The sequence below is a fragment of the Sturnira hondurensis genome, unplaced genomic scaffold (genome assembly GCF_014824575.4).
Source record: "Sturnira hondurensis isolate 20B ecotype Veracruz unplaced genomic scaffold, ASM1482457v3 Scaffold0016617, whole genome shotgun sequence".
Taxonomy (NCBI): domain Eukaryota; kingdom Metazoa; phylum Chordata; class Mammalia; order Chiroptera; family Phyllostomidae; genus Sturnira; species Sturnira hondurensis.
Genome location: NW_028089248.1, coordinates 4,390,771 through 4,451,718, shown reverse-complemented (window position 1 = coordinate 4,451,718; position 60,948 = coordinate 4,390,771). Strand labels below are relative to the sequence as shown.

General features: G+C 56.6%; 1 protein-coding gene and 1 long non-coding RNA gene across 3 annotated transcripts; one reads left to right on the top strand and one right to left on the bottom strand.

Moving 5' to 3' along the window:
• Window positions 1–1,816: 1,816 nt before the first annotated feature.
• N4BP1 (NEDD4 binding protein 1) lies at window positions 1,817–34,655 on the bottom strand. 2 transcript variants are annotated; one of them, XM_037066369.1, is made up of 7 exons: window positions 34,233–34,652; window positions 16,733–18,429; window positions 11,354–11,484; window positions 9,704–9,800; window positions 7,633–7,740; window positions 4,454–4,561; window positions 1,817–2,973 (listed from the first exon to the last, which is right to left on the bottom strand). In XM_037066369.1, the coding sequence occupies exons 1-7, from the start codon at window positions 34,428–34,430 to the stop codon at window positions 2,625–2,627; spliced, it is 2,688 nt and encodes an 895-aa protein (XP_036922264.1). In that variant the 5' UTR covers window positions 34,431–34,652; the 3' UTR covers window positions 1,817–2,624. The 2 variants fall into 2 exon arrangements, with proteins under 2 accessions (XP_036922264.1, XP_036922265.1); XM_037066370.1 differs by lacking the exons at window positions 9,704–9,800; window positions 11,354–11,484 and having other exon boundaries at window positions 34,233–34,655.
• Window positions 34,656–34,744: 89 nt separating this feature from the next.
• On the top strand, window positions 34,745–35,635 carry LOC119001145 (uncharacterized). The gene is made up of 2 exons (XR_005069493.1): window positions 34,745–34,871; window positions 35,414–35,635. It is a non-coding gene; the product is annotated as an uncharacterized LOC119001145 (long non-coding RNA).
• Window positions 35,636–60,948: the final 25,313 nt, after the last annotated feature.

The window sequence follows — 60,948 nt, the reverse complement described above, 5'->3', positions numbered from 1 at the left end:
AAGGTCAGTGGTGTCAAGTGCGTGGTCACTGAGTGTGGACGCTGAGGACGGGCAGAGGTGACCCTCCGCCACAAGCGGATGCAGATGGCAGCTGCTGCCGGGGGGCGGCCAACCTGCACACTGAGGAGCGAGGCACGGGGCGGGAAGGGGAAATGGCAGTGAACGAAGACGGTGCCCAGAGGAAGTCAGGTTACCCGACTTTAAAAGGTCTGAGGCCCGCGGAGAACGAGGCAGCAGCAGGTGAAGCAGCGAGTCAGGGTAACTGAGCAAACTGGTCGGGAGGCGACAGGAACGAGACCAGAAAGGAGACAAGGTGGCGAGGCCACGGACCGGCCAGGGAAGGGCTGCCCAGAGGCCGACCTGTCTCGGGGTGCGGGGAGGCAGGCTGGGACCCGGGGGAGTGCCTGGGTTTCCAGGTGCAGATGGGACTGTGCTGGGGCCGCAGCCGGGCAGGGCAGACCCCTCCTCCGCTCACAAACCCCGAGGGCTGCACGGGCCGACCCCCAGCGACACGGCCAGGACACAGGTGAGCTGGCCAGAGCACGGTGAGCAGCCACCTAGGACCGCCTGGTGCCTCCTCACTGGTCTAGCTGACGGCCCCCAGGGTCTCGAACCCAGGCTAACAAAGGTTGGCCCATCTCCTCCCAGAGGAGAGGCCTGGGGCCTGGGGCGAAGGTGGGCACCACCACCCGCTCACTCTTGGACCTGACGACCCGAGCAGTGGACGGTGTCCACTGGAGAGCAGCGGCCGCGACCAGCAGAACGGGGAGCCACTGCACACAGGAGCCTGTGCGGACAGGGGCTGGGACAGACCGAGGTGGGTGCGCCACCGAGAAACAATCGTGAGCTCAATGAGTGTCAAGGAGGCCAAGAACGAGAGGAGGTGAAGATTGAGGTTTTAAGTACTAAATTTAACTACACTTGATGAACTTCAGAAGGTCCTGTGAATCATGCTTCCTGTTATGATTTATCAAGATAAGGAATTAATGCTTTTCCGTACTCCTCTCGCTTAGCCGTCTGCACCCACCTTCCCACAGGAAGGGGCAGGCAGGGCTCTCATAAACAATTCATAGCTCCAAGGTCAAAGGTCGGAGCCTGCCCAGCCCCCCTGCAGGCAGGCCTGCGGCTGTGCCTTGGCAACTGGGGCCGGGCCGCCGTCTGAGTCCTTCTCTGGAAAAGAACTTCTGGATCAGCAGGGCTGCCAAGCCAAACCTTGACCCTGAAGGTCAGAGTCACAACAACACAGCCCCAGACCTCCCACCTGAAGCAGCTGTGCCCACCTGAAGCCCCTTCCTGGCCCACCCCAGACACTCTACCTCCTGGCCCATGGCTGGGCAACTTGGGCACCTGCCCCGGAGCAGAAGCTGCCGCCGGCTCCACATCGGCGTGCTGAAGGCATCCAAGCGAAAAAAACCAATGGAAGTAAAAAATCTATCCACCTGGAGGGAGCACCCAGGGAGGCACTGGGGGCAAACCAGCCCCCAGCGGTGGTTGCTGGGGCCGGGAGAGCTCTGGTCCACAGGGCGGGCAGGACACGGACTGTGAGCGGCCTGGCGAGAGGACAGGTATGAAGTACAAAGCCCTTTAAGGTCCGGAGAAGAGAGAGGATGTTTGAACAGCCTGCCCAGAAGAACTTCACGGCACAGAGTCTGGGTAACACTGAGAACGGGACGCTAAGACACAGCGGCGCCAAGGGGCTCACGGGAGGGGTGGCGCGCGAGGACACCAGAGACGGACCTGGGGGTCAGGCGCCCACGGAAGCTACTAAAGCTATTTACTGGCTGGGGTCATTTTGAAAATAGAAAACCATTTTTTGGCAAAGCTGCACAAAGTTCCCATGGGTTGTCTCCCATGGCTGTGGACACAAGATGACCGTAACAACAGGGCCGTTGACCCAACTTCCTCACTGCCCACTGTTATCTTCTGAGGCTAAGAGCCGACCTCTAGAGTCAGGTCAGGGGAGCAGGCCCAGCCCCACAGTGCTGGGTGGGACCACAGAGGCCCCACCCCCTGTGCGGGTGGTGGGGGAGAGGGGTGGCACTCCTGGAGCCTGAGAGCCCTGGTGTCGCCCCACCGTGCCCCACAACTGGGCATGAGGTGCCATCTAGTGGCACCCAGGCCACACTCACCATCCGCTCGGGTGAAGGACCCCATGGGAACAAAACTGACTCTTACTGACTCTGATTCTGGGGGAGGGGAGGGGAGGGGACGCCCATACTTCCTGTTAGTGGGCGGGACATAGTCATTGCAAGAAAATATACTTTAAGAGGTCCTGCTTTCCCTAAGAAAGCAGGTCTTCTTCTTTTTTTTTTTTATTTAAAAAGGCTAATTATATCCATTTGTCAATATTTTCAGCTTTAAGGAAAATAGTTTAAAAAACATAAAAATGTCAATACACTCAAGAGTAACTGCTATTAAACAGTTCTGAACAGGCAGAAAACGTAGACTTTCCTTTTACAGAAAATGTTAAATCTGTAATAGCAGCATAATTTATATGTAGAAAAAAGCTGGCTTTGAAAACCCAGGGTGTTGACACGGACACCTGTTTTCTTCTGTGAATGACAACACACCCACCGGGAGCTGGCTCTTCACACGGCTGCCCCCGCCTCGGCCGCGCGCCGGCCTCAGTCCAACACCATGGCCGAGAGCGCGTTCAGGTCTTTCATGTACGGGTGGGCCGCCAGGATCTGGTCGATCTTCAGCCGCTGCTCCGAGTCCGGGAAGATCTTGAGCAGGGCCTCTCGCAGCTCGCTGGTCTCGGCCGAGGACCTCCGGGCCGGCATGGGCAGGCTCTGTGGGAGGCCGGGCAGGGGCGGGAAGCGGGGCTGCTGAGGAAGCCAGTGGCTGGGCGGGGGGCCCTGACCCCGTGCTGGAGGCTGGTGGCTGGTGCTGGCTGCCGGGGCGCCCGGGCCTCTGAAGCTGGGGTCAAACACGCCCACGTTCGGCAGGGCGGTGAGCAGGGGCTGCATGTCTCTGCGAACAGAAGCGAGTCCAGTGAGTGGGGCTGTAGGACCGACGGGAGACCCTCGAGCTGCCCCCTGATGTCCGAGGAGCCGACACAGGGAGCGGCAGCTCCTCACGAGCCACCCCAGCCGCAGTCTGGCTGTGCACCCCAGCGCACCAGCAGCACCAGGGCACCCCAGACAGACGGGTGTTGGGGCTCTTCTGGACACTGATTCTGTACGAGGCGCGGCTGGACAGGCCTCAGACAGGGACCCCTGTGGGCAGACAGATGGTAGCCCCCCCACCCAATCAGGGGCTGCTCCCTCAACCTGAGCTCTGGACCAGGTGTCAGCGCCCACACCCTGTGCGCACATGGGCATGTGACGAACTTCCTAATGGGCTCCTAACAGCTGTGAAGAGCCAATAGGTGAGCAGCAGGGCTGGCCCAGCCACCGGCAGGCCTGGGTTGGGAGAGGAGCCAGAGAGCATGCCCTCCATTAGCTCTGACCCAGGAGCCTGAGGTCCCGCAAGCCTTGGGTCTCAAATCTCTGCGGCGGGTTTCAAGGTAGGACGTTGGGAAGGGAACAGGGCACTGGTGTCCAGTGGGCTGGGAACGGCTGCCACTCTCTCTATGCGGGGACAGAAGCAGGGCCTCTGGGCACTACGCCTCGTCCACACAGGAACTCCAACAGGAGGTGACTGAAAAGACCAGAAGGCGGAACTGCACTGGTCCCCCCATGGACACCCCTGGGCCCCAATGCAAGCCTAGAACCAGAAAGGGTCTTGCCCCGTGAATGGCAATGCCCCCAACAGGTGCCCCTGCCCTGCAAGCCGGGGTTGTGGCTGGCAAACACCGGAAGGGTGGTCTGTTTCGGTTCTAATGACAGAGGCGGGTGCTGGGTTACAGGGCCCGCTGATCAGGCAGAGGGTACGCTGCCGGGAGCGAGGTCCACCGCCGGAGCGTGCTGGGGAGAGAAGCGACACTAACATCGAGTCGAAAACAAAACAAAAATCCATACAACAAACCCAAACCACACAAAGAAAATGGCAAGCTCCAAATCAGTTTCAGAAATATCCAGAACACTGGCTTCTCCATTCAGAGGGTGGGAAGTCACAGGTGGCCCCTCAGGTGGTGGTTCACAGCGAAGGGCTGTGCGTGTGATCATGGGGAGACACCCAGGTGCACAGGCTGAGTCTCAGTGGCCTTGCTAACAAGTGACCATCAGCCAAACCTGCTTTGTTTTCTCAGACCCAGAGGGAAGGCCTGGCCCCCAGCCCTCCCAGGGTTAGAACCAAAAAGATCAAAATCGACAGGACCACAAACGAAGGTTCGGTCTTTTGAGAGTGTTTGCTCGATTAGTTTCCACGTACACAGCACCAGCACTAACTATCTAAGACCATTTTTTAAAAAATAAAAGGCCGTGTCCGGTCCCCAGAGACAGTGCCTGCACAAGAAGAGCAGAGAGAACAGCGAAGGGGTCTGCACGCAGCACCCGGGACAGGACGCTACCTGAGGGGCACGTCCTTCCGGAGAAAGTCTTCCAGCCGCGGCCCGCTTCTTCCCAGGGGGTCGTCGGGGACCATGAAGATGTCCCCCACGAAGGTGTACTGGAGCAGCCTGCAACAGAGGACGGCAGGGCTGGGGGGATGCCGAGCTCCGACCGCAGCCCCGCTGGGCACGTGTAGCCATCGGCGTCCTAAGTGACAGGCACCTACGAAGTCACAGGGCTGCTTAGCTGCCCACGGAGCAAAAGCAGACCCACGTCCCTTTTAATCTCTCCTCAGATGCCCAGGAGAGTGAGGAACCCGCCTGAGCCTGGGAAGCGAGTGGCCTGTCAGCGTGACTCCCAGCCCCACGGACGAAGCTCAGGACACGAAGGGCGCAGCACAGGGCCCGATTTTGGACGGACGTGTCCCGGGGCCGAAAACCGCCCTGGGACAGCCTACAGGAAGTTACCGCTGGTGGTGAGTGAGCGGCAGGTAGTCAGCCAGTAGCTCGGGAGAGCCGCCCAGTGGGCGCGCACTCCCGACTGGGACGGGGGGGCTCTGATCGTCCTCCGCCAGACGCCACTACCCGTCAACGCAGTCGTCTCTTCCTGGTGGGCTCTGCCCCTGCACCTCTTCCTGCCCCCTCTAGTGTGCATTCTTTGCAAGCAGCTCACGTCTTCCCTCTCCCAACCTAACGTGTAAAAGCGCCCTAACCCCAGGGCAGGGGCTGCTGTCCTCTCCCCACAGCCCTGCTGCTGGCAGTTCAGACTCCATGCAGCTGGCCAGGGCCCCTTTCTGGTGAGCAGAGGCGCAATAAGCCCTTGCTTTCAGAACAGCTTTTGGCCACGAAAGTTTTTTAGCGTATCCATTGGCAAACCCATGCGACAGCCTTTTAAAAAAGGAAGACAGTATGATACCTGAAGAAACAGAATCTCAGGTCAGCTGAGTGTAACTTATCAAGCCTGGAAAAATGTAAGGAAACCCAAGTCCAAGTGCGCCTCTGTCATGCACATTCGGATTTCTGCCTTCTCTGGTGGGTTTGGAGAGCAGTCACTTGGTGTGCGAACGGGCCTCCACGCACTCAACGCACCTGCATGTGCGTGCACACAGACGAGCAGGTGTACACAGACCAGCGCGTGTGCGCAGATGAGTGCCGAGCGCGTGCACACAGACCAGGGTCCAGAAAGCACGGACAGCGAGCCCGGGGCAGAGACCCAACAGAAACCAGTCCTGGGAGACTGACTACTGGCTTGTTAGCCGTGCCCAGAGGTCAGAGACCAATTCTCAGTTCAGCTACCGAGGGCTTTTTAACATTGCATGGGTGAAAATGCATCCAGTAATTAACTCTTACCTGAACACTGAGAGCAAAACGTCATTTTTGTATAATTCCCTTGTGATTAGCAAAATATAAATATCAGACACGAGGCAACCGTGGGACCCACTGGGCGACCACCCAGGCGTGCTGGCTCGCACGCACCTGGCGCCATGCTCATTCACACTCTCAAGGCCGACACACGTGCTCAGCCTGGCATGCCGCGGACCCTGTGTTTGGTTGTCAGTCACTGGTCATCTGGACCTTCATCCTGGAGGCCCGAGCGCCTGGATCCTTAGGCAGCTAGGAACGTCCAGGGCATCAGCAACAGTAACAGACTCGGGGCCGTGCACGCTCAGCCCTGACTGTGCTTTAGATGGCATTCCAGCACGTTCTCAGTGTGGAGGGTTAACCTGAGGACGAAGAGCCCGAGGAAGCACTGGGTGATAAACAGCAGCACCGCCCCCTCCCCGCCGAGGGGCCCTCTGCACAGCACCCCAGTTGTTATCAAACCCGAACAGGATACTATGGTTTTAAGAACCATGCATTCTGGTCACTCAGGAGCCAAAACACAGCTCTCACAGAGCTGTGGTCTTCACCCCTGAGTCCTGGCTCACAGCTTGGACACCCTCCACACGTCCCAGGTGTGGAGTGCGAGAGGGTGCTTTGTAATAGTGATGAGGTGACATTTGGAAGCGCCGCAGGTGAAGGCTGGCTGCCAGGGGCATCTCCTCACGGGGAGCAGGGATGGAGGTGCCATCAGGCAACCTGCTCCTGGAGTTCCCACAGGCCCCCAAGGGGGTGGTGTCCCCAGAGCTTCTGGACTGGGGACCATGGGAGGGCACAGTGACAGGGGGGTGCTCGGAGGGGCCTGGAAGCCCCCACCCCTCCGAATGCCCTGCCCTGCGCACGGCTTCCCCTGGCTGTTCCTGAGTCACGTGCTTTTACAATAAACAGGCCATCTGATGCCCTGGCTGGTGTGGCTCAGTGGACTGACTGAGTGTTGGCCTACAAACCAAAAGGTCACTGGTTCAATTCCCAGTCAGGGGACTCGCCTGGGTTGTGGCCCAGGTCCCTCATGGGGGGCACTTGAGAGGCAACCAGTTGATGTTTCACTCCCTCTTTCTCCCTCCCTCCCCTCTAAAAATAAACGAATAAAATCCGAGTTTCGTGGGCCACCCCATGAAGGGGCTGTGGGACCCCCCACCTACAGCTGGTTGGTCAACAGTGCAGGTGACAATGTGGACCTGCAACTGGCATTCTGAGCTGCAGAGGGCCTTTGGCACCTGGCTGGTGAGAAGCCTGGGCTGGCGACGGGTCTGAATGTGTGTGTTTGTGGGGAGGGAGGGGAAACCCTAGCTGTGGGGTCCAATGCTCCCTCTCGGTGGTTGGTATCTCAATGGGGTATCACATGCCATGCTGGTGTCTGAGACTGTGTGCTGATGTGGGGGGACCCCGCTGCACACCCCCCACACTGGAGTCAGACCCGGGAACCCAGCTCGCTCATGGCCGAGTCAAGCACGGGGGCCTGGGGGCTTGCTGAAGCCTCCCTCAGCAGGTCTCCCTGGAGGCCGTTTCTGCTGCGTCCGCAGCCAGCAGCAGAGTTGATGGCGCAAACACAGAGGGTGTGTCCTGCCTCCTGACAGGGCCACTGGCCCCTGGGCAGGCAGCCTCGGCACCACAGCATTCACCCTGCACCTGCTGGCTCCGCTGATGGGTGCCGGTCCTGCTACTTGGCCGGAGGGACAGGACATCCTGTGGGGTTGGGCACTCCGGTGTCCCCACCTTGCTCTCTGCAGGGCCAAGGTGAGCACAGAACAAACACAAAGCAAACACAGCCACAGCAGACAGTGAAACCATCCCAGCAAGGACAAAGAAGAAACTGCTACCTTTTCGTAATAATTTCCCTCCAGGAGACGGACTCAGTCACGAACTCTCTGAAGTTGTCATTCGTTACAATGATGCCACCAGTCTTGTCCGCCAAGTGCAGCAGAAACCTGCGGAGACAGGAGAGAGGTGACCGTGGGCAGGGGACTGCACCGTACGAAAACACGGGGCCCTCCTCGCAGGGGCACCGAGTGCTCAGCCATGGCCAGGCGCCATGCCGGTCAGGCCGTCAGCCGCAGGCCAGCCGGAAATGTGGAACACCTCTGAAATCGCCAGCACGGTTAGGAACGGAGACCCGGTTCTCATACTGCATTTACACGTCTTCCCGAAACTCCGTCTCACCGTCAGTGGTGGTGGTCAAAGGACGCGGGGGCCTGAGCACTGCAGGGGCTGGCGCTGAGGCCGGCTGCGTGGCTGCCAGCCCCGCGGGCCCCCTTCCCACAGGCTCCCCTCTTCTGCCCTGGCTGAAGACGACATGTCCAGAGCTCCCAGTTTGTCTTCTGAGTTACTGATTCACTCAAATGCAGTTTATGAAAAGATACACACCCTGGCTGGTGTGGCTCAGTGGACTGATCGCGGGCCTGTGAACCAAAGGACTGTGGTTCGATTCCCACTCAGGGCACATGCCTGGGTTGCAGGCCAGGTCCCAACAGGGGACGCACAAGAGGCAACCATACATTGATGTTTCTCTCACACTCTCTTTCCCTTGCCCTCTAAAGATAAATAAGTAAAATCTTAAAAAATAAAATAGAGGAGTTAAAGAACAAGAAAACAAGAGTCATCCGTTTCAGAGACCTGAGCAAACCTTGGAAAGTAAACAGGATTCAGCACTTTGGACTGATTAGTGAGGACTTCACGAGTTGCTTCTAACTGGCGAGGGTGGTGAGTGGCGACGTTTGCCCAGAGGAGGCGAGGACGTCGGCCCCGCCACCGTGTGCACGTGCGGCAGGGCAGGACCTGTGCTCCTGTCCGCTCCAGGCCCAGGGAGCCACAGCAACCAGGACTGAGTCTGAGGGCTGGGCCCCGCCAGCCAGGGGCAGGCACTGCAGTTGGGGAGCGGTCCTGAGGCCCCCCAGGCCAGGCCCTCGAGCCCTGCTGCCCACACTGCCACCTGAGCCCCCAGGGCCCGCCCCCCGCAGGTCCCTCGGCTTCCTCTGGTGCTACTTGGAGGCTGGGGCTGTGGAGAGAAGCCCCTGGCCCTCCTGCTGGACAAATGTGGGCAGTCCTCGCCAAGCCCCCAATCCCGCCAAGCCCCCTTTCTCACCCACCGGACTGCCACCCACTAGCTTGGGTTCCAAGCTAAACTCAGTCCCCAGTGGGGGGCGTGCTCGGGGGCGGGGAACACCAAGGCAAACCTGCTAGGGCTGTAAGTGGCACAGGCCAAAGGCACACAAAGAGGTGACTGCAGGACAGGCAGCCACCACTCAGGTGTCTGCGGATATTGCAGGCTTCTTCCTGCTGCCTCGGCCCCCGACAGGGTGGGGAACTGGTCTGCGTGCCACTGGTCACGTCTGGACTCCGCTACAGGTCGGAAGCTGCTCAGGACAGGGAGTGCGTCTGAATCATGCGTCCCGGGGGCGCTGCCCGGCCCTTGGCGAGGCTTTTAGAGGCAGATGTAAAGGGTCTGGGGGCTGGACGGGCACTTGCTTTCTAAGCGACACACCAGCCTGCAGACGCCCCCGCCCCGTCAGCCGAGGCCTCCTCCCACTGCTCGGAGGGGACACTGGGGGCCCAGGCAGAAGGACCGCGCCTGAGCACCAAGAAAGCTGAGACAAAACAGGTTACTTTTAGCATGCACCAAAAGACTGTGAATTCAATACCTGCTTTTCCTCATGGGTTCCCAGTCGTGTTTTATTTCAAAAGACCGACAAATTCTAACAGCTCATCTAAAACGTTCCTGCACCCGTACAGCGGAGATGAGTAAATGTGCAACATTAACGACCAGTCGTATGCAGATTCTCCGCCCCCACCGAGTGCAGCGAGCCCCTTCAGGATGGGGGTCCGGATGACGTGCCCCAGGAGCGGGCGGCTCCTCCCTCCCCGCCCACCTCAGAAGGAAAGTGGCCTTCATACCTGTCGTCATGGGAAGCAATTCTCTCTCCAAAGACCATCCGAGCGGGAGTCAGAGACAATATTCCAAGCTCCTGGAGCTGGGTTAAGAAGTGCTGCTCTGTTTACGGAACAAGTTGGATACACGTTCAGAAAAGGACTGTCTCCCCGCCGTTCAAGTAAATGAATGCACCCCGAATGTTTCACGTGGAGCGTGCTGGGGACCCTGTGTTTCTGCCGACTCGGGCAGACTCTACGTCACTAACGCACGGGAGGAAGAGTCAAGCACATAATGTGCTAAGGCAGATGCAATGTAGAAACGGACAAGCAATTTTTGAACATAAAAAAGTTCAGCTCATCTGCTTCTTAAATGAACCAGAGTGAGCCACAAACCTGTAAGTGATGAGCCCTACTATCAAGGACTTTTGGACAGCGATGTGACAAGCAACATCGGACGAGGGTGACGGCCAAGGCCCGCTGTCTTGCTGCTCTGCTGGGACCCCAGCAAGGCCTGCAGGGTCCCCACCAAGAGCTAGTCACAGTCCCCCTCCGGCTGCCACCCCAGCCACTCAGTCACTGGTGCGAACACTGGCTGATTCTCACAGGGGTGTCCTGACAGAGGGAAGGGGGGGCCAGAGCCACCGTCCAGAAGACCAGTCGCGGGGGCAAAAAGGCAGCCGATGCTCAGGGCCTGAGACCCTGTCCCTGCTGTACCACAAGGGTGCTCAGCGTGGGTTCGTGCGCCTGCGCCGACACAGGGCTTCACCGTCCCGGCCACGCGCAATGCACCGGGCCCACCAGACTAGCCCAGGGCTGATGGGCAGAAGTGACTCCGGATCGCGGGTCTGCCCCGCCCACCGGCACCTGCTGGGTGGGCAGCTGCCCCTCGGGGAGCACGGGCCGAGTGGGACTTCCCGGTCAGTGTGGTGGGCAGGTCCTGCCCTCTCCTGCCTCCCGCCTCCCAATCTGCTGCTCCTCCCTGGGCACTGGGGTCCTCTGGGGGTAGCTGCCCGAAAGCCCTCCCCCGGGGCTTCCCACCAGAGCCTGGGCAACAGACCACCTCGAGTTTCTCCCAAGCCCGAATTTCACGATTCACAGTCAGTCCAAGCCTGTGTGTGTGGCCTGTAGGTCGGCTGTGTAGGACCATGTGATTCGCAGAAATAATTTATATCAGCGATTAAGCAGACCATTAAAAAGACATCCTATTTCAATGGGTTCCAAATTTATCAAGTGACCATTTTCAAAAATAATACTGAAAAAAGCATGATGGAAAAAAGTAAGTTTTTTTTTTTTAAAAAAGGGAGAGATCTGACTTGACGTACTACAGAACTGGACACCTGAAACCCAAAGATTTTTTTTACTAAGCAGTGTTGCCCCAGGAAATTCACTGAAACAAGGGCAGAAACCCAGTTTAATGGAAGGATAAAGGTCACAAGGTCTCAGGAAAGCTTTGGGGCACTCCGGTGTGACTCCCCGCGGAGGTGGCTGGGGTGGCTGTGCCCCGTGCCTGAGCGCCCCTCCTGCCGTCCCCTCCCTGGTGGTTTTTCCCAGGTGCAACACACCTGCCACTTCACTTTCAAAGCTGCTGCCTGTGCCACAGAAGGTGTGCGCTGCAGTTACAAGCCCACTCACCAAACACCGACCCAGAAACCCAGGGCAGTCGGCTCGCCTCACCTGTGACGTTGGGGTCGCGCCTCGTCCTCCACTGAGGGACGAACACAGTGATGTTCCTGTTCCCGAGTTTCCAGAAGTACTCGACTGCGATGGCGATCCCGCGGCAGGAGAAGAACCTTTTCAGGCCGTGGCTGTGGGGGCAACGAGACTGCTCAAGGGGGGCGGGGGCGCCTGCCGCTTGTCCCCTGCACTCCTTACTTCTGATTTTTAGACAAAGGGCCCACTGTACAGCTCTCTGCCTGGTCCCTGGACTCCGATCCGGAACCTTCCATGAATTCTACTATGACACCTGTCACTGAGGCCGAGGTAGCTGTTGAGCACCACAGGGCTGGGCGTCCTGCTGTGGAGGGCTCTGTGCCCCTTTCTGGGGATCGCAAGGCACAGGGGTGAGGCTGAGATGAAAGGCCTGGGGCCCCGGCAGGGCACCCCATGGAAGGACAGACCCCGGCGGCAGGACAAGAAAGCAGACCAGCGGCAGAGGAGGGCGTTCCCTGCCAGCCACGTGGCTGACCGGCTCTCCGGGCCATGTAGCCATGGCGACGGGAAAAGGTTCGCCCTAACAGGTGGTGAACAACTCCTGGCAGAGGGGATAAAAATGCCCTCGGCCGGCCCAAAGTCTGGTAACGAATTTTAAAAGAAACAAAAAATATTTACATTTTATTTTCTGGCAGTTAAGTAAAAGTGAAGATTGAAAAAATGTTTGAAGTTTTGCCAGTGGCAACCCGTTTGCTGACCCGTGAGATGAGAAAGAAACCACCCTCAACTGCACTGCTCCAGCCCCACGGGCAGAACGCACCTCCCCTGGGTCCACTGTCACCTGTGTGCCCAGGACATTAAGCCCTGCGCCTCCAGGCCTGGCTCCCCTCCCCAACCGGGTGGATCTGTCCCTCCCCCGGAAGACCTGCCCCTTGAGCTCGCGGGCCCACCCAGCCCCAGCTCCCGTTGGACTGGCCCTGAGCCGTGGCCCCAGGTCTCAGACAGGTCCAGTGTCTGGCTGCCCCACACACCTGACTAGTCAGAAGGGATCTGGCCACCAGCCCCTGTGCGTCACCACACCTTGACACGGGCCTAGGGGTCCCGCCTTTCCTCAGCCTGCTCTCCTGCAGCAGCCCCCACACCTGCCCTGCTCCTCCCCACAAGGGGCTTAGGACTCCCCCCAATGCCTTCCTGCCCCGTGCCCCCGAGACACGGAACCTGGGGAGGCAGTGCACTGGCAGCCCGGCGAGTAATCAGGAGGCAAAGCCCGGGAGGCACGGAGCCACTTGCCCAGGCTGTGCTGCCAGAGGGCGGGTGAGCGGGCGACCGACTCGGCCCCCTGCCCCCCCCCAGGGCCCTTCCTGGGCCCCCACAGTGGGACTGCCCCCGCGGATCTGCGTTCTCATGGAGGAGGAGTGGGCTGGACGCGCGGCAAACATCGAGCGTCCAGAAGGGCCCCTTGGAAGTGCTGTTTAGAGGCTGGAGCCCACTGTGCCCCAGCAAGTCCCGGAGGAGAGACCTCACCAGGCTGGGCACTCCCAGGCCACGCATGGTGCCCCCGAGAAGGCCCAGCGGTCTGCGCACCCAGAGGCGTCAAAAATAGGGCAAGAATGTAGCAACGTGACATTTGTTATAGGAAAACGAACTGGAGGTAGTTTTTGTAGACAGAAAGGGTCTCTTTTTTTAATCCTTTAAAGGATAAGTCACTCTAATGGCATCACAGCCAGGACAGGCCTAGAGGTGATGCCGCGACAGCCTGATGACACCAAGTCACTTGTGGTGCCCTGAAACATCTCTAGCGAAAAACACAGACATCCACCCAAAATACAACCCCGGGAGAAAACCGAGTGCACCCAAACGGCGGTCCGCACCACACTGGAGAGGGTCCGTCCTGCCCCAGCCCCTGCCGTAGCGGTCAGGGAAGCCCAGCCAGAGAGGTGCGCGGGCACTCCCAGGCCCGGCCGCAGACACACGGGCACCAGGCCAAGCGGCCAGGCAGCGCCCCGCCCCTGCCGCCGCACCAGCGGGACACGTCACACATCGGCGGTTGTTTCCCACCCCAGAGCAGGCAAGTCACCCAGAAGGAGGGGTGTGCGAAGCGAGAAGGTGGGTGACAGATGACAGAGAACTGATAAAAGCTGATGACAGTCACAGAACCAGACCGGGCATGTGGGGAAATAGTAAAAATCTCTTTCTGAATTACCCAGGAAAGAGGAATTTCCTTCTACGGCTCCCACTTCAATAAAAACAGCCCTGGAACTCTGGCCCAGAAAGACGCGCAGGAAAAACGGGTAAAGTGCACAGTTCCACACGAGAAGGGGCACCTCAGCTACGTGGGACACTGCCTGCCCTCCTGGACAAGGCCCCCCTGTGGCAGTGCCAGCCCACCCGCGTCCAGGGCGAACCAGCCACTCTCGAGGCCTGGCTGCTCACCGCAAGCAGCTTCCACTTACTCAGCCTCTGACTCACTCACGGCGACGAGGGGAAAACCCGGCCCAGACCCGTCTGATCAGCAGTGCTCTGCGGGGCGCGCAAGGTTTTCTCACACGTGTGCGAGCTGCAGACCCTGAGCTCGCAGGCAAAGAGACAAGGGGAGGCCAGGGCTGGGTGGGCCTGGGGCGCGCTGGGGTGGGGTTCCAAGAACCTCTTGCTTAAGGACTCCGGTTTCCGTTTCAACCACTTCCCCAGTGACGGGGCCAGACACTCGAGCTGGCTCAGCGGGCCCAGGCCTGGGACCCCACCCTGCCCTGTGTCACACCATGGACGAGGTCTTTAGGCCATTTTTTTTAGCCCATTTATACACCCCTCCTTCATGGCATGTAACTCACAGGTAATCTTTACCTCACCAAACTGTTGTGAGGTTTATGTTTTAAAAGATTAAGTATGGTACGTCACACAAGAGTTTCGGCTTCAAGATCCCAAACACTTGCTGAATTAAATATATGGCCTTAGTTACACTTTAATCTAAAATGATCATTGAAAAAGCAGCTAGAATTGCAAAGGGTAAGTGGGTGGTGAAGCGTCGTTTCACAAAAGCCTGATCTTCAATAACTTCCTCCTCGCTCCATTCACTCCACAGGCTGCAACCGCCCAGGTGCCCGCCCACGCTCCGTGGAATGGACAGTGCGAAGGACAGTCACGCTTCACACCGAAACAACTAATTTAGAGTAAGGGTTAATTTCTTTCCACTTTTACAGAGTTTGAGTGAGGTATACACAGCAAAACAATCATTTCTGAAGTGAACAGCTCGGCAGCATTCAGTACATTCACCAGTTTGCAAAACCACCACTTACATCTTGTTCCAAAACATCTCATCACTGCAAAATGAAACCCCACACCCAACGAGCAGTTTCTTTCCAGAGTAAGTTAATTTTAATTACTGATATTCTCAAGTCAATCTACATCAAACTGCAAATCTGTTTTCTTTGTAAAAGTGGTGCTTTTAAACTTAAACATCTGTGAATTCAAAGAAAACCGACAGCCTTGAAAAATAATCAGCTCTCACAAAAACGACACCAGTCAGCTCGCGGCCACCCTCCCGGCACTGGTTCAGAGGCTGTCCGGGACGCTGCTGCGCCCGTGGGTGCCAGGCCACACGAGGAGGGGGGCGGTCCCCGGACTGGGGGAGGGAGACACTGTGGCCCAGGGGACAAGTGTGCAGACTGCCCCAAAGCCCAGCAGCCACCCCACTAGGAGACAGTGACTGCTCCAAAACGGCTGTGAGAAGAGCGTCACGGTCACCATCGACTCTGTGTCACCTGTATTCCTTCTTCTGGGAGCAGACTTGGGACGTCTCCCCACATGCAGAAGGTGAAGAAGGGGGTCATGGTCACTCCCAACCAGGACCTACACGCTCCATCGCTTGGCTCTGGGGCTGGGCTCCGGCGGGGCAACCGCAACTGCCTCGTGCCCTTGCCGTGGGGGCTGTGCCCCCGAGGAGCCACCCAAACGAGGGCGGTGACAACAAAGCAGCACTGTTTGCAAACGAAGACGGCACAATCCGTGCATTTTCACGGCACAATCCGTGCATTTTCACTGCCTCGCCTCTAACTTTAACTGGAACGTTGGCTCTTTCCTTTAGCAAAGAACAGCATCAATCACTCACTCAAAAAATAAAACTCAAAAGAACCCTTTTATTTTGTAGATGAAGTAACGTATCTGAGACAATGGCCTGGGGGGAAGGCGGCAGGTGGGGGTGGGGAGAAACTGGTAAACTGCGTCTGCGGCCAGAACTGCCCAGCTGCCGGGGTGACCGGCCAGCCGCCGGCACTCCAAGCACCCCAGCCATGGGGTTCCCTGTGCCCTGTGCTACCTTCTTGTGTAGTTATTTGAAAATGCTAACAAAAATTTAACAAAACAAATAAATAGCTAAACACATACATCTCAGTAGGAAAGCTTAGCTGCAATCTCACTGAGCAGCCCTGCGAGAGGAGGGGGTGAACGAACCTCTCAGCCGCCCCCCAAACAGACCGCAGAGCCCTCGGCGATTCAGAGACACACCGCAGCCCCTCTCATTCCGCTCCCACTCCGGCGCCCGTCTTGAAACGCAGGTCTTCTTCAAAGTCAGTGGAACGGCTGACTTTGAAGACTCGGAGGGAGACCTCCCCGGCTGGTCACTGAAATGGGTGATGAGCATGTCCTTCAGGTCAGGGAAAGGGGAGGGGAGGGGAGGGGAGGGAGGGAGGGGAGGGGAGGGGAGGGGAGAAGGCAGCAAAGGAACTCAGCAGGCAGCAAGCTGCCCCAGGCCAAGGGCTGCCACCCCCTTCTCGGCCGCCATGTTAAACCGCCCCTCATGGAAGACACCCGGCCCCCCGCAGGGGCAGGCCAGGCTGCACGGAAACCATCACTTAGCTGTTTCCACTAAAGGCAAACCCAGGAACTTCTGTGAGAGCAGAGGCCCGCAAAGGAGGGCGCACTGATGAGGCTCCTAGGGAACCAGACTGCGGGCGCGCTATCTGGGGAAGGGAGCAAAGCCCATTACTGGCATGGCCCACTCTTGGCTGGGCACCCGTGCGCTGCGGCCAGCGAGGACAGAAAATGCTTTCCGCCTTCAGCGGCACTCGTGCCCTGACCCCAGCGGCGTTCCCGGTATCAGGAACCTAGGGATTCTCCCATGTCTACACTGCACAGCACGGGGTGACACCACGTGGAAAGACGAATTGGCTGTCATCTCCTGCTTCCAGAAGCGTGGGCTCCCCAGGGTAGAGCGAAGTGCGCAACTCTAGAAGATGGGACGACCCAGCTCTCCCAGCCAGCTGCTCCCCCGCCGCGCCCCAGCCCCAGGCAAGGCCACAGACCCACCAAGCAGACACACAGCACACAGTTCCTACAAATGTGTGCAATTCTGGGACGCAGCCGGGGGCCCAACTGGAGACTGCCACAGGACTGGCAGAGTGCACTCACGTAATTGCGACGTTGCTCCCGTCTATGACGATGTGCTTCAGATCTGTCCTTCCTGGCTCGTTTTTTAACTCCAGCTTGTAGGGCACCTTCAGAGTATCTCGAAACCTCTGAACGCCGGTAACCGAGCAGTCAATGTGATTGGAAGTCCCCTCCAGCCTCGCGTCAGCAGCCGAGGGGCACAGCGGGGGCCGCAGCACTGGCGGGGGGAAGGGCTGAGAGCCGGCCTTGGACTGAGGAGAGCCGCAGAGGCTGGGGCGGCCCTCAGGGGCGGACTTCAGAGGAGTGGGCAGCAAGGGCTCTCCCTGCTGCCGCAGGCCGTTTTCAGGAAAAGCGGGAATTCTGGACTGGTGACCTGGCATCCCTCTCGAAACAAAGCTGACTTCTTTGGGACTCAGAGGGGCGACAGAGGGTGCAGGGCCATCTGTTTCAAGGTCCACGTGCCCCGGATAGCTCTGATGCGAGCCCCAGGGGTCTTGTCTCGGTTCCCCCGGCGCTGTTCTGAAAGTGTTCACTTTGCAGTTGGAGGTGCACAGTTTCGATTCGACTTTGGGTGGAGACCGGGGAGACCTGTGCGTCGCGCTCTGCTGCGTGTGGGCCTGTGTTTTCTTCGGGGCCGAATCCGTTGTGAGCTCGTTCGTGCTGCTGCCAAAGCCCTTACCTCTGGCTCTGCTGGTCTCTGGAGACACCGTGCCTGATGGAAACTCTCTGTCTTCTTGGAACCTTTTATTTTCTTTTTCAATTTCCTCGAGGAGCAGCAACGGCTCGGTGGACGGCCCGTACTCCCGAATGACCTTCTCGACGATTTCCTGGGAATAGCCCATGGTCTTGAAGAAGTTGACCAGGATACTATGCTCCATTTCCTCAGTAGTGTCCTTCCCATCTGGCCCCACAAGGTCAGGGTCAGCAGGCGAGTTGGACAGGTCGACAGCCCCACTCCCAGCCAAGGCCTTGCCGTCCTGTAGGAGCTCCGCCTCCTGCGCGCTTTCCAGAGAAAACTGTTTCTTCGTGTGCCTTTCTTCGGAGTCAGAGGACCGCCTTTTGTGACACACCCGGCCTTTGCAAAGCGCCTCTGCATCGGGGGTCAGGCCATTTATCGGGACAAAAAGCTCATCCCCTGTGCCAGACAAGACGTTGTCCATTTGCTTTGTGAGCTCGGTCACAGGGGACCCAGCCTTCTTCCTCGCCTCCTGCTGCAGGACTGCCCCATCTGCGGCGGTGGTGTGCGGCCCCGGGGCAGCGCCCTGCAAAGACTCTGCCTGCTCGGAGTCCTGGGCTGCGTGGGCGCCGGCGTGGTCTCCCATTTCAAAGAGGCCGTCCTCCCCCTGTGTGAGGGTCAGCAGCTCCTTCTTCAGGGCGGGGGGCAGCAGCAGCAGGTCCATTGTGTAGCTGTCTGCACGGGCTTCCACAAACTGCTTGAACTCCCTTTTCACCTCTGACTCTTTCTGACCGCTGGGCAGGCTCTCGTTGCTCTCGAAGAGCTTTACGAACTGCTGGACGTGGCTCCGGGCCATGACCACAGCTTCCGCGCTGCCTCGGATGCCAAGGAGACCCGTGTCCAGAACGCAGAGGTCGGCACAGGTGTCCTGGATCAAGCTCTTCAGAAACAGGCTCTGCGCCCCGACAAAAATGCAGTGCATGGCCTTGGGGTAGCATTCTCTCTCTTCCAGTTCCGGTTCACAGATTCCTTTAATATATTCCTGCAAGGGAAGAAATCAGATCAGTACAACACAGACTATGTTACACGTGTAATTACAAATGTCAAGTTGTACAAAGTCAAAACAGGGTGTCCAACTCGTGGGCCCAGGCCAGCTGTGCACATGGCCCAACCCAAAATTGGAAATTTACTTAAAACACCACGGGATTCTTTGGTGGTTACGTGTCCCAATGCATTTCACGTGTGGTCCGAGAAGACTCTTCTTCCGGTGTGGCCCAGAGACGCCAAAGGTCGGGTGCCTCTGGTCAAAAGCACGTGGGAAAAGGGCCATGCGCTACACAAAGAACTTAAAGGAACATGCACAAGTTGCTAGCTGCTTTACGGACACTGGAAACGCTGATCTGAGCCCAGAGGCAGGTGGTGCGTTCAGCGGTGCGTCTTGCAAGGTGCTCTCAGGGCTGGCGGAGCCGGGGGCGGAGGGGAGAACTCCGGGGCTGGACTCACTCACACTCAGAAAGAACAGACACCTCTGCTCACTACTTGTCATTTATTTCCACTGTGACGTACTCAGGAGATAAGATAACCAAGTCAAACAAATTACTCCAGAACAAACCCTGACTTCTGCTTCACTGTTATCATTAGTTTCCAAATAAAACATTGATTTATTGAAGACATTAAAAAAAGAAAAAAGATTAATTTAGCAAAAAGTTTTTCTAGCTGCCTGGAACAGGGTATAACCTAGGTAACTTGATGTCTGTTTTCTAAGAAAGACCAGACTGTTTAAATACAGTCCTGCACATGAAGAACCAGAGAATCCTGGACCGTACAGTGTTCTCGGACGTGGCGTCGGGGTTTCTGGTGAGATCTCGTACTGAAGGGCCTGAATGCGGCCTGGAAGGGAACTGTGCTCTCCAGGAGTGTGTGTGAATCAAGCAAGCACGTGCTGCGCGCACACAGACAGTGGAACACACTCTGCTAGTAACTCGGCGGCTGGAACCAGTCCCTGGCTCCAGCCCCCGCATCTGTGAGAGACAGGAGGGCGGTGCAGTCCTCTATGGCGGGATTCCACGAAACGACTTGTGCGAAGTTCTGACAATAGTGTCTTACACACCGGAGCCGCTTACTAAACTAAGTAACACTGCCACACTGACGTCATCAGTGAACATTTTCTGAACAGGAATGTGTAAGGAATGAGCCCGGATGCCTGACCCCACCTCAGAATTAGGGTAACGCTCCCGAAAATGGTGCCACGTAAAGTCCAGCAAGGGCGGCGTGGTCACTGTGAGGCTTTCCCACCGTGACGGCCACACGTCTCTGGGGGAAGGGACACAGAAGTGCACACACTCTCCTTGCTCACACACCCACAACTACAAAAGCCACACAAGGAGACCGAACACCAGGAACCTGAGAAAGACATCCCAGAGGGGACGCTTAGCCACGACCCGCTCCCCTGTGTCCTCCTGGACAGCCCTGGGATGTCGGGGGCTGCCGAAGAGTGAGGATGACGCGTGCCGCACACGGAGAGCAGTTTGCTCTTTTCCTGGCGCAGCCAGTGCATCGAACACCGAGCACCGGCACCGATCAGCCCTCTACCGTGGACGGGCTGGCAGCCTTCACTACTGATGTGGGCGTCTCGCAACACCTCCCAACGGACATCTTGCTGCCCACCGCTTGTCTGAACCTACCCACGTCTAAATCGTGGTTTGACGTTTTTAAAAAGTTTATTTTGAAAACATTGTAGGTTCACAGGAAGTTACAAAGAGAATACATGAAAATTCTGTGTCCTCTTCACCATTTCCTCCTATCGTGGCGTCTGACTTGGTCATGGTCCACTTTCGACGAGGGACTCCGCCTCGACATAGTGTGTGCAGCTGGTTCTGTCCATTCCACCCCACGCGTGCGTGTAGATTCCTGAAATACCACTTCGACCGTGTGTGCAGCTGGTTCTGTCCATTCCACCCCACGCGTGCGTGTAGATTCCTGAAATACCACTTCGACCAAGACGCAGAGTTACCCCGCCTCCACGAAGGCTTCCTCCAAGTCACCCCTCCACAGTCCCGTTCGCCCCGCTTCACCCACCGCCCGGCCTCCCTGCAGTCACCCATCTGCTTCTGCCATCACGCCTTCGTGACTTCAAGGACGTTACGTGGCAGACGGTATGGCACACACTGCTGAGGTTGGCCCTCTCATCCCACACGCCGCTCCTGAAACCCACCCGCACCGCCGCACACGCCCACAGTGCGCTCCCGCCACCCCTGGGTGCTGCTCCCGGACGTGGACGGACTTCAGGGTTTGCACTGTCTCCCCACCGTGGGGTGCTTCGGTCGTGCCTGGATGGGGCTTTTACGCATCAAGCTGTGGCAAACGGTCACATACTGGGTGTTAGTGGACTTCCTGTCACTTCTCTGGGGTTAACATCCCTGAGGGCAACAGCTGGTCACATGGTAAATGTGTGTCTGGTTTCCTGAAATGGCCGTGGCCGTGTTCTGCAACAGCTGCACCCGGTACGGGCCCACCAGCACAGTGGGAGGGCCAGTCCCCCCCCCTGCCGGCGCCTAGCACTGTCGCCACGGCACTGCCCCTCGTCCACGGCTCGCCGTGGGCCACTCCAGCCACCTGCAGTCAACCTGCACGGCTCCGTGCCCTCCGGTCACCGGGAGTGCGGGACCCTCCTACCCATGGTGGCACCACGAGGCGGCCAGCAGCAGCCGCGCACACACTCAGGTCACCCGCTCACTCCACCCTGCCACGCAGGCACGTGCCATCTGCACCATCACAGGAAGGGGGGGTGTTTTGAGAGAGACCACATTCGCAGAGTTCTCGTTACAGACCATTGTTACTGCGGTTCCCCTTTAGGATTGTTGCTCACCTCTTCCTGTGATGAACTTGTCAGTTAAGCTTCGAGGCAGGCACGCACGCGTGTCATGCATGAAGGAGAAAACAGCGCAGCAGGTCCTCGGGCCGCGCCACCGCACCCCGCTCCACTCTGTCACACGGTCGGTGAGGTGCCAGAGGAAGGCAGCTGTCATTTATCCGAACCAGGCTGGGGTGCAGCTGGTTTTGTCCTGCACAGTCTCACTCGCAGCAGCTGTTTTCAGCTACTTCAGCTGCTTTGCCCTTCCACACAAACTTGACAGATGGCCTTGCTCCGCTGTCCTGTTGAACATGCGCACTGACCTCAGGCCCACTGCCACCTGCTAGGTCCCCTGACACATGAACGGGGTGTGTCCCCCATTTCTACGGACCGTGTCCTCTTTCGTCACCGTTCATGCCTTCAAGCGGGCGAGTCCTGCACACATCTCAGTCCTACAGGCTGGCACCCCACTCCAGGGGCGGCTGGACGCGGCACCGCTGCGCTGATTCTAGTTTATGCGTGTTCCCTGTGAGTAAATGCATGCACAACTGACTCTGTGTAACAATCACGCATCTGGTGACCTCGCCGACCTCCTTCTAGTTCCAGCATTCTGTTCTTGCAGATTCCTTGGGATTTTCTACTCGGATGAGTACGTCGTCCACACTTGCGTTTCCTGGTCTATGAGCCCTCTATTCTATTTCCTGCCTTCTTGCGCTAGTCAGCTTTTTCACTCTGCGCCGGTAAGTCGGGGGGACGCAGGCACGCTCAACTTGCTGTTTGCCACCGGGGGGAGAAAGCCTCCAGTCGGATGCCACCAAGCACATCAGATTTCAGGCGGACGTCCTCTACTGCGCTGAGGAAGTCGCCCGGTACGCCGCTTTTCCGGGAGCGCAAACTTGGATGGACGCTGAAACTCGCTAGACACTCACTGCACCCGCCAGCGCAATCGTGGGGTTCGCTTCCTTCATTTGTTCCCATGGGTTACACTGATGACGCCTGAACCCCGAGCCAGCCTTGTGCCCCTGGGACAACTGCCACATGGCCACGAGGCATAACTCTTTTATGCACCGATGAAGCACACCTGCAAACCTGTCACGAACTTCCTCATCCTTTGCACCTCTGGTCATGAAAGCTTGGTCTGTCGTTATTCTCTGCTTTGCTCTGTCTGTCTGGCTTCAGTGGCAGGATCATCCTGATGACGAATGAGGGGAGGAGGAGGAGGAAGTGCGCTCTCTTCCCTCGCCCCCTCCAACGGCACTGGCCTCTCCGTGCCCCCCCCCCCGCCCTCTGTAACTCGAAGCCCCGCGGGTGCAGACTGCAGAAGGCCGCCATTCCCAGGGCTCCTTCAGCTGTGGCCTCTTTCCTCCCTGCCTTGCCCCTCCGGTCACAGGGGTCTCACGCATTACATGTGTGTACATCTGAAATCCCATCAGACAATGTTATAAAACTCACTTTCAACAATTAACTCATTTTCAAGAACTTGAGAGGCGAAGTCATCTATTATACCCAGCCAGATGTTTATCACTTCTGCCTAAAGAACGGCCCTTAGCAACTCTTGGAGCAGGCCACTGGCAGTGAGTGACTTCTCTTCAGTAGGAGGGTGCTTTATCCTGCTTCATTTCATTTTCATTCTTGAAGGATAACCTCACTGGACAGAGAATTTCTGGTCAACGGTTCTCTTTTCCCGGCACTCCCAAACGTGGTGCTACTGCCTTGGCCTGCGTGGTCTCTGACGGCAATCTGAACTCACCCTCACTGCTGTTCTCGCCCACGCGGCTTCTCCCCAGATGCTTCCTTCCACGGTTTTTAACTGCCTTCCGTTCTCAGCAGCGTGGTTAAGGTGCATCTGGCCGGGAAACTCTCCGAGTTTATTGTGTGTGTTCGCTGGGCCTCGAGGCAGGATGCTTGGGTCTCCTGCTGACTTGGGAAGTCTTCAGCCATTGCCCCTGCAAACGCTCCCACCGCGCCCCCCCCACCCCTTGCCCAGATGAGACGGCTTCCACGGTGCTGTCTCCACACTCACCGACTCCCCCGTCATCTCCATGTTAAAGTCCAGCCCATGCAGGGGGTTATTTATTTAGAGCACTCCATTGTTCAGTTCTAGCCTTTCCATGTGGTTCCTCTAATTCTTTGCCAAAACTTTCTATCAGTTTCGACGATTGCCTGTTGGAGAATTTTCGTCACGGACACTAACGTCTTAGATAAATCAACATCTCTATCATCTTGGCGGTGGGGTCTGCTGTCTTCCTCACGAGAATGAATGTTTCCCTGGTCCTTCATATACCATGTAACGCTGTGTCACAGCCATCGGGAACTCAAGGAGACTCTGGTCCTGACCGAGTCCTGCGATGGGTGTTGAGTCCCCTATTCCAGTAGGGGACTGGCCTGGACAAGGCGACAAGTGGCCGGCAGAGACCCCAGCGTAAGCCTGGTTTTCAAATGCCCGAGATGCTGTCTGGGTCTGTCCTCCGTGCGCCATGGACTCAACAGCAGTGCTAGGTGGTCCGGGAAGAACGGCGCAATGCGCTCACAATTCTCAGAGAAAATGGCGTTCGGTCTGTGACCCCACACCCTCCACAACCCATATCAAGTACAGGGCGGCACAAGGACACGTGTAGACATGCCAAGGCCTGGGAAAATTAGTCCCGCAGACTCATTCCTTGAGAAACTAGTTTAAGACAAAGGCACCGAAAAATAGGGGAGATGACTTAGTAAATCTGACCCCAGTGTGGCAAACAGAAGTCCAAAGACCACAGCCGTGCAGTGACAAGCTGGACACCCAGCCACCTGGGGCGGGAAAGGGGCCGGAGAGGCCTTCTCCCAGCCAAGGGGCTCCGTGAACGGCGGGCAGAAAGGAACCTTCGTACAACGGGTGTGTTCAAATCTATTTTCACAAGTATATGAGAATTCCAGGAAAAATTAAAAGCTATACCAGAAGGAAAACATAATGTAGTACAGTATTGGGCTTTGTTGTATTGATATAAGTCATTTACATAGAAACTGTTTCTTGCTTAGCAATGGCAAAAGGAAACAGCCCTGGCTGGTGGGCTCAGTGGATTGAGCGCCAGCCCGTGAACCAAAGGGTCACAGTTGGATTCCCTGTCTAGGACACACGCCGGAGCTACGGGCCAGGTCCCCAGTAAGGGGCACTCGAGAGGCAACCACACATTGATGTTTCTCTCCCTCTCTTTCTCCTTCCCTTCCCTAAAAATAAATACATAAAATCTTCAAAATGAAAAAAGGAAGGAAAAAAAAACTGAATTGGTCTTTGTCCATTCAGGCTGTTACAACAAACACCACAGACCGAGTGGCTCAAAGACAACAGAAATGTGTTTCTCCCAGTTTTGAGGTGGGAAGCCCTACACCAGGGGGCCAAAGTCAGGGGGCCCCTCCTGCAGGCAGCAGACATCCTGCTTGCCATCGCACGGTGGAAGGGACACAGGCGCTCTCTGGCCTCTCTCCACAGGGCACTGCGACCCAATCACTCCCAAAGGCCCTGCTTGCTCACGTCACTGTGCCAGGGCTTCAGTGTGTAAACCCTGAGGGGACACACACAGTCAGCCCCCACATACTGGGAGCTTGGGGGACTTTCTGCGTGCCACCTAACTTAAGTGAATGACGCCTAAACTAGGTAAGAAATAGCAGTGTATTATTTAACTATTTCAGTACTGCTGGACCAAACAGCTGAAAACAGCTCTGCCTGGTGTGGCTCGGTGGACTGAGTGCCAGCTTGTGAACCAAAGGGTCACCGGTTCGATTCCCAGTCAGGACACATGCCTGGGTTGTGGGCCGGGTCCCTGGTTGGGGGCGTGCGAGAGGCAGCCAGCTGAGAGGCAGCCAGCTGATGCACCTTTCACACGTCGATGTTCTCTCCCGCTCTCCTCTCTCTCTAAACAAACAGCAACAGTCACTGCCCCCGGGAAGTTGGGGAGCAGCCTAGGGGACGGCCGTTCTCGAGTGCAGAAAACCTCAGAGCGACTGAAGTCTGTGACTGGCCATGCACGTACATGCGTTTGGCTCTCTCTTGACTTCTTAGTTTGCAATACAAACCAGGAAGGTGGGTGCGTCCCCAACTCGTCAGCAGTGGTGTTGGCCCTTTTAGGTTGACCCGATCTGAGATCAGGAACTCTGGCAGCTATGACATACTGAGTGAGTCACCTTGCAAACAATTATTTTTTATTATTTCTGTTACTTTTCCACATCAGTTTCATCAGGAACATTTTGCAGGAAGAGCTGTCCCCAAACAGTTACACCTGTAACCAACTGCCTGTATGATTGGGGATGTTCTGAGGCCTGTGCGATGGGGAGGAAAGGTAACACTGAAGTGGACGCTGAGGCAGAGAGGCGACTGGGAAGATCAGTGAGAAACCCCAACTCTGATTTCTTAAAGTAACTTTATTTTATTACATAGTTTTAGGTTCGTGGCAAAGTTGAGCAGAAAGTACAGACTTCCCACAGGTAATTCTTAAAATGATAATCACAAAAGTCCCTATTTTTTATCAACTTAAGTCAATTTCACACATTGGAGCTTATGGAAAACACGCTCCAAAACTGCCACCTGATCTGTTACTCACAAACAAGTCCATTCACGCTCCCAAGTTTCCACAAGCCTCTCCCAGAAAGTGGCGGTCTGGGGTCACTGTGCAGATCACTGCCTCTCTGAGAACGTCCAGTCAAGGCTGGGCCTCAGTGTGCGAGCACCAGGGGGCTGGCGGGGCCGTGCGATGACGGTACCCCCACTGCTGGGACGACCGCCGCCCAGTCCACTGCCCCGTCTGGAGGAAGAGCTGCGCGGACAGCCTGCTGCAGCTGTGTGCACACAGAGCTGAGTGCACGTGCGCGTGCCCCAAGAGAAACAAGTCATCGTCCCTTGAGAATTACGAAGTAGCAGCAGGTGACTTGTACACTCAAGAGCAGAGTGAGCACACAGCACACAGCACTGTGACGTGCTAGGAGAGCTCTGGCCGCTGGCTGTGCCGAGAAGAAAGACTCTGTGGGCCCGACAGCCATTATTTGCATTTGGCTGTGTTGGCATCTCAACATTTGAATGCCAGGCAAACACTGTCTCCCCACCCTGCAGTACGTACATTCTGTTTTACATCACTCAGGGTTTGCAGGGAAAAGGAGGGGCATGTAACATACACATAACTTCCCTCGCATGTGGCCAAATGAACTCCTGTCAGTCTACCTTCTACTCCAGCCCTAGCTGCTCTCGGCTCTCATACCACCTCGGGAACCCACAAGGGCACGGCTACCACCGGGAAGGGTCGAAGTGGCCATTAGAGAGCCTGCGGGTTCGACCTGGGGCAGGTTCCCCTGGCGTCTGTCTCGGGGGAGAGGGTGGGCATTCTCTGCCCAAAACGCCGCCGGTGCCACTGCTGGGAGACCCCGAGTCCATCAACAAAGGCCTCCCAAATGGGTGTCCCAGAAGAATTAGAAGTCTGGCGACACCAGCGGGCATCCAGTCCAGTGACAATGATGTGGGTGACACTGAGAGAGAAAGTGGCTGAAAAGACCCCAAAAGGGTTTGCGTTCCATTTTAGTTACCTGCACACAATTAAGAAAAATTGTTAAACACTTCTACATAGGGAAAAGGACGGCCTTTCCACGGAGAGGCACGGTCCTGGGCCCGCCTGGGCGGTCTCATTCCCTGGGAAACTGGCCTCGGACCCACTGGGCCTGCAGATGAGCCCCGGACGGCGCCCGAGGCTGCCGTTTCACTGCGGGTGAGACGCCGCCACCGTGCACCCGACCTGGCGGTCTGGTCTACTGTTCTTCCCTTGCTGCTGCAAACCCACAGACCCTCGAACGCGCTCTGAACCCGCGTTTCTGCGTTCCTGAAGGTTCTCTCGTCCCTGAGTTACCCAGCTGTTTGAGAGTGTGTTTATAACCCTAAAAAATACGTATTTGCACTTGGACAGTTTCATAGGAGCCGCGGAGACGTCCCAGGGCCTCACCAGCGTGGGCTGTTGAACTAGGCTCCCGTGAAGGGCAGCGTGGCGGCATGTGGGCCGAGCACGGCGCCTTCCGGAGCCCAGAGTGAGTCTGCAGAGAGAGAACGGGCGAACGCCGCTTCCCTGTGCCCTTTCCTCCCCACTTTGTCCTGCTTTAGGGCCATCGTCCCCTTCCACACCGGCTCAGGGACCAGTGAGCACGGACGGCCAGGTGGGTCTCAGCTGTACCCTGTCCACACGAACCCAATCTTCAGGGTTTTGGTTTTGTGGTCTGACTGGGCAGTGATCTGCCCAGTGGATAACAGGGATTTATTTCTACTAAAGGGAAAACCTGCTGTTAGTCTTTTCTGCTTGTGGAAGAGCGTGGCTCAGGACCACCCAAAGAAGCCTTTCACAGCCCCGTGAAGTCGGGACAAGCTTTGTGATCTGGGACTACATTGGACCTGTGGCTAAGGAGGTGGGGAACAAAACTGAAAGTTCTCTGCATGTTTGTAAGAAAAGCCCTTATTTCTTATGGCATGAATGTGAAATGCAGTCCCACCTCAAGGATGTTAATAAATTGGATTACAGTGTCTCTTAAAGAACCTCCGTTCTAACTGGTGTGTACAGAAAACAAGCTTTTACATAAATCTACACTCCTAGAGTTCCTAGAAAACAAAGAAGCTAAACATCTAATACTTACAATGTTTTAGCACTTCAAGGATCCCCCAAGCCCCCAAGGGTCACAGAAACTGATACTTTGAAAGCATTTTTTTGCTTAAGAATAAATTCATATAACAAAAATAATCCTTAGAATAACCCATGTGATTTGAAAAATTTAATGCTAATTGTCATTTATTTTTTAAAAGATTTTATTTATTCATTTTTAGAGAGCGAGGAAGAGAAGAAGAAACAGGGAGAGAGAAACATCCATGTGTGGTTGCCTCTTGTGTGTCCCCCAATGGGGACCTGGCCCACAACCCAGGCCTGTGCCCTGACTGGGAATCGAACCAGTGACCCTTTGCTTCACAGCCCAGGGCTCAATCCACTGAGCCATGCCAACCAGGTTAATGTTAACTTTAAAGTAGATGTCCTTTTCATGATTTTATTAGCCTCTGTATTGTAACAAAGTAATAACTTCAATTATTCATTTTTAAAACATCAGGGTTAACAACGAAACTCCTGCGAACTGAGTGTGCAGGTTCCGGAACGCCTGGACAGACCCAGGTGACTGGCAGACAGGGAGCGCCCACCCACAGGGGCTGCGAGCCCGGCGACCCCCACGGAAAAGTTGGAGGTGAGCTCCGCAGCGCGTGCACATCCATCAGCTAATGTGAAGTGCAGATTCTGTCGGCACCGAGGCGGAGCAAAACCTTGAAGTTGGAAGGAGCCTCTTAAAGTAACAACGAAAAGAAATAACTCAGTGTCTGTAAACAAAAGGATTTCCTGGTTTCCATATGACACAGTACTTTTCATGAAAGTTTTTTAATTAATTACATAAGGACCCCCGCAATTTCGTTGTTGAAGTGCAAGCCCGCTAACGTCGTGCAGCCCCAGTGCTGCGGCGCGAAGGCGGCACAGAAGCGCTGCCCCCGATCTAACCAAGGCCGCGCAGCGCTGGCTGGTGAGCAGGGAGGAGGAAGCCTGCCGCGAGAGCGATCGCTTTCACCCCAGCGTCCCCAGTGCGAGGACCCCCATGTTACCACTCTGGTGTAACCCCAAAATATCAACCATAAAAAGAGACTGAACAAACCACTGTTTCTTAAGAAGATGATTTTCACAGCCACGGTGAGTTAAAAAAATGTTTTTCATTCTTGGAAATGCAAAAAGGCCACCGACGTTCTTTCTGGTAAAATCAAAACAAACCTCCATGTCACCACCCAGTGTTACATCTGTGAGTTATTTCCTCCACGCACAAGCCTACTGTTCCAGAACTCATTCATGAAACCAGTACCACCTCTCAAAAAAGACTAAAAAACAATTTAAACGAAACGAAAAGGACAGATGCCTTGGCTGGTGTGCCTCAGTGGACTGAGTGCCAGCCTGCAAACCCAAGGGTGGCGAGTTTGGTTCCCCATCAGGGCACATGCCTGGGTCGTGGGCCAGGTCCCCAGTAGGGGGCAGGCAAGAGGCAACCAATCGATGTATCTCACACACTGATGTTTCTCTCCTCTCTCCTTCCTTTCCCCTCTAAAAGTTAATAACAACTTTAAAAAAAAAAGGACAGATAGGAAAGAACCCAGGTAACCCAGCTCTCCTAACCGAGAAGGAAACAGGACCCCCTGAAGTCACAGTGGAACAGGCTGCTTCTACCAGAACTGCGTGTCTTTCTCCTGCTCTGCATGGACAGAAGTCAGAAATCAGGCAGGAAAAGGGCAACCACCAGCCCTCCCCAATGCCCTCTCCGCCCCCCTCTCTGCTGCACAAATGAAAGAAAATCGCCGGTGCACTCTCATTTCAGAGCCCGAGGAGGCCGCTCAGTCCTCTCCCCACAAGTTCTCCAGACTAGAGTTGCTGGCAGGCAATGGCTACGCCTCACGGCTCGAGGTCACACCCCAAACAGCCGTGGGTGGGTAGGCAGCAGCGGTGGCCCACAAACTCAGCACCCTGAAGTTCATGGACACCCTGTACATGGAAGAGCCACGCCATTCACTTCCAATTCCTTTTCTTTTGTTTGTCAACCTCCCAGACAGGATCCTGGCTCACCAACTCACCAGCGACCCGCAAGGGGCGGGGCAGGCTCGCCTGGCACAGCCACCTCCTCCATGGTCTCCCGCCAACGCAGGGAAAGGAAGCCTGGTCCCTCCCACCAGACCCACGAGGCCCCGCCCCCTGGGGCTCAGAACCAGCCTCAAGATTCCTCCACAGCTACTAGCCCGAGAATTCCCCTGCACTGATGGAACCTGTCCTCTAGCTGCAGGGCTCTGGAGTCTCACGGAGACCCAGCCTAAGGTCTGGTCTCTGTCCACGCGTGATTACATCCCTCCTGCCTGGACCTGCCTCCTCAGCAGACCAGCCCCTCCAGCGGTCAGTTCCCTGAAACCAGAGGTAAGTCTTGGTGTTCTGGGACTGTCCTGGCTCCGATGAGGCTGACCCTCAGAGGCAGTCCCTGGGCCCCAGGGTGCCCTGCTGAAGGGCTTCCAGAGTGGGTGGCTTCCACTCTGGGTGTGGGGGCAACTGGCCCCCACTGGAGAGTTTCTGGATCAAGTCATGCTGCTGAGCCTCCCTCAGCCCTTCCTTTGGTTCCCAGATCCCTTTATGTTCTTCTCCAGGGTCCTTCCAACAGCTCCTCCACATCTGTCCCGATCTGGTCCCCATCTCCAAGCTCGCACCTTCCTGCTCCAGGCGAGAGCAGGCATCTCTCTCCAGAGACAGTAACTGGGACAGGCCACTGGGCCTCCAGCTACCCTCCTGCCCCAATGAAACAGAGAGCACCCCTCCCTTGTCCCGTCTCCCAGTGGCTCACGTGGAGGGCCTAAAGGGCCGTCTGACAGCCAAATCTGGTCCACTGGCACACTCTGCTTAGCACTCATGGTCCAGGACCTTTTTTTGGGGAGGGGGTATGTATACTTTAAAAGGTACATTATTAATGCAAAACTTTTATGGAGATACAATTCATTCATAGCATGCAAAACATAAACTGGCTGCCTCGTGAAGAGATCGGACACCACTGGGCCCACACTGCGTGCACAGGCTGGCACCAAGCACGGCCCTGCCCTCTCCCACAGGGCATGGGCACCTTGGCTCCCCCTGGTCCCGCCAGCCACTGCCCCCCACAGTCCCCAGCCTCGTCCCAGGTGGCACCTGAAGGGTGGCCCCTGGATCTAGAGGAAGAGCTCTACCTCTGCTCACTGCCCAGGGCTAAGCTCTCTCCAGCCTCCTCCCTCGCACCACTGCCTGGTGCTATGGGTCCCTGCCACCCGGCTCTGCATCTTCCCCCCTCTCTGAATGAGGCAGCATCTAGGAAGCAGACTTCCACTTCCTCTCTGAAACTCACCCACAAACTCCTTTGTTTCCCTGTCTGCCACTAGCCCCCACCCCCTGGGCCAGTGGGCGATGCCCTCTTTGGGTTTCTCTCCACTCCCAGACACTGTGCCCCTGCCCCTCACAGTCACACTGCATCACTGTGAATGTGGCTGGATAGTCCCCCCAAGTCACAGCCTCACAGACCAGCTGGGCCCAGAGACAGGAGGCTCTGGTGGCCTCACTCTTGCTCCTACAGCCCTTCCTTGCCTCTTCCTGGCTGGCCGGCCTGGACACCCCCATGCCCCGGCCCTCGCCGCTCCTGTTTCCAACGATGGAGAGACTCTGCACGGCTCTTCCCTCCGGAGAGCGCTCACTCGCCTGGGAGCACCCAGCAGCCCCGCCTTCCCCCAGTACGGGGGGGGGGGGGGGGGGGGTCCCTTATGGATCTCCAGTCCACACAGCCTCACTCACTATGTGCTCCAAGGACCACAGCGTGCTGTTTGTTTCCAAGCCTCTGCCCTCTGCCCTGTAAGCCTGGGTTCCTTGAGGTCAAGAGCCAGTGGTCAGGGCACTTCTTGGCACATTTTCTCTCAACGTCAGCTCCCCGGCCCCACCAAGCTACAGGCCACTGAGGTGCCCACCACCATCCTTCCTGGTACCACCGCTTAAAACCTCTGCCTCGATTCCCACAAATAAATCCCAGGGAAATCCCGTCACCCCACTCCTGGGGGGCTCTAACCTGGAACAGTGTCCTTCCTGGGCTGGGACTTTCAGACAAACCCTCCTGGTCAGGACCCTTGCTGACTTCCTACTGGACATGGCCCTGGCTGCGGCCGGCCTCGGGCCCCGGATGGCGCCATACAGCCTCTCCAAGGTGCTTCTTGGGAAACCACCTCCACCTGGGAATGTTCCAGGCCCCTCAAGCCCAGCTCAAGTGCTGCTTCCTCCAACAAATGTCCCCTCTGACCACAGTGGCCACTCAGGGAGCCCGGGCCTCTGTCACTTCCCAGGACAGCTTCGCTTTCTACCCCACTGCCCTCTCCAATCCACACAGCCTCACTAACTATGGCTTCACTCGCTCCTCTAGCCTTTGATAAGAGGCAGTGAGTTCACGGTTGGAAAGCAAGAAAACAGAGTAAACCGCCCAACGGGACCCCGACAGTGGTGCACATCTGAGTCACACTCAGCCAAGCAGCGAGTTCACTGGGCTTGTCTCTAACCCCCTCCTCCAAGCCTCCTCCATGGCATATTTCAGATGTCAAAGTCTGCTTTGTTGTTCTGAATTTTAAGAGTGAAGTTAATGGTGTTCTCTTCCTCAAAAGAATGTAAAACAAGTTCCAAAACGAATTAACAAAAAGCCCTCGAGTGTGGTATTCAAGGCTTACTCGAGTCTCAAGGGGAAAAACAGGAATTTGTCACAAGTGGGGAGGGCTGGACTGTGAGTAACGTGCCAGAGATAGCGGGGCAGGTGACACGCACTCCAAGGTACTGCCGACACACCTTTTCCAATTAGCTCACGCTAAACGTGGGGCAGGGACCCGCCGTGGGGAGGGTCAGGCGAGACAGACAGCGATTTTTTATGTAGGACAAAAAAAGCACTTTCCGTGCACGGGGTGATCCCGAGTGAGGGGGAACTGGGAGCAGGCAGAGCGCACAGACGAAGCCAGGCGGTCAGCAGCACTAACCGGACTACGGAGAACCTAGGTGGGGGCGGGCCAACGCCCCCTTCGGTAAACCGGGGAGGAGTTTCTAATGAAAAGAGGCAACAGGAGGCCCCAGGGAAGGGAGTGGCTTTTCGAGGATTAGTCCAAGTGGTACCAAGTGGTACCAAGTGGTACCGCGTGAGGGAGGAGAGAGTGAAGGGGGGCGGGGCGCACACCCAGCATGCAGGCCCCACTGGCAGAGAAGGTAGTGGAAAGGGGGAGCAGTTAATGCCCTGAGGATCAATCGGAGGACGCCAGGCCAGCCTGTCGCCCCCGAGGACAGGGAAGGAATCGGAGCAGCTGTCCAAAGCAGACAAACGGCTTAAAAAATTGGGAACAGGAGAGCACACCTGACCCAACACCGACACGCTTTTTGGCGGAGCTGTGGGGAACAGCCTCACAGCTCAGTGTCCTGTCTCCTGTGCACGCGCTGAAAACAAGCCTCCAGACAGCAGCTACGGCTGGAGTCTCTCAGGGCACCCCGACATTCCTTCCTGAAGCAAGACAACACCGAAGGAGGCCCCCCGCCCCGCTCCCCCAGGGCTCATTTTGGGAGCCAGAGCTCTGGAAACACCTGGCTGCTACACCTGCTCTCTGGGAAAACCTGGAGAAACTAGGGTACCGGGGTCTAGGGGGCCTCAGGTGGGGGGCGCTCTTGCTGTTTTCTGGTTTGGGGAAGGAGGGGGAGGGAGTAAGCTGAAGGTCCCCGGGATGTATCAGATAAAATGCTGATCTAGAGAGAAGGTGAGTCACCTCCTCAAAAGTTTCGGTTTCCCCAGCTGTGAATGTAAAGAGAGAGGAGAGACGACAGCAAAATCTAGCCCACCGCACAGAGGTCTGCATTAGCTACTCCTGAGTATGGAGCGCAACGTCAGATATGCCATAACCACGAACAAAGACGTGACCTGCACATAATAGAGAAACGACGCTCTTTTCAACACTATTATTAAACATCCCATCTCTTCTGGACAGTCCTGGAGTCAGATTCCCAAAGGAACTGAAGCCCCCTAAAGGCTCCGCACTCCTGGAGCTGAGGCCCGGGCCCAGCTACCAGCCCTGCGCACCACCGCCAGGCGGGATGCTAACAACAGGAGACATTCGCAACGCGCTCGCTCCGGGCGGACCTCGGTGCTGTGCTCTGGCGGACAGTCCGCCAAGGTGCTTCCGCCAGTGCCCCTCTTACAAACGGGGAAACTGAGACGCCCCGGGATTAAACCGCTAGCCCGGGGTCACGTGGCTCGAGAGCGGCGCACGCAGGTCCGCGGGCTCTGGGGGCTGTGCTTTCCCCACCGCGCGCGGGGAGGAGCGGAAGAGGGTGGGGGCGACCCGGGACCCGGGCCGCGCGGAGGCCGCGGGCCGAGCGGGAGGGGGCGGCAGCGGTGGGACTCACCTTCGCGCTGTGCACGGCCTCCTGCGCCCCGCGGAGCTGCAGCCAGATGCGCGCGGGCAGCGGCTCCTCGTCCCCGAGCGCGCCCAGCACCGCCAGGCTCACGCCGAACAGGTCTTCGATGCGGCCGCGGCTCTGCTCCAGCAGCGCCGCCTTCTCGGCGGGCGCCGTGAACTCATCCAACACCCGCCGGTCCGCCATGGCGGGCGCGGCCTCCCGCGGCGGCGCCGGGGGCCGGCGGCGGCGACGCCCCCTCAGCGTGCGGCCGCTGGCCCCGAGCCCGTCAGGAGGCGTCCGCCTCGCCCCCGCCCGCCCGCAGGCCCCGCTACACCATCCCGCCTCGGCCGCCGCGGCTCGGCAACTGCGGGCAGGGAAGCCCTCCGCCCCTTCGTCGCCGTCGCCGTCGCCGCCGCCGCGGGCCGGGCCCCGCCGCCGCGCATGCGCCCCGCCCGCTGCCGTCATTGGGGCCCGCCGCCCACTAGGGGCGGGGCCGGGGCGGAGGCGACGAAAGGCGACGTCACGCGCCGTTGCCATGTTTGTTGAGGGCAAGGCGTCGGCTCGGGAGAGGGGTGTGGGCGGCCTTCCGTGGTGAGGCGCGGCTCTTCCGGGCGGCCGGGTGGCTGGTGGTTTCTGATGTCACAGGTGGGAACCCGGCGCTCAGAGCCGGGGGGCGGGGCGGCCCAGCGCCACGCGAGGGGTTTGGTGGCCTTCTCACGGCTTGAGCTCGCCCCCGGGGCCCTGGGGGCTGCGTGATCCGCCTTCTCGTTCATCGATAGGCGGGTGGTTCTGACAGCGGGGTCAGGCAGGCGGGAGCAGGGCAGGAATGACGGGCCAGGAACAGAATGTCGCCAGGGCGGAAAGTCCCTGGTGTCTAGCAATGGGCAAAACTGGACAGCAAGTGTTAGAGGCTAGGATCTCACCCCCAGGGCGACTTTTCCTCCCGTAGACTGTCGCAACTCCTGTGGCTTACACCCCCTCCAGGGAGGAACAGGGGGCGGGGAACAGCCACCTACGACCCCCACACCAGCCTTGGCAGGACCCCTCCCTTTCCGCCTTCAGCCTTCGGGACAGTAGCTTCCGATCAGCATCACGTAATCTTAGATGCAGGGCTTCCGGTCTGCTGACCACAGCGACGGAGTTGTGGTCGGACTAGAGATAACATCTCGGCCGCGGTTGTGTTTCAGCTCCAGGCGCAGAAAAACTGCAAAACCAGACAAAACGACGCCATGGCTAATGCCAGGACCAGCTTCGACGACTAATGACCTCCCCGACGACGACCAATCCGCGGATGCCAGGGCCCTGAAAGGACACACCTGGAAAGCTGATGACTATTCTATTGAGAGTCTCCCCTAAAATCCCCACCTTTAAAATATAGATTTAAAGCCCTTAAGACAAGGGACATGGTTTTCTCTGTGTCTCTCTGGAGCACGCTGGCGCCTTCCCTCCGCCACAGCCCTGCCCCCTTCTTTTCTTAGGTGCGAATCCTTTGCTTTCTTTCTCTGTAGCTGCAAGGGCCCCTCTTTGGCCCCTGTAACTTGTTTCCTGAGTGCACGCAGCCCAGCGGGCTCACTCTTTCACTTCCGTGACTTTCTAAGTAAACTTCCACCAGACTCCTTGGCTCGGAATTCTCTCGAACCGAAGAACTGAGGTCTAACACATCGCCATCAAGGGTGCCTTCCATCCAAGCCTCTTGGTCTCCTTTCTCTCTTTCCCCCTGCCCATCTCCTTCTTTCTCTCTTTCTTTAAAGGTTTTTTTTGAGAGAGAGCGAGCGAGCGAGCGCGGGGAGAAGGAAAGGGAGAGAAACATCAGCGTGCAAGGGAAACATTGGTCAATTGCCTTTCACGTGCCCACAGCAGGGGGCGTGGCCCACAACCCAGGGATGTATACCCTGGTGCCCCTACTGGGAATCCAACCAGCCACCTTTCATTTCGCAGCACAGGCCAGTGCTTAAACACCCCCCCCCACACACACACACGAACCACACACACACACCAGTCAGGGCCCTCTTTCCCTCTTTATTGTTTCCTTTCCCTTTCCTCTTTTCCCTGTTCCCCACCCCCCCCCCCCACTAAAAATGGTAACAGGAAGGAAAAAAATGGGAATGATAAGTATGGAGAACTGAAAAACAAACAAATGATTAAGAAAAATTTGGGAAAACTATGTCTTCTGGGAGGGAAGGGGAGGATGTGCTATAGGAGAGGTTCCAAAACTGGGGTTAGGGACTCGTCCATGATTTTAACGTGGGACTTGGGCAGATGCACCCTCACCCCTCTGCAGGTCTGTTTTCCCGCCGTAAAATCAAGGGTGCACCGTGTTACTGCTTAAGAGTCTACGTCCGAGACTTAACATTCTTGGAGTCCATGAAACATTGTGGAGGACCAATGTCCTTTCTCTGGGCTGAATGTTGTAGATGCCACAGATAGTTGGGGGCCGGGGAATTCACCTCTCTGTGTCTTAATTCCTTATCTGGAATTAAGGATATCCGTTAACTTAAATTGCCATCAGGTAGGTTGAGGGACAATTCTGTTCTCGTTTTAACTAGCTCTGAAACGTGTGTGTCTGAACTTTCCCGTCCTGTGTCAGTGCCTGGATACACATCAGACCCCCAGGTAATCCTCCGGTCACCCCAGCGGGTCCAGGAAAAGAGTGTTCATGATTTGGACCGCCGGTCCTCTAGAGGGCCCTGGCCTCAGACTGACCCAGAAGCTAAAGTGCCGAATGGGTTCTGCTCCATTTACTGTCAGGACCCTCGGCTTGTCTCTCTTCTTTGGGACCCTCTGGGTATGGCCTAGTTGTGTCTCCAGTTGGTAAACTAGAAGACCTTTGAATGAATCTGTTTTTAAGACATTATTTGTGTTTAGAGAGAGGGCAAGGTAGGGAGAAAAACGTTGATGTGTGTGTGAGAGAGACATCTGTTGCTTCTTATGCATCCCCCCCTCAAATGGGGACCTGGCCCCAAACCCAGGCATCTGCCCTGACTGGGAATCGAACCAGCAGCCTTTGGTTTGCAGGCCGGTGCTCAGTCCACTGAGCCACACCAGCCAGGATGGCCCTTGAGCAAATCTTTATGTTTCTAGCTGAAGCCTGATTACGTCACTGAGTGACGTAACACTCAGTCAGCAATACCTGGCCACGGTAAGGTAAGTGATTGCTAAACACTAGCTATGATTATTGCTAAATTAGCAATATACTTAAGGCGCCAATACCACGGAAAAGCTGTGTGTGGATTATGCAACCACGCTGAACTCGCGGGCCCTCCGCCTGTGAAGACTGCGCGTGGAGGAGAGAGAGAGGATCAGAAAGTGGAGCCCTTGGAAATGCCAAGGGGGGTGGTGAGGGGTTACCCAAGGTAAAACCTCCCAGGGGTCAGGGCTGCTGGGGTTTTCCACAGGCCTCAGAAATCCGGGCAGGTGTGGTCCCCCGGTGCCCCACTGTGAGATGACTCAGCACGGGGAAGAGAGCCACTGGCCCCACAGCTTCCTGCCCCCCCTGGGCTTTTCCCTGGGCGGCCACACCACCTGCAGCCTCCCTCCCCCAGGCAGGCCACCTGGGACTCACTGGGATGGTTCCTGGTGAGTGTGGCCTTGAGAGCTCGCACCTGGGGCTGCAGGCAGCTCCACGGGTTATTTCCTGTCTTCCCGGCGCACTCCCCTGAAATGGAGTGGCTGATGGTTGCGTGATGGGCCAGGGCTTTCCCCAGGACAGTTCCTGTTTGCTTCCAGTGCCTTCCCTGGCAGTGATTCTTAATTGCTTAATTGTCAGCGCTGAGGAGAGCCTGCCTTGAAAAGCACACACAGCACCCCAAAACCCCACCCTACAACAAAGTAGTGTCTACACATACCCAGAAAGAAAGTGGGCCCTGGACACTGTGTTCATAGCGATTTGGCTTCGGGGTTTGGTTTTTTTTCCCCCTTATGCTAGAAGACGTGCCAGTTCACATTTGGTCAGCATTTCCCTTTAGGAAACTCTCAAGATTTCCTGAGTATAGGGAACCAGGAAAGAGGGGAAATAGAGAAATCCCCTTTTAAGAAACTCCCTTGCTTCATGTGGTTTCTCAACCGCAACTTCCCTCAGTGGACCGGTCTTGCAGGCCAGGACAGCTGAAGCCAGGGATGAGTCTCTCATTGGAAGTGTGGCTCTCCTTCCCCTACGCAGTCAAGAATTATAGATTGGAGGGCTGGAAGCGGATGAGTAAGAGTTTTACAGGCACATCCTGGAGGGAGAGGATGGGCCTCTGGAGAGCGAGTGAGAAAAGGCTGAGCATAGGAAAAGCAGCAGGGGAGAGTCTATGCCGCTGCCCCAGCTCACTGGGAAGTCAGAGAAAAGGGAGGTTCGGGGGTCAGGCTGGGGCACGCTGCCCATGGCCTTAGAGTTGAGGGGGTGCATGCCTGTGAGGAAAGGAGTGGGGGGAGAAGGGAAAGGGAAGTGAGGGATGGCTCAGGCTGCTCCCCAGAGGAGAGCATGTGCCCCAGGTCCTTTGCTTTGAGGCTGCCCTCGGTCTCTTGCAGGCAGGTCTCAGGGGAACACTCATCGGCTCCAGGTGTGCTCTGCCAGGTCCTGGTCCCCAGTGATTGGTTGGTGGTAGGGCAAGGGTCCTTCCTCGTTGCCATGGATCCTGGAGTTGCCCACCTGGTTTTGCTGCTTTTCTGGGCCTGGAGCCATGGACACAACCGAAGCCTAGATGTTATCTCAGGAGAGGAGAGGTCACCTGGGGGACGAGGCCCCTGTTTTCCCAGTTTCGCCCCCTGCCAGGCACTAACGGGGGACCGGCTGCACCTGGTGCACATCCATGGCCATGGTGTTCCCCTGTCTCTCTCGGATTCCCTATTCGAGGGCTTCTCACTGTCCCGCCCCCGACCTCTGCGGGGTCTGTGCTCCAGAACCTGTACCTGTTGTTCTCTGCTCCCCGTAGCCACCCGTGAGAAGGTGTGGAGAGAGCCACATCCTTCCTCTTCTCCTACTTTCATGGGGGGAGAGGGTTTCCCACTCTGACCCCAGCACTGGGAGCTGCAGGAAGTCACCCAGCTGCTCCAGAGTCCCTGAGTCCCTAGGACAGGAGGGACACCTGTGACCTGGCCCCACCCCCCCGTGACTTTCCGAGAAGGCTCAGGGCTGGGTCGGACGCCCCCTCCCCCTGCCCGGGGCAGGGTGTGTTGTTTGCTGCCTGTGGCTTGTCACTGTGCCAGTGACAGCGTGAGCATTCGCACCTCAGCCACATCCTCGGTCTGGCTTCGTCTGTCTTCAACACCAAACACCGCATTTCGATCTTTCTCCGTCTGGTGCCTGGTCTTACTTCTCTGTTCTGAAAGCAGGAGGGGCAGAAAGGGTGGGTGTTGGTCTGGCCCGGGACAACTCCAGCGGTGGCTGTTATTATCACTCCCTCATTACAGATGAGGAAATAGAAGTGCAGAGAGGTTCTGGAACGTTCCGCAAAGCAGGTGAGTGAGGCAGTAGGAATAGGCAATTGAATCCAGGAACATCGATGTCTTAATGATAAGCCTCTTTATGCAGCCCGCCCCCTTTTCTGCTCTTTTGCAAAAGTAAGCAAGAGGCAATGGCAAGTTCTCATGACCAGACCCCTGACGCCGGGGCCCTCTTTGCCTTGGGGTGCTGTCGAAGCAGACGGACTTGCACCGGTAATGTTGCCTAGTCCTCCCAGCCAATGGGATAAACAGACTCCAGACGCCCTCAGCCAGCGGTCTACAGGACGGCGTGTCTTCCTGGATCCTTTGTAAATGGCATCTTTAGAGGAAGAGGAAGCAACGCAGGTGTGGTTCAGCCACACACAAGTCTCGATACACTCACAAACTGTTCGATCTCATGTCCTTGGTCCCTAGTCCGAGCCATCACCATCTCTCCCTTTGACAGTTCTGGGTCCCCCCCACCACATTCTTGCTGGCCTGCCTCTCAATTTTGGGTGCTACGTGACTGCTATGGGGTTGGGAGAAGGTATTCACCACATCGATGCTGCATCCAGAGTCATCTCAAACTGCAAATCTCACTGGCAGTCTCTTGCCTGAGTCCCTCCGGGAGCTTCTCCTCATGCCCACAATAGAATCCAGCTCCTTAGCTGGGGCTGCAGCCCTTGCTTGACCCGACTCCTGCTTACTCACCCCTCCTCCCTCCACCAGGCCGGCTCCCACTGCATCCGGGGGTTTGCACAGGCCGTTCCTCCCTCCTGCTGGGTTTTGGCTCGGCAAGCTCCATCAGGTCCCTGTTCAAGAGTGACTTGTTCCAGATGTTGTCTGCTGGGCTCTCTGATGAGTTCAATGCCCTTGTCACTGGCTGGGGGGGGGGGGGGGCTGTGGCCCCTCTCGCTCAGAGCACAAGGGCCAGCTTTACCTGTGTTTGCGGGATAGGATTGACCCATGTCCATCCCAGTTGTCACCAGACGGTCAGCTCCTTTGGAGGCTGGACGGAAGCTGAAGGATCCCAGGAAGGGAAGGCAGGCGGCAGGCAGCCTTCCGTGGCCGCAGTGTGCCTAGGGAGGGGAGCCAGTCCCAGCTGTTGTATTTCACCTCAACAGGTGGGAAGCCGCCCCGGGGTTTAGGCAGCGAGCACACCGTTTAATCTGTGCTGCATCCAGGGCATCCAAGATTAGCTCCTAAGAAGACCATCAGCCTCTGTGTCCTTCCTCTTGGAACATCTGCGCGTGGAGCAGTCCTATTTGGAACCTACTTCCTGAGCTGAGAGGAAGCCCAAACAAATGTGTGGAGGAGAGCCAAGGGCCCCACGCCCCAAGCTGACAGTCCCAGATAAGCTCCCAGCCAGCGGCCGGCACCAAATACCAGCCCTGGGAATGGAGCCGTTCAGGAATCCACAGCCGGCCCAGCGTTCTGGCTGACAACCCGTGGAGCAAAAAGAACCATCTGGTCAACCCACAGACTCATGAGAAATAGTAAATTGTCAATTTAAGCTACTGAGTTTTGGGTGGTTTGTTGTGCAGAAATAGGAAAGGGGAACACATCTGAACCCAGAACCAACTGACAGACTGACATAGGAACCAAATGGATATTTAAATTTGTAACGGGTGATATTGAACGTAGCTGGTTAACGCTTTAGTCACGGACTGGCCAGGGCCAGCAGCCGTGCCTCCTCGGCCTCCTCTCCTGCCCCCTCCTTTCCCGGGGTGGGGGTGGGGGTGGGGAGGCCCCTTTCTGCCAGCTGAGCAGAGGAAGCCGCCCTCTGCCCATGTGCCGGCTCCGCAGAGAAGGTGGCAGTGCTGGGCCTGCTGCTCAGTGTCTTCGCCCAAACTCATCCATCAGACACTTGTCCCAGAGGACAGAGGGAGTGACAGGCAGGGAGACTGGCCAAGAGAGAGGGTCAGCTGGTCTCCCTCCACATGGGCACACGAAGAATGGAGGAGAGAGAGGTGGGCCAGCCCTGAGGAGGGCTCCGAAGTGGAGGGACGCTGGTGCCGCCTCGGACAGGCCGGCCTGCGGGGGAGGCCTGAGGAGCTGACATGGGAGCAGGGACCGGAGGGGAGTGGGGAGCCGTGGCGAGGCCTGGGGGGAGAGTTTCCAGGCAGAGAGAGTGTTAGCGTGTTTTCAGAAAAGTAAGGCGGGCTGAGAGCTGGGGGATGGAGCTGAGCGAGAGGAGCAGGCCAGGAGGAGAGGGGGCGGTGGCCCAAGCACGGGGGTCCTGTGGGCCTGGGGGGGCATGGAGCTCGGCTCTGCACGTGCTGGGAAGTCATGGGAAGGCCGTCACTGTCCCTCGGTCAGTACACTCTCCAAATCACAGAGCTGCAGGAGCCCCAGCGACCTGGCCGTCGACTTCCTGTCTGTGGTTGGTGGTGTTCAGCTCAGCAGGTGGGGAGCTGCAGGGTTCAGGCATGCGGGGGAGGCTGCTGAGCTGGCCTGACACTCCAGGCACTCTGCTGCGTTTGGCAATCGGGCCAACACCTGCCTGGTCAGATGCTCCCATGACAAATCGGCCAAAACAGAAGCCGTCAGCTTCACGGACCCTCGGGTCTGAGCCCATGGGGGTTCAGACGACAGACTCGGCCTGAGTGCCTGTCCCAGGCACAGTGTTCTGAGGACTCAGGCGAGGGGGGCTGAGCAGTGGGGACTCCAGTGGCCCCCCCTTCCCTTTCTGCAAGAGGAGGAGAAGGACGATCACGGCTCCACGGGAAAGGAGGGAGGCTGTCACCACCACCAGCACTTGGAGGCTGAGGGGCGGGCAGAAGGCGAGGAAGGGCATTGGGGGGAACTGTGGTGGCCCAGGAGGCGTCCCGAACAAACCTGCATTCTGTGCGGCGTTCCAAGCGCCCTGCGCGTGCTTAGCCCCCGAGAGAAGGAGCCGGGCAAGGCACCAGGCGCTCATGGCGGCAGGTGTTCTGGGCACTGTTGATTCGCTGCCTCTGCACAAATGACCTCATTTCGCCCCCACCAGCCGCCCTGTGAAGGAGGCACCGCACCCACTCCACACACGAGGAAACTGAAACAGGAAGGTTAAGTAACTTGGCGGACGGCCTCACCACCATGAGAGGAGGCAGCCAGGCCTGGCACAGCAGGCTGGCAGTGTTGAAGACTTCCCTGCAGACAGGAAGGGTGAACTTGAACTCTCCTGTGCCCAAACACATGCCAGGCTGGTTTAGTGTGAAACTGAGGGCTCCTATGACTTCGATTAAGTTTAGTTTTAAATCCTACTCCAGAAATCGTTTCCGTGCCCCTCTGACGCACGGCTTTCCCCGATGGCCAGCAGGAGACCAGAGCCTGGGCCTGGGCCGTGGTCACACGGTCCAATCTTCGATCTCGGTTACGTGAGGTGGAACGATACCCCCCACTATGTTTCCATGTGACCCGACAGGGAGATGCCAGGAAAGACCTCGGATCTGACCTCCAAGCAATCAGCTCCCAGCATGACCCTGAACCCCAAACCCCGAGCCCTGAACACACAGGTGTCTTGTGATTTTGCCTGATATAACTCCGAACCCACCCGCCATCAGGAGTCAGGTTTTTTTAGAGCATAATAAGCTCTCCATCTCCGTATTGGGCCAATTCCACAGAAATTAAACTATTTTTTTCTTTCCATTCCACAAACTCCTACTTGTGCCCGTTCTGGGGCCAGTGTGCTCAGGCAGACAGACTCAAAGAAAGGACACTGGAGTCCCAATGACAGGTGACTTCCCAGGACCGATCACTGAGTCTCCTTGACCTAAAGATCTGTAGGCAAGAGAGCATAGGTGACCCCCGACGGCCCCGGATCCTGGGACACAGCCGAGAGGGTCTTCCTGCTGCTTGGCCACAGTCTCTTGGGAGTTCCCGGGCGGGGCGGGGGACACCCTGGGCTTCCTGGTACAAGCCTGGTACAAGCTCTGGAAGACCGGATTGGCCAGGAGGGGTCTTCTGCCCCCTACAGCCCGGGGCCCGGCCTGGAGAAGGGCTCGGAGCTGGCCCTACCACAGGCCCCATGGAGCCCTCCCTCCCTCTTAAGTTCCCAGTCGGGAAACAGACCAAGAGGGAGCAAGCCTCTTTAACAACAGGCTCCTGGAGGCCCTTTCTGAAGAAGGGCCACTTCACCCCCGCTGTCCATCCCCAGGTCCCACTCTGCTGTCCCGGCCCCTGTGCCACCCACGCGGGCTGCCTCCACAGCGGGCAGCAGGCTGGGGGCAGAGGCAAGAGGACCTCCCGCAGGGGGTGGGGTGAGAGGAACGCCTCGCCCTGAGAAGCCATGGGGCTTTCCTAAGAGTTCCAGGGAGCCAGGCTCACCGGGAGCCAGGTCTCCACCCTTCCCCTCCCGCTTCCAGGGTAAGAAAGAGCTCGCCCATTTGGGAAGTGTGAGTGTGTCCGTGAATTTGGAATGTGAGTCAGAGTCCCTCAGCTCTGCTGGGGCAAAAGTGCAGCCAGCTGCTTGTCCCCTTGGCTTCTTTCTCTCCCATCCCTGCCTGGGGTCTCCTCTCCTTCAGAACTGGCATGTGTGTGTGTGTGTGTGTGTGTGTACTGGAACCCCAGTTTTGCCAAAAGTGTGGAAAATACACCGCCGATGGGGTGGCAGACAACGATTTTCTTGGGGAAATAGCCAGACTTCTAAGAAATTGTAATTGTTGTACATTTCTTTTTACAGTCCTGCTTCTTATTTGAAAACAAAAACAAACGCGGCCTCCTTCCAGTTATTCTTAACTTGAAAAAAGCGAAAACAAAACCGAATGTCGCACATGTGAAGATTGAATGGGCCGTATTAATTCATGAATTGGGCTGCACCCACCCAGGAAGCAGGGGGTGCTCACGGGGAGTTGTCCAAAAGGGGGGGCGTTGCAGGCAGAAGGGTGGAGCAAAGGGGCATTAGCCAGAGAGAAGGCGGGACTGTCTCAGGGCCCCGCAATTCATCCGAGGGCACGGACCCCCTCACTAGTGCGCATCAGGACACTTCAAGCTATAGGGAGAGGTTGAAGTCACCGTAAGTCCTGATTTTCCGTCCTGGGAGCAAATGACTCCATTGTGGGTTTCTTTTCCTTCCTTCCCTTCTCTTTCTTTTCTTTATTTTTCACAAAAGCGCTTTGGTTTTAAGAAAAACATTAACTGAGTAATTGCCCGAGGGCGTGCCGCTGCGAGCAGACCCTGGAAGGAAGGCCGGCGTGAGAAACTGCACAGTGGAAAAGCCCTCAGCGGGGGCCTGGGCGCCCAGGACGCTGTCCCTCGGGCAGGGATCTGCTCACAGAGCCCCCCCCCCCTCTTGGAAGAGACAGGTCCACGGGCCCGAGGGCTGGTACTGGCACGGAGACCTGGCAGGACTGGAGTCTGGGCTCCGCCTTTCTGCGTGGGTGCCTGGATGCCTGTCCCCATTTCTGCTGGGAGCCGCTCCGACCTTTCCAGCTGGCACGTTCTCAGATCCCTCCTGCGTCCCCTGCCGGCGTTGGAGCCGGGGCCAGGGGACCGAGCGTCCCGGGAAGCGACTGCACGTTTCACACGCACACCGGCTCCCGCGTTAGGTCTGGCCGCCTTGGCCCCTCTGTGCACCCGACACTTTCTCTCTCTAGGAAAGTCTCGGTGACTCTGGGTCCCGGCCGCCAGAGCCCCGGGCGCCACCTGCTGTCCGCAGGCCGTCAGCGCAGCCCCCGGCGCAGGCTGCGTCTCCACCTCTGCCCGCCCGAGAGAGCGCGCGGAATCCCCGGGAAAGCCGGGGACGCAGAGCTCCCGGGTGCAGACGGCCAGGCCGGAGGGGGATGCGAAGGAAAGGGTGCTGTGTGGTCGCCAGGAAAGCCTCCCACTGGGAGGCTGAGGGGACCTCAGAGGGAACCCAAAGGAAGCGGGCAAACAGCTACAGCTGCCTTTAGCCACGTTTTTCTCCGACCTAAAGGCTTCCGACGGGCACCTGCAGGCAACCGAGCGCATCGCTGGGTCGGAGTTCAATACATGCGATGAGTTAATGGCCTCGGGACACTGCACTCCCTTTTGGCCGCTGTGCGTGGAGGAACGTGATGCTCAGTGTCAGTGCGGAAGAGCAGCGCCCCCCTCCCACACGGGGGGGGGCCTGTTGGAGGGGGACAGGGAATCGCTCCCCGAACTACCTTTCTTAGCAGTCTCCAAGGAGGACGCCGCGACTCCTCTGTGTCAGCCGGTCCGGGACCGCCACCTGCGCCCCGACTCTGCCACCTACTGGAACGGTGAACAAATAACCCCAAGGCCATTGACGTTTTGCAGCGGGTGGCCAGGAGGTGTGCGGTCCAGGAGCATGGGACCTCTCTCTACCTTGCCTGTTCTCTAGCTCCCGCCTCTCTGATCCCAAGTCAGGGCAGGGCAGCTAAATTAAGAGAGCTCTGGCCCCACCCCTTGTAGGTTCAGTGCACGGGTTTGGGGCGGCCTTGGGCAGGTACACTTTTAACAGGCACCCCCAGTGGTTCTGGGCCTCCAAAAGTTGCGGTCCACTGCCCTGCCATGGAAGGCACTCCCTCGTCTGGCCTTCTTCCTGGTGAAGTGAAACAAACTACAGTCGTCGTGAACTGTGACCTTTGGCCCAGGTGCTGGGAGGGGCACCATCAGCATCATTATTCGGTGCGTCTTCAGGAGGGTCATTCCTGGGGGGGTGCACACAGGCGAATTAACACCGGTTGCAGTCAGGGGTGCGGGGGGCTGTCCCTTGCTGTGCTGCATGGCTCTCATGGCCCTTCCATCAGCCCTTGTCCCGTGCTCCCTCATTCAACGGTCAGTTCCTCGAAGCCCAGAGTGGAATCCTCTCGGTTCCTGCTGTTCTCACAGCCCCGGAGGGATAGCCTGGGTGCAGGCAGCCCCTGAGCACGTACCCAGTGCCATGTGTGTGCGAAGCACCTTCTTCAAGCACCTCACTGAGTCCTGTGACAACTCCCCGCCCTGGGTGGTGGTGTCATTCCCCATTTTGAGATGAAGAAAATAGGCACAGAGAAGTTGAGCAACCCATCAGAGTCACACAGCCCCCCGGCGGCAGAGCCCAACCTGCCCTCTTCATCACTCGGCTGTGCTGCCCAAGTGCCCGTCCCTCTTTGCCCCAGGAAGTGAGGGAGGAAGGCTGGGTCCTGGTGCATTCAACACAGAGCAAGAACATTCCATTCAGCGAGAGGGCCACATGGCTCCCGGCTCTGCTGCTCATAGGCCGTTACAAGCTCAGGACAGGTTTGTCTCCCACCCACAGAACAGGGTGGGAGTACTGGCCTCCTGGGGCCCCTGTGACTTACTCCTGGCACCCGAAGGGTGTGCCGCTTCCACTCACCAGGCAGCGGGTCGGCGTGTGAGACTCTTGGTACTCAAAGCGTGGTGGCTGGGCCAGCAGCACGAGCATCATTGGAGAACACGTTAGGAATGCAGGCTCCCAGGCCCTGCCCTGGACCGGCTGCATTGGAGCCTGCAGCGCATTGAGGTCCCCAGGTGATCCGTATGTGCACTGAAGTCCCAGAAAGCCCTGCTCTGTGGTGGGGGCTTCCGACCACCCTCCTCCACCAGACTCGCAGGCCCAACTGCCTGCACCCTCCACCATGGTGTGTGGGGTGGGGCCCGACCACCCTACTCCCCCAGCCCTTACAGACTTTTCTGAAGCTTGGGGACCACGGGGGCTTGGAGACACAGCTATAAGAAGTGGCAGCGATGAATGAATGAGGTGGCTTTTCATCTTTGATGTGACAGGGAGGCCGTGTTTTTTCCCTTGGAGCTCCCAGACTTTATCATCTTTTTATGGGTCCACCTTCCATCTTTGCCCCGCTGGGCATTTTGAGAGATGAAGCTCCTGAGTCTCCAGAAAGCAGCGTGGCCAGACACAACAGTGCCACCCTGTGGTGCAAGCCTGGCATTACCGTCCAGAGCGCGGCTGCTAAGGATGAGGATGGAGAGAGAGGACTTGTTACAAGCTAAGCCCTCCTCATGGATGAGTTTATTTAAAATTCACCACAAGAGCGCGGAGTAGGTACTATTATCTTCATTTTGAAGGCTGGGGGAACAGAGAGAGAGACAGAGAAGTGTCGAGGGTCCCTGGGTAGCCAGGCTCCAGGGCCCACAGTTCTAACGGTTTTGCCGTATTTCCTCTGGGGCACAGCCCCAGACTTCAGCCTGTTTTTAGGCCTGTGTTATATTTACCGGAGACAGGCTGTGAGCACTGGGCCCGGCGGCAGAAACCTGGGTCCGGGCTGAGCTCTCCTTTGTCCCACCCAGTGCATCTCAGGTGAGACTGTCACGCAATTTTTTTCGAGTTTGCGGGAGACGGGATAATGTTATCTGAGCTGTTTCCCTTACGGCGTCTTTGCACGGATCCAGGGCAGCCCCTGGGAAACTCGGAATTGGACTGAAAGTTGCAGCAGCACCACAGGCGAGGTGTCAGCTGATGTTCTCGGGGAATAAAAGGTTAAGAACGAGTCTTTTCCCGACACCTCAGACCAGCCACGTGGGGCAGACAGACGTGATTGTGCGGGGTTAACCAGATGCCCTCTCAGCTCAGCTGTTTAAAAGGGCAGAGCACCCCTTCCATCGACTCTGCAAGGCCACTCTGGGTCAGCCGGGCCTCTGCTCAATACACCCACTCGGGGCCTGGGCTCACAGGGGCTCTGTCCCAGCCCGTGCTTCCGTCACCCTGGAGACAGCAAAAGAGCCCGGAAACCACAGACTGGCCCTGCACTTCTGCCCAGTGGTGACATGGGAGCGACACGCACATTTCATGGGCCACAGGAGGTCACACGGCCGTGTGTGAGGTCAGCTGTGTGGGCAGGTGCGACTCCATCACGTGTTACCCCATCGTGCATTAGGGCACAGCTGCACCTTTGGGACCCAGGGTTTTCTTCTCTTCCTTCCCTTTCTTCCTGCCTGGACTCCCTTCTTGCTTACTTCGTGCCTACGACATGTAGGTGCTGTTTCCGACACTGGTTATGGGGTGAGACAAAACTTCCATCCTCAAGGCACACGTGGTCTCACGGTGAAGTCAGAAAGCTGACAGAGAGAGCACAGGTGACCTGTGAGCACAGAGCAGGGGCAGCTCACTCAGCCTGAGGAGCAGTTAGGGAAGGCTTCCTGGAAGAGGAGGTGCATAAGTCCCCAAGGATAAGCTGGAGCAAGCCTGGTGAAAGAGGCAGGGGAGAGCACTTTTGGCCAAAGGGGCAGCAGACATTCAGGTGCAGAGGAGAGCGTTCTGGCTGATAGGGGAAGGTCTGGGGTGTGTTGGAACGAATGAGCAGTCGAGGAGGCATGGTAGGGGTTGGGCCAGACTGCCCAGCCCACGGTCCCTTGTACAGTCTGGACTTTAGTGTGAAGGCAACAATAGAGAGTTTGAAGCAGAGCAGTGACGCAGGGGGGTCCTTTGTCCATAGGATGGATGGGAGCCCAGAGGGAGTTAGGACGCCGTGACAGTAACTGGACGGAGATGATGGAGGATCCCCCTCTGGGGCAGAGGGAGGGCACACAGGTCCGAGAGGCGACACGCAGAGGCCAACTGCCGCCCTTGGAGAAACACAAGTGGGAGGAACGTCAAGTGTCTGCACTGCAAAGCGCATGAAACGGCTGGGGTTTGGTTGTTCACGTTCTCTGTTAACGTCCATCAAGGGCCTCTTCCAGGGGCTTGGGGCGCACAGGGCAAAGGAGAAACCACAATTTCCTGTCCTTGTGAGGCTCGTAGTCCAATGGGAGAACAGGCAATGAATGCTGAGTACAAATATATATGTTCTACAGAGCATCCGCGGGTAGTGCCAGGGGGAAGGGTCAGGGTTGGAGTGGTCAGCAGTGTGAAGGGCAGGTGGAGAGGGGTCCCCGCGTTACATTGGCTAGTAACTAGCACTGAGGGGGTCTCGAGGGGCACAGGGACAGCCAAGCGGGTCAGCAGGGGAGGGCCGTCCGCGAGGCAGGCTCAGTCGCCTGGACAGGAATTGCCGCTGCTCCTTTCTGTGGGGAAGAGGCCCAGAAGGACCCAGGGTTTGGGGTCCTCACCTCCACCTGGATCCATCCAGGTGTCCCCATTTTAACCACGGGGCGCCGCTGCTTCCCCACCGGTGCCTCGACTATTCCAGGTGAGGCCGGGCGAATCTGAGAAGTCAGCCCAAGTGTCCTTCTGCAACTTGCCCAGTGAAGCCTTGGGCGCATGTTCTGTTGAGGTGTATCACCTGGTGTCGTGGATGCCAATTCCGTGGCAGCAGGAACCCCCAATTTGGGGTGTGGCGAGGAAGAAGGCTTTACCTAGCAGAACAGCAGGGCTGTGAAAACACAGCCTGGCACAGCCCAAGGGCGATGCAGCCTGGATGTGAACACAGCACAGCCCTGAGGTGTCCCCTGGGGCCAGGCCTGGCTAGACAGGTGTGCTGAGCCCTGCGGGATTGTGGTTCACACATCTTTCTGCACAGCCAGGGTTGCATAGACCTCATTCTTTGGTAGAAAGGGAAAGTGCATTCCCCTAATCAGTGGGGGAACTGGCTTTTATGTACAGAAGCCCCACCCCATCCCTGATTGGTCTATCCTCATGCAAATTAGGACTCCAAATCCTCACAGCTTGATTGGTTCCAAAGGTACTATCCTGACTGGTCAGAATAGAGCCACTTTGATGGGTTGGAGATGGGCACGTCTGATTGGACCCGGAAGGTGCAGGCAGACCGTTCTGTGCTGAGAAAGCCAATTCACAGTTTTCCGTGCAGAGCAGTTTGCCTGGAAGGCTCCCTGTAGAAGTGGCCGCTGGAGTGTGTTGTATCTGGGGCCCGTTAGTCACCAGGTGCCCTTCTTAGTAGGTGTCTTCCTCCCACCCCCCGCTCACAGGTGGAACCTGCAGCTGCAAGAAACAAGAATTCCTCGACTTGACCCATGTGGCGGGCATGTAAGAGGCAACCGATCGATGTTTCTCTCCCTCTCTTTCTCCCTCCCTTCCCCCTTCTCTAAAAATAAATAAACAAAATCGTTTTTCTAAAAGAGATTTTAACACCCAAACTTCCCTTTCTCATTAGCACAGTCTTCTGGAGGGAGAAAGGGCACAGGTAGCTAATTAGGGAGGCTGGGTGGCTGGCTCATGCCCCAGACCTTACCCAAACATCTGCCCCACATACCCCCTGCTGGAGGAAGCCAGAGCCCGCTGCTCGAAGACTTTCTCTTTTGAGAAACTATCAAAGAACATTTGCAAATAACTGTGATCGCCTTAACAGGGTGTGTGTGTGTGGGAGGGGGGCACGATTTTCCAATCACAGCGTGGGTGGTCCGTCCGGCTTGCCTAATTAATGGTACGTGCATCTGTTTGCTGAGGGCCTTTGAATGCACTTTCTGGAGTTCCTTAATTAGTTACAAAAAGCGGCAGGTGTGCCTGCGGGTGTGTGTGTGTGTGTGTGTGTGTGTGTTGGGGACAGTGGAGCGGGCACGTCTGCCAGAACAGAGGGTCGTTGTGGGATGATGGGGTTCATTTTAAACGAGGATTTGATCCGTGTGCCGTGGTGTTGGGAGATCCAATTGGGCTGTTGACAAATTAAATTGAAAGGGAAGAGACCAATTTTCGCGATGACAGACACTTCCACGCAGTTAGACCATGACCAGGATGACAAGTTACTCGCCTCCTGTTGCTGGGAGGCTGCTGCCTGCTTTTTTAGGTGACAGGGCTTGCGAGGGGTTGATGAGGTGTGGCAGACCAATTCCGTGGGCGGCACGGAGGCGTTGTCCGAGTTGGGTGGCCGGACCGGGGCGGGACCCACGGTGGGAGGGGGTGGGCCCCCTGGCTTCCTGGTAAGTGAGGATTGTGCCGGCAAGGTTTGCCCTCCTGCAACGGGGGTTCTCCGCCTGCTGTCGTTTATAAAAAAACTGGGGTGCCGTCTCCTGATGCGGTTAGCTGCCACTTCTGGGTCTGAGAGGCGGTGTCATATCTGACAGTGTTCAAGGCGGAGCTCACCGAGGCCGGAAAGACAGAGCCTGTGGCTGTGGGGGGGCTGCAGCCCCCTCCCGCAGTGGGGACTGGCCAACTGCAGCCCCGGGCTGGACCTGGCCCGCTGTGTTTTCCAGGTCATTTTATGGGGACTCATCCACGTGTCTCTGACTGTGGCTGCCTTCGCCACGCGGGCGGAGTCGAGCGGCTGTGGCTCTGTGGCCTGCATGGCCTAGAATGTTTGCTGTAGGGCTCGCCCAGAAGCAGTTTGCCGACCCCCCAAGGATGGGCACAGCGTGGTCAGCTGCGTAGGGTGAGGGGAGGGGTGTCGACTTCTGTGAGCTTCCCCACAGGCCTCTGTGTCACCACCTCTCAGCTGGGTCTAGAACTTCCTACCCTTTGGGTCTCCGAGCACTGGGTGGGAAGGATTTCCGGCCCTGACCGGGCAGTGCCGTGGGGTGGGTGTCATCCCCCAAAGGGAAAGGTCGCCGGTTTGATTCCCGGTCAGGACACAGACCTGAGTTGCGGGTTTGGTTCCCCGTCAATGTCTCTCTCTCATTTCCTCCCTTCCCTTCTCTCCTAAAAGAAAATTCCCACGACTCTGCGTATTTCCTCACTCAGAAACACACACTGGGGAGCCGAGACGATGGGAGAGGTTTCGTTTCCCCTCGTGCTCTCTCCTGTGAGCCAGGGTCAGGACGAGTGAGTCACTGCAACAAGAGGTGGCTCAGGGCCGTCCTTGCATTTCCTGCCCCCAGGTCCTCTCCCATGTCTGTGTAGCATTTGAGGACAAAGACAAGGACAAAGGTGCACATCTGTGACTTCATTAACCAGGGTTTCACTCCTAGGCCAGGATTCAAGTTTTCAGGCCAAAGAGATGTTAGCAGGACATCTCGTGAGCGCTTGGGCACAGCCTGGTGAGCAGAGAGCTGCTCCGTGTCGGCGAATTCCAGCCACACTGCAGCGCCCACCGAGACAAGGCCGAGATAGAGGGGCTTAGAGAAGCGGCTACTAACTAGCCAGGTCAACTCCACCACTCACCGCCTCCTCTGGGGTTCACCTGGCAAAGGAAGGCTTTGGGATAAGTGCTCTCCGACACCCCTGTCTGTTAAAAAAAATCAGTGTGGGGAGAGCGATTGCCATTACTTGGGTAGTGGAGCAATAGTCCCCCTCCCCAACTGTTTCCCTTCTAATTCTGCACACCCTATTCTGTCTGGACAAAGCAAGGTGGGACTGGCTGGCAAGAAGGGGTCAGGGGTCAGGGATCCGCTGGACAGACAACGGATGTGTAAACAACAGAAACTGACTCCTGCAGAAGGAAGCAGGAGGGTGACACGGGGGGAGAGTGACAACTGTGGGGTGCTCCCACGGTTGAAGGGAAGGCTGGGGAGCAGGGACCAGGAAGGCTGGTGGGGGAGCAGTCAGCCAGGGTCTCACCCTGGAAGAGACCGGGTAGATGGCTGCGCTGGCGCCCCCGCCTGAACCCCGCCTCCTTCAGGACCACTGCTAGCCATCAGTGTGGGTTAGAGAGCGGGGCTTGCCTCAGCAAGACGAGCAGAGTGTGGACCAGGCCCAGCTCCTCCCCACCATCGCCGGACTCTCGGCTCCATGATGGCCATCTATGACGATCGCTACAGACGATCGCTACAGACGAGCGCTCTGGTCGGCTTACTCTGAGCCTGGTCCAGATTCAGACCATGGGTGAGCGGGGATATGCATCTCCTGCGGCCACCACGGTGGGATTGGGGGGCCCCTCCGATTAGAGAGACGCTGCCATGCCAGGTAGCCAAACAAAAGACGACCGTCCAAGTGCAAGTCGTGTCCCGCACAGATGAGCAGAGTGTTCGTTCACGCAGAACTCTAGGGGCGCTTTCCCCTGCGACCTCCAGGTCTCTTTGCCTTTGGAGAGCTCCCCAGGTGGAGATTCACACATGTTCTGAACACAGCCGACAGGAGCAGGGGGTAATGGCTGGCTCCCCCATGTGGCCTGGATGGAAAGTGCGCCAGGTGTCATTCACGTGTTCTCACAAACACAGAGTGGCAAGTGGATCCTCTGCCCGTTTCCCGAGTTTGCCTCACTGGGTGATCGCTTTTAGAAATGCACAAAGCGCTTTCCCCCTGTCCAAAGGAATCTGCCTGGAAGCACCATAGAGGTGTCATGAAATAAGTTACCATGGACCCTCGAGGTAGACATGGTTACGTTTCACGTTCCCTACTGATGCCAAGGAGAGGTCCAGGGGTCGTTATCAGCAGAGGTGCCCTGAGTGGCTGCTGAGGGCTGGAAAACAGTTTGGGACAAGCTGGGTTTCCCTCCAGTTCTTCTACAGAAACCCCACACTTTGCTCTCTTTGGTTGAGCTGTTTATGTTTCCTTTCCTTAGTAACAGAAAATTCTCCTCCCGTTACTTTATCTCGCAGCCTCTATTTTGACATAAAACCAAGAAGCATTTTAGTTTTAGTTCCCTCACTTCTCAAAAAAAAAAGATTCTTTTAAATACCATCAGAGGGCCCCTTCGAGGCAGAGGCCTTCGGAAATTGCTCCAACCCTGTGACATCGAGAGAGGCCTGTCTCTAGAAGCAGAGTGTCTTTGCAGGGTGGGCTTGCTGGGCAGGGCAGGAAAGAGCCCCCACTCCCCTCTGAAGACTTAAGCCGTTCCACTCAGGGCCGGCCAAGAGGACCGGACGCAGAAGCTGCTGGTCTGCACTTCGCGTGTCTGAAGCCCATGAGACACCACGTTTGGGTGTGGGTTTTAACTGAACTGCAAGGACAGAGTCTCCTTCTGTTTCCACTGGAGCAGGGAAGCATCAGGGTGGAGATGTAGGAAGAACAGAGCCATTGAATTCACAAAAAATTGTCCTTCACGCTAAGGTGGGGCACCACATTCACCTAACGTTGACCCATTGACCCATCCATCCATCCCTCCATCCATCCAACCTTCCTTCCTCCTTTCCACCCACCCTTCCTTCCTTCCATCCAACGAACCTCCCTCTCTCCCTCCCATCCATTCTAGCATTTGTTCCATAAATATTTATCGAGCTCTTCCTGTGCACCAGATGCCACGCGTGGGTCAGGGGAACACCACACCAGAGAAACAGATGTGGAAACAGGACGGGGTAAAGACAATCGGCAGAGGCAGGAAGGCGGCATGGGGCTTGGGCGGTGGGTGGGCAGCAAGAGGAAATAGGCCGAATCTATTTTTACGTTAGCACTTAAAGCTTTTTCAGACTCACCCTCCAATTACTGGTGCATGGATTCTCTACTGTGCGGAATTTCCATGGCCAAGTGCATTCTCGTGGGATGAGTTCATCTATTCATTCAACAAATGAGTTCGTGTGTTCATTTATTTGTTCAACAAATATATATATTGGGACCGAGGGTTGGGTCAGGCCTTGGAAACTCAGTAGCAGACTCCCACCGCCTGAAAAAGGAAGAAAAGAGAAAGAAAGAAAGAAAGAAAGAAAGAACCCGTTCTCTGGACTTGCAGAGTTCAGAGTCTAGTGGAAAACAAGTACATAAATAAATATCTATTTATAATCGTGCTATGGGCGGCAGAGGAGAAGTAAAAAGCATAACGGTTGATTCATAGAACGTTTATTACGGGCTAGGCTCTGTTTCAGGTGCTTCCTTGTGCTGTATCTCATTTATTCCTCAGAGCAAGCCCTATTTTTATTCCAGCTTTACCCCTGAAGAAACAGGCAGAACAATGAGGCTGAGGAGGCATTACTTCAATCCGGAGGCAGAGAAGGCGTTCCGAGAAATGGGTGCATGAGAGGGGGCGGGGAGGTGAGGATTGAGGGGCAGAATGTTCCAGGCAGAGCTAACAAACAGCCGAGTGTGAAGGTGCCCAGGCAGCAAAGAGCTGGGTGGCCTGGAGAAAGTAAAATCAGGCCCGCGGGGGTGGGGCCAGGAGGGGGAAAGGACAATGATGTCAGTGGCAGGGCAGCCAATGGAGTCCGTCTGCAGGCAGGGAGCGTCNAGGACAGAGTCTCCTTCTGTTTCCACTGGAGCAGGGAAGCATCAGGGTGGAGATGTAGGAAGAACAGAGCCATTGAATTCACAAAAAATTGTCCTTCACGCTAAGGTGGGGCACCACATTCACCTAACGTTGACCCATTGACCCATCCATCCATCCCTCCATCCATCCAACCTTCCTTCCTCCTTTCCACCCACCCTTCCTTCCTTCCATCCAACGAACCTCCCTCTCTCCCTCCCATCCATTCTAGCATTTGTTCCATAAATATTTATCGAGCTCTTCCTGTGCACCAGATGCCACGCGTGGGTCAGGGGAACACCACACCAGAGAAACAGATGTGGAAACAGGACGGGGTAAAGACAATCGGCAGAGGCAGGAAGGCGGCATGGGGCTTGGGCGGTGGGTGGGCAGCAAGAGGAGATAGGCCGAATCTATTTTTACGTTAGCACTTAAAGCTTTTTCAGACTCACCCTCCAATTACTGGTGCATGGATTCTCTACTGTGTGGAATTTCCATGGCCAAGTGCATTCTCGTGGGATGAGTTCATCTATTCATTCAACAAATGAGTTCATGTGTTCATTTATTTGTTCAACAAATATATATATTGGGACCGAGGGTTGGGTCAGACCTTGGAAACTCAGTAGCGGACTCCCACCGCCTGAAAAAGGAAGAAAAGAGAAAGAAAGAAAGAAAGAAAGAACCCGTTCTCTGGACTTGCAGAGTTCAGAGTCTAGTGGAAAACAAGTACATAAATAAATATCTATTTATAATTGTGCTATGGGCCGCAGAGGAGAAGTAAAAAGCATAACGGTTGATTCATAGAACGTTTATTATGGGCTAGGCTCTGTTTCAGGTGCTTCCTTGTGCTGTATCTCATTTATTCCTCAGAGCAAGCCTTATTTTGATTCCAGCTTTACCCCTGAAGAAACAATGAGGCAGAACAATGAGGCTGAGGAGGCATTACTTCAATCCGGAGGCAGAGAAGGCGTTCCGAGAAATGGGTGCATGAGAGGGGGCGGGGAGGTGAGACTTGAGGGGCAGAATGTTCCAGGCAGAGCTAACAAACAGCCGAGTGTGGAGGTGCCCAGGCGGCAAAGAGCTGGGTGGCCTGGAGAAAGTAAAATCAGGCCCACGTGGGTGGGGCCAGGAGGGGGAAAGGACAGTGATGTCAGTGGCAGGGCAGCCAATGGAGTCCGTCTGCAGGCAGGGAGCGTCTGGCTTTCCTTGCGAGAAGGATGGGGTGGCTGGGGGGGGTATAGGGAAGGGAGCTGGGAGGGCACTGCACTCGGTGGACACCCCCGACTGGGAAGCACCCGTCACCTTGGACATGTCTGGGCATCTGTGGCAGATGAGTCTGACTCCGTGGCGTCTGACCTGGCCACAGGGGGACGGCTAATTGCGTTTTGCAAATTGGAAATACTCTCTGTGAAAACGTTGAATTGAATTTTAAAAATACTTGCATCATTCTATGAAATTTTAACCATCAAAAGAGCCCTTAGATTCTTTATAATTTCAACACTCTTGGAATGGCCATCAAGGTAATTTAAAAATTTCATCACCATTGGTACATACAAGTTTCGTCGTGGGCACTGTCGAGAATTGAAGGAAATGACCACTAATCTCTTCAAGTCTTTATCAGGAAGGGTGCGGAGCTATTTCAAGCCCGAACCGTCGTGCAAAGAAGTTAGTCTCCACCAAAGCACGCCCAAGTCTGTGAATGAAAAATTAAAACATTGAAATGGAGGGTTTGTCAGGTTTCAGAATCAGTATGTTCTACAACCTTTGCATTTCATTTTGTATAATTAGAATCCCATAAGGATAAGAAAATAAGTGACGCTTTCACCCCAGCTCTAGCAAGGTCACCAATTTCCCTTTCATTGGCCCAGGCACCACACACGCCTGAACATTTCCTGCCGGTGCCACGATGTGGGAAACGCAGGCAAGTGCCCTCCTGGACCAACCCCAGCATCCGCCTGCCTTGCGTTCTTCATTCAAGGAGCCCCTTGGCGGGCTTACCGGACGGAACCCTGCAAATTCTCTTAGACTTTAACATCTAATGTGAGGAAGATTTTCCTCTCTGTGAAGCTGGCTGATGAGTCAGTCACGATGGATGCTGTGTAACAAACAACCCCCGAACCACAGGTTTTATTTCCCCGATACAGTGTGAGGCACCTGTGGGTTGGGGGCTGCAGGGAGGGCTCCTTCTTGTGGAAAAGGAACCTTTGTGGTCAAGGGCTCTGGCTTCTGCTGGGAAAGCGTCGCCTGGGGCTACTCCTGTGGCCCCACCCCACCACGAGGGGCAGAAGGCACAATCCTGTGTGTGTGTGTGTGTGTGTGTGTGTGCAGTCAGCAGAGAGGCAGAACTATCTGGCAGATGGCACTGTGGACGCCACGCAGGCAGTTCCTTTGAGTGGCCCCGATGATGGCTTCTGTCAGCTTGTGCACTGTCCATCCCAGAGGCCCCAAGTGTCCAGAGGCTGGTTCACCGGTCATACCTTTTCCGGCTGTAAGAAGCCCCGGGAAGGGGTGGCGTGTTCTCCACTGCTCACGAAGGAGCTCATTACAGTGGGATCTGCATGTGGGGGTTCCAGCAGGAGAGCGAGCGATGGGCTTCAAGTGCAGTGGCTGATTTGTACGGGAAGGGGAGGGGGTGCCAGGGTGGCCCACCGTCTGCCCCAGCCTTGGCAGACAGACGGAGTTGGAGGCAGTGGGGTGGGGGCATTTATGTCCTCAAGGAACCAGCCTTGGGGCTTCACACCCAGGGCCAAAGCAGTCCTTCCCATCCAGTCTCTGTTTTGCAAATCCAAACGCAGCTCCGACCCTCCGAGAGAACCCAGTCCTTTGCTTCCCTCAGAGCTCCTTCTGCTCAGTGCGGGCACCCCCTGCACCTGCCGCCCTCTGGGTGCCCAAAGCGGGCTGCTGCTCCAGTTCCTACCAGCAGGGGCCATCCTTTCCCTTTCGTAATTCTTGGGAGACTGGATTCAGCAGGTACCTTCGCAGGCGTCCCAATATTTTTCCTCTGTAGTTTAGGGCGTTAACGCTGAGGTTCGGTTTGGCCTGCGGTGAGCAAGACTACTTTAACCTTGGACGCTGGGCGCTGAGATGGAGTTGATCATTCGTGGTCTCCTTTCCGAGAACTGGGAACCTTGGTTCCGTCTGAGATAAAGGCAGACGGGCGGACTCTCTGTGTCAGTGATGTGCCGAAGAGAACAGTGCAGATGTGACCACTGCACTCACGAATTCTGCTGGCTCACTTATTTTCACTGAAAAGAAAAAAAAATTATTTCCACTAAGTGATTTGTTTTGTTCACATTTTACAACCACCGTCGGATCCTGGGGAGGGTAGTTTTCCTTTGAATGCACGTTAGTGTCTAGTTGGTGGATGAACCGGAGGCACCTCTGCACCGGGCAGAGAACCAAAATGAGCACCGGGGGTCTTCACCAAACGGCAGGCAGCCCGGGGTCGCAGGCTCCGCACAGGCGTGCCACGCCGTTCTCATGACTGTCCTCTTGCTGCCGTACATCCGCATAGTGAGACGATCACTCGATGCGCTTTAAACTAAACACGAAGAACCAGTTTGGGTGAGTTGGCAGCGACTCTGACTGTTGATTGAAAGGCTGGCCTGTGTCAGGCACACTGTCCACCACGGGTTCCTCTTTTCTCGAGTCTCACAGCGATGGAGAGCGGGGATTGCGGGGGGGTTGGGTCAGGGGCCTGAGACCAGGTATCAGCCATGGAAGGGACGGAATACAGCAAGGAGATCAAGCAGAGAAAGATGACAAAACCCATGAAGAACAGAACCAGGGTCTGCACCGCAGGGCAGGGTCTCGCCACGACACCACTTTGGGACCTGAATACGGGCACGGATGTCTTGCTTTTCCATCCTGTTTTTTCTGGTTTGCTTTTCTCCTTTTCCAGTTTGAGGCTCTAGATATACGAACTTGACCCTTCTCTAATGTGTGTCTGAACTTTAATTTGGCCCGAGACGTAACATCCTTGCAGTGGTCTAGTTGGCAGCTTGCTCCTCACAGAGGGAAACCATCTGTGTTGGTGTATTTTTAACACTCTAGCTGGATGCAGCGGCCCGCGGGTTCTGCAGGCCTCTGGGTGCTTCTGCCCACGGGGCGTAATCCCCGAACCTCTGAACAGTAAACATGGCTGTTGAGAGAGAGCGTTGGTCCCACAGGGTCTGGGGAAGTGAAGAGTCCCACGTAAAGAAGTCTGTCCCCTGAATGACCTGCCTGCATCAGGCTACCGGTGGGTCCCCAGTGAGTGCCCTTGATTGGACACTTGGTCTCCTTAGAAGACTCCAGGGTTACGGGCTTTCCCCTTCGCAGGTGTCCCCCACGACGGTGGTCAGCATGGCCACCTCGAAGAGTGATGGATATCGTCCCTGGGTGCGGGGAGTGGCAGCGTACGAGATGAACTCTGACAGGGACGGGCTGGTTCCAGCTTTTGTGTTCCCAGAGGATGGCAGTCAGGTGGCAGCCCACAAGTCTAGGGCACCCGGGTTTAACCGCTGTTACAGTATCTGTATGTATACCTTCCTCTGTTCGGCAGGCCGATTCCCCCTTATGTGTCCTCTATCTATACGTGTATGCATCTGTACGGATGTACGTATGTATGTGCGTACGTACGTATCTATGTATCTATCATCTCTCTTTTGAGTGGTGTGTGATTCCCGCCCAAAACAGCATCACTTTCCACCACAGAAGAGCACCGTCCACATCAGTGAGCAGAGGCACAACCCGTGTGGCAGTCACGTCCCTGGAGTGCAAGTGCGCAACCTGGTCCTTCCCCTCCATGTGACCTTGGGCACACTAGCTGGCTACTCTGTCCTTCCGTGTCTCAGTCTGTAAAGGGGTGGCACCTCCTGGGACTGTCTCGAGGACCGCCTGCACCTGTGCGTGTGAAGCCTTGGTGGCTGTGACTTCCGCAGGTCTGGGGTCCGCGGGTGCACCGGGAGGGGTTGCTCAGGGGAGCCGGAGCTGGGTCAGTGACCCCACAATAGAGGGGTCTGCAGCCTCAGCTTCAGTGTTCCCGTCAGATGAACTGTGACCCCGCGGCTCAGTGACTTCCCAGGAAGTGCTATCTCTGCCTGCCCAGAGGAAGGGGTGGGTTCAAGGTAGGGAAGGACGTCCCAGAAGAAGGAACATCATGTGTGACTGTCCTAGGCGGTGACCATGACCTAATGGAGAAGGGGCACAAGCAGGGTTTACAGCTGTCTTTCCCGGCCCCGTGCAGACCCCCGGAGACCACCGTGGGACGAGCACCCTTGGTCCGCCCTTGTGCTGTTGGAGTCCCAAGGAGAGACCCTCTTTCCTCGCTCGCTCGCTCCTCCTGCCCTCTCTCTCCTTAAAGAACAAAGGAATGTCCTCTCCAGGAGTCAACCTAGACGAATGAGACCTCGAACAGGAAGAGTTTGGAAGCGTTCTGTAGCCAGCCTTCCAGCTCACAATTGAATTTGCTG

What these genes read in the sequence shown, in the direction of transcription:
- N4BP1 (XM_037066369.1), bottom strand. Translation starts at nt 34,430, where the DNA reads ATGGCGGACCGGCGGGTGTTGGATGAGTTCACGGCGCCCGCCGAGAAG. An exon ending in GCGCGACCCCAACGTCACAG is followed by an intron (nt 9,801 to 11,353) that starts GTGAGGCGAGCC and finishes TTCCGTAAACAG; the next exon opens with AGCAGCACTTCTTAACCCAG. An exon ending in CGGAAGGACGTGCCCCTCAG is followed by an intron (nt 2,974 to 4,453) that starts GTAGCGTCCTGT and finishes TTCTGTTCGCAG; the next exon opens with AGACATGCAGCCCCTGCTCA.